Source organism: Onychomys torridus, chromosome 11, assembly GCF_903995425.1.
Source record: "Onychomys torridus chromosome 11, mOncTor1.1, whole genome shotgun sequence".
NCBI classification, from domain to species: domain Eukaryota; kingdom Metazoa; phylum Chordata; class Mammalia; order Rodentia; family Cricetidae; genus Onychomys; species Onychomys torridus.
The window spans coordinates 2,196,457-2,260,209 of NC_050453.1; the positions used below are offsets into that span (position 1 = coordinate 2,196,457).

General features: G+C 48.8%; 2 protein-coding genes across 4 annotated transcripts in view; one reads left to right on the plus strand and one right to left on the minus strand.

The window, feature by feature from the left end:
- The window catches only part of Camk1g (calcium/calmodulin dependent protein kinase IG), a 26,028-nt gene extending 11,540 nt beyond the window's left edge, over positions 1–14,488 (plus strand). For all 3 annotated transcript variants that reach the window (XM_036202773.1, XM_036202774.1, XM_036202772.1), the window contains exons 4-13: positions 2,259–2,333; positions 3,571–3,709; positions 4,280–4,403; positions 7,212–7,287; positions 9,223–9,335; positions 10,278–10,356; positions 12,115–12,202; positions 12,428–12,852; positions 13,403–13,518; positions 13,647–14,488. In XM_036202773.1, coding sequence (XP_036058666.1) covers positions 2,259–2,333; positions 3,571–3,709; positions 4,280–4,403; positions 7,212–7,287; positions 9,223–9,335; positions 10,278–10,356; positions 12,115–12,202; positions 12,428–12,852; positions 13,403–13,493 — 1,210 coding nt within the window. In that variant the 3' untranslated portion in view covers positions 13,494–13,518; positions 13,647–14,488. The remainder of the gene's footprint in view (positions 1–2,258; positions 2,334–3,570; positions 3,710–4,279; positions 4,404–7,211; positions 7,288–9,222; positions 9,336–10,277; positions 10,357–12,114; positions 12,203–12,427; positions 12,853–13,402; positions 13,519–13,646) is intronic.
- A 2,554-nt stretch (positions 14,489–17,042) lies between these two features.
- On the minus strand, positions 17,043–59,856 carry Lamb3 (laminin subunit beta 3). The gene is made up of 23 exons (XM_036202448.1): positions 59,714–59,856; positions 58,358–58,417; positions 57,188–57,342; positions 41,795–41,909; positions 41,199–41,272; positions 38,101–38,292; positions 36,731–36,794; positions 36,249–36,442; positions 34,149–34,269; positions 33,335–33,523; positions 31,732–31,887; positions 30,985–31,181; positions 30,516–30,627; positions 29,432–29,810; positions 27,606–27,766; positions 27,307–27,524; positions 26,895–27,092; positions 26,440–26,584; positions 22,835–23,042; positions 22,319–22,460; positions 21,787–21,963; positions 20,923–21,076; positions 17,043–18,380 (listed from the first exon to the last, which is right to left on the minus strand). The coding sequence occupies exons 2-23, from the start codon at positions 58,386–58,388 to the stop codon at positions 18,244–18,246; spliced, it is 3,519 nt and encodes a 1,172-aa protein (XP_036058341.1). The 5' UTR covers positions 58,389–58,417; positions 59,714–59,856; the 3' UTR covers positions 17,043–18,243.
- Between the last annotated feature and the right edge of the window lie 3,897 nt (positions 59,857–63,753).

The window sequence follows — 63,753 nt, forward strand, 5'->3', positions numbered from 1 at the left end:
CTCATTCTAAAACCCTCACAGCAATTTACACAGGGTGAAAAACACCAGTGGCAGGATTGTGCAAAGACAGCAAAAGTGCCAAAGAGCAGAACATTTCAAGTGATCCTGAGACTAAGGTAAGTGCCCACTAAGAAGAAAGTGATGCTGTTGCTCGAAATAAAGAACAAAAAGCATAGACTTCAAGGAAACAAGGAGCATATGTACTGTAGACATCCACTTATCTCTGCACAGAAGAGCCTGGGCAGGAGGGGAGGAGGAGGCACACTATAGTGCTCTTTCTTACTGCACTGTATTAACAGCCTAGATATTCAATACACATCAGTTCAATGCATGAATAATAAGGAAGTTAATATGAGCATTGCCAGCCTATAAGGGTGGTGGAATCCTAGAAACGGCAGTACCAGCTCTGGGTTTTTTTAAAGATACCTTAAATCAGATATCTGCCACTGGATCTACCTTTCCCAAGCACTATACTATGCATTTCTCATGCATTTTCATTTTTAAAAGAGTTTTTAATTTTACAATGTATTTATTATAATTATGTGTGCCTGTGTACATGATGTGTGGACACACATGCCATGATGGGCATGTGGCAGTCTGGGGAACTTCACATTGGTTCCAGGAGTTGAAGTCAAGTCACCAGACTTGTGCAATAATCACCTTCATTGTTGAGCCATCTGCAATGTTCTCCTTTAATCTTGATACAACTATATGAGAGAGATGCCTCTTCAGACCAAAATCAACCAACCAAACAAAGCAAGGATCTGAGAAAGCCAGCTAAAGGGTAGGCTGTGCCACAGTCAGGTGGAATCCTAGTCCCTAACTCAGTATCAACCACCTAGAGGCAATCTTCCTCCCCAGGCATCCACAGAAAAGCTGCCAGGAAGCCACATCTCTTGCCTGTCATGACTCTTCTGCTTAACTCTAGGGCAGGACTTCACAACTTGTGGACAAGACCATTCTATCTATGTTGAGGGTGGCCCTGTGCATTGTGGGCTGTTGAGCAATCTTTCTACCTCCACCCTGTAGGTGCCAGTGGCAGCCCCAGCCCTCAACAAGAACATTCAAAAATAAGTTTCTGGAGGGCTGGAAAGATGGCTCATCTGTTAAGAGCACATATGGCTCTTGCAGAGGACCCAGGCTCAGCTCCAAGCCCCTATATCAGGTGACTCACAAGCACTTGTAACTCCAACTCCCAGGAATCCAACACCCTCTGGCTTCTGTAGCCATCTGCAGTCTTATAGTGAACATAAATTCATTTAGGCACACATGAATGTGCGTACACACACACACACACACACACACACACACACACACACACAAATAAATACTTTTTTTTAAAGTTGTTTTAAAAACTATGATGCTGGGTTTGGTGGTAAATGCCCACAAGCTTAGCACTTGGGAGACAGAGAAAGGAGGATCGGCACAAGTTTGAGGCCAGCCTAGTAGTGTGCATAATGAGTTCTAGACTAACCTGAGTCTGACCTACATAGTAACATCCTGCCAAAAGAAATAAAGAATGAAAAAATGAACAAAAGAAAGAAATAAGAAAGGAAGGAAGACCAAGAACCACAATGCAAAGGATAATTAGATGATTGGGAAATAGATGATTGAGATAGATAGATAGATAGATAGATAGATAGATAGATAGATAGATAGACAGATAGACAGATAGAGATACATGGATGCATGCATGAGTGGACACATGTATAATTGCCAAATGTCCTTTAAGGGGCAAATACCCTGATAGAGAATCACTCATCTAAGGCATCCATAGAAAATCAGAACCTGCCTTTTCTCATATCTAATTCTTATTTTCATGGTTACTGTATTAATTACTTTTCTTGTTACTGTGACAACATATCTGTCAAAAATTTTTAAAGGAGGAAGGGTTTGTTTTGACTCACAGTTTGAAGGATCTAGTCCATTATGGAAAAGAAGAAGCAGGAGCACGAGGCAGCTGAGCACATCACATCCATAGGCAGGAAGCCGAGCAATGAACACTGGTGCTCAGCTCACTTTCTCTTTTAGACCTGTCTAGACCCCCCAGCTCATGGGATGGGATGATGCTTCCCACAAACAGAGCAGGTCTTCCATCTGCAGTGGCTTTGTACTGGCCTCATCAGGAAGGCTTCTCAGACCCAGTCCTCTTACACATTGCCATCTAAACAATCTGATAGAAATTTGAGTCTGAGTCTGCAGTCTTCATCTAGACCACCTGAACCATGTACCTATCACAGGATTCTTATCTTTCTCAGGATCAAGCATGAAAACATCGTGACCCTGGAGGACATCTATGAGAGCACCACCCACTACTACCTGGTCATGCAGCTGTAAGTGAAGATGACCCTCACCCCTAAAGAGGCCGAGGAGAGGAGGGTCAGGGAATGCCAGACACAGTCAAGAACTCATTCCAGGGACTCTGAAATGCTGTCCTTCTGGGTCAGTGTGCTTCTGACACTGGGCTGAAGGGCGACACTGGGTCGACTGTTGAGTTGGTTCAGACCAGCACAGGCTTGCAGTTGGGATATTTTCTATGATCAAACAAAAGCTGCTCATGCTATTTGCCACCCACAAGGTCTTCTGGGACTTCCCAAACACTGAAGAGGCAAATGCCAGGCATAATGTAAGCCACCAGAACTCTCCTCTGGCACCACTTCAATGAATCCATTTCTATGGACTCGATAGTGAACCTATTAACGTCGTTCTGGGATAAAGCGATTGTGGGAGTAGAAACCATAGGTAGATGATTGCAATTCAGTATAAACAAATTTCTCAAGAGAGACCCACTTAAATCAAATGCAGGCTATGCGACATATCCTTCTATAAGACATGGTCTCTGTGTCTGCCACTGTCACACCCAAGTAAGAGTTGCACCTGCTTTGTGTGGTAGCAGGAGTGGAGCTGTTGGAATGACAAGGTGTCAGGTTTCAATGTGATATCTAGAAATATTAAGAATACACTCAAGGAGAATGCAGTCTTTCATTGGAGGTAACAAGTTCTCTGACACTCATGTTCTAGTTCTGACTGGAAACTTCTAGAAACATAGTATGGATGATATCAAAGATAATGGAGGGTCAGCTCCAATGTCCTCATTTCCCATACTATTCAAGTTTCAAAATGCCCCTATGTCCTATCTGAAATTGCAGCCATAGGTAGCCCAGTTTCCCTAAAGAGAAAAGAAGCCCTATTACAAAGGTATGCATAATTAATCTCATTTTCACCCTTTGTCCAATTTTGAATCACCTCTCTGTGTTATAATGGCTTCCTATGTCCCAGGAAAGCAAGGGCAGTATCCCTAGGAAAGAATTCCTAGCTTTTCCAGGCACTTTAACCAAGGACATTTAAATTATAATAGAAGCTTCCAGAAAGAGATCAACCAAACAATGCTTGAACCAAAGAAATGACCCCTAGTGATCATCTCAGACACCCAGAGGAAATATGCTGAGGCAGGAGAATGCCTCCCTCTGCATCTTCACATCTCACTTCAGGGTGGCCTGCCTATGCTTATAGCCCATGGATACAGAGAAGTATTTGGCCCAATATGGAATCAGATTCTTGTACCTACAGTGTTTCTGGGGGTGAGCTTTTTGACCGGATCCTGGAGCGTGGTGTCTACACAGAGAAAGATGCCAGCCTAGTCATCCAGCAAGTCTTGTCTGCAGTAAAATACCTCCATGAGAACGGCATCGTCCACAGAGACCTAAAGGTGATGGGTCAGGAGTGCTGGGTGGGAAACACATGTCAGGAACTGGGGGAAATTCATGATGTTGCATCAAGCCTGAGAAACATAACTCTCAAAAGGCTGCCTCCACTCTAAGATTCCTTATGCTGCTCATAGATGATCATTGTTCAGCTAACTAGACCTTAGCCTTTTTATGAGCCTTTTGAATGCTCTCCCCATTAAGATGTCAAAATAGCCCACAGCCACAGTCAGATTCAAGAATAACAAACACTCACAAGGGACTGAGCCATAGCAGTCACACAGTAGACTTTGGGAAATAAGAGACAAATTAGCCGAGAGTTCGGTCCCTCAAAATGCAGTTTAGGGTAGTTGGGAGTGCAGACAGGTAAGCAAAGCCAGGACTATAGGCAAGATACAGAGTTCTAAGATGTAGAGCAAGGACACAGAGAGGAGGAAGATGGAAAGGAAAAAGGAAAGGGGTTGTGGCCTCTGAGTCAGGAGCCCAGGGCTTAGCTTCCCAGGAAACCCCATGTCAAGGACTAACACACTGTTCAGGGGGTTCTTTCATATGCTGTGTATCTTTTCCTTCTGCAGCCTGAGAACCTGCTGTACCTCACCCCAGAGGAGAACTCCAAGATCATGATCACTGACTTCGGTCTATCCAAGATGGAACAGAATGGAGTCATGTCCACGGCCTGTGGGACCCCAGGCTATGTGGGTGAGTCCAGGGGCAGGAGAAGCTGGCTGTATGTTTGTTCAATCACTAGGGGTCTAGTTTGCTTTCTGTTGCTGTGTGTGATGATGGCAACAATTCCTTAACTGAGGTTCCTTCCTCCTAGGTAGCTCTAGCTTGTGTCAAGTTGACATAAGGTAACCAGCACAATCGATACCATGTCAGTTTGACTATTAAATCATAACCTTCCTTTCTTGTTTGTTCCCAAGATATCCTGTCAATATCACAATATTAAACACAGTCTTTAAATTTTTCAGGACTTTAAAAATTCAACATCTTCTTAAAACATCCAGTCTTTTAACTGTGGGTTCCTGTAAAATACAAAACAAGTTAAATACTTTCTTACTCCAAGAGAGAATAAATGTAGTTTCAATTGAATCAAAGCAAAACCAAAATCCAACATAGTAAATAGATCAGTGTTGACATTTGGGATTCACTGTCTTCTTGGCTCCAAAGGGCTTGGTCAGCTTATTTCTCTGGCTCTGCTATGCACAACACAAACAGTTTGTCCCACAAGACTCGAGCCAACTCCACTCCATACCTGTCACCACACTTGGTGGCATCTGTAATATCCTGAGGTCTCCACTGCAATGAAGCTGCATTGTCAACCTCTCCTGGCCTCACACAGTGCCAAGCCTGAGCTGCTCTCCATGATCCATTCATGCCTTCAGAACCAGTACTGTGTGGCAGGCTCTTCTACATTACTCACCAAGTTCTACTGGTAGTTCTGCTGGCAGCTTGATGTGCAGTCCCATGTGCCCCAGACTACAGCTTCTATGTGCTGACACTGAAGAAACACTCCCCAGAAAATTTCAGTTCAAAAAGCCTGGTCTCTTCCTTATCTCAGCTAAGTTTTCAGCTGCAGTTAACCATATGCCATGGATTCTTAATTCAAAGTATCTCATGCACAGCCCTGATAGTCTTTATTTCCCTGAAATTTCATAAGCCAGGCCTCCATCATCTGCACCCCTCTTGACAGTCCTATCTTCTAAGGTCCCATGATGGCTCATCATCCTCAGGACATTACATGGCCTTTTCTAGCCCAATGCTCTGAAATCCTCCACAGTCTCCCCTCCAAACTGACATGGTCAGGTCTGTCATGGCAATACCCCCACTTTCTCTGGTACCAATTTCTATCCTAGTTTGCAGCAGTTGTGATAAAAAACTGATAAAAACAAACTTAGGGAGGGAAAGGGTGTATTTGGCTTACACATCCTGACGCAGGTGCTCAGGCAGGAACCTAGAGGCAAGAACTGAAGCAGAGGCCATGAAGGAGTGCTTCTTACTGGCTTACGCAGCCTGCTTTCTTATACCACCCAGGACCACTTGCCAAGGGGTGGCATCAACACAGTGGACTGGGCTCCTTATCCCACATCAACCCCATATCAATAAAATGCCCTACAAACCCACCCACAGGCCAATCTGATGGAGGCAATTCCTCAACCAAAGTTTCCTCTTCCTAGATAACTCTATTGTGTGTTAAGATGACCAGCACAACTGTGATAAAACTCACAGAGAAAAGTGATTATGTGTGGACATATTCATCCTCAGGGACTGTCTAATAGAGCTCTTGGCCGGTCCATTTCCTCTCTAACCATGCTCTTTATAGAGCCTGCCTTGAACTCTAGGCATACTCTGCCACCATCACAGCCCTGAGATCAGCGGAGAGCTCAGTAATGGAGAACTCACCCCCTTTCCCCCTCTAAACTAGAACCCCCTAACTGCTAGGAGTCTGGATCTACATGATGATGAGTTTGGAACCCAGGGGTATGGGCACCCCATGTAACTCTAGGACATCCATGGGAGTGACAGAAGCTGGGCATTGTGCCTGTTCAGCTGCCAGGACTCCTGATAAGAGAATAACTGATGGGACACTCAGGGACAGCAGTGCTGGGACCTGAGAGGAGGAAGGAGAAAGAGAATTCCCTCTGTTTATTCCTGCTACCACCTGAAGGGTTTAAGAAAGCAGGCGCCCAGACTCCCAGAAAGAACCTGCTCTCTCTCATAGGGAGTGTAGTCCCTCACCTAAAGATGTAGAATTCTATGAATACTAAATCCAATACTGGGGTACCCTCAGAAGTTAGCTCTCTCTGCCTGGCTCTCCCACCCTTAGGGAGACATAGCTCACGGCCTTACTGAGCCCTCAAGCTCCTGCTCTAAGCTGGTACCCACAAATAGATGAGAAGTTCCTATCACCTTCTGGGAGCTTCCTGAGATGACTAGGGTAGGGAGCCTCTGCCTTCCAGGGCTTCTGGGGCAGTGGGGGAGATTCCATACCACTCTGCAGATCCCTACTCTGAAGACAAGGACTGGACACTTATCCTGAGGGTCTCTCATGTGACCCTTCTCCTAAGGATCCCCCATGTGACCCTTATCCTGAAGATCCCCTATGTAACCCTTATTCTAAGGGTCCTCCACATGACCCTTATCCTAAGGATCCCCCATGTGACCCTTATCTTGAGAGTCCCCCAATGTGAGCACAGACAGGTGTTGCTCTTAGAAATTACTTAGTCTGATGGGAGTGGCAAATCTGGAGACCTCCTGGCTGATGGAGGAGTCACAACAGCTTATGGAAACTCCCAGATTGATGGAGGACCAAGTCTCTCCTCTCTGGAGGAGTTTGTCTGCTTGAGAAGATACAGCCCCTGCCTTTGGGGAGTTTTCAGTCTCATAGATGTTCCCTACCCTACCCTACCCTTCCACCTCCAATCCCATCCCTTTTCCTATTCTCTACTCCTCTCTCTGGCCTCCACTCTTGTCCCTAGCCCTGAACCTACCATTGATTTCCTACAGCTCCAGAAGTGCTGGCCCAGAAGCCCTACAGTAAGGCTGTGGACTGCTGGTCTATTGGTGTCATCACGTACATATTGTGAGTAAAAGCTGGCGCCGGTGCATTTCCTGGGAAATCTCAGGGTCTGATCATCCCCTCAGGCATCTGTGTATTCATGTGTGAACACACACACACACACACACACACACACACACACACACACACACACACACGCTCACTTATGTACATAACTCCTCTAAGGTCTACCAAGCTATGAGCAGAACTCATACTACCAGCCTGCACTCACTTTTCAGCCCCCTGGACCACCCTCCTTTGGCTCACTGCATCCCTACCCTTTGTGCAGATTTGTTGAGTTCCAGCCACTCTGTAGAACCAACAGGAAAATGAGAGACCAAGGCTTAGAAACCAGGTAGGCTGAAGCATCTCCACTCCCCACATCCAGCAGTGACACCATCTGAAGGCCACCTCATGAACTAGGTACTTCCTCTCCTCCATACATGCTCAGGCCCTCCCTTTCCTAGCCTTCCCATTTGCTCCCTCACATACATACCTAGCATTCCCCAACCATAGCAATTAGCTTTGTTCTTAGGGAATAACACTTGCCTCTTAGTGTGGATTCTGTTAAATAATGTTCTACCTCATTTGCTCAAATAATAACTGTCTGAGTTGTCCCCTAGGCTGGGGCCTAGGGATGGAGCTCAGTTGGTAGAGTGCCTGCCTAGCATGCATGAAGCCCTGATTTCAATCATAGTACAGTATAAAACTGAGTGTCAAGAAGGGGTCTAGAGAGACCTCGACAGTTAAGAGCACTTGCTGCTTTTCCAGAAAACCCACATCAGGCCAGTAACTTTAGATCCAGGGGGTTCTGATGCCTTCTTCTGGCCTCTGTGAATACCTGTGCACATGTGCCACACAGACATAGATAAACATATAAATGAAAATAAAACATCTTTTTTTTTCAGAAATAAAACCTGGTTATAATAGCACACGAATGCAATCCTAGTACTCAGGAGATAGTGTGGTGATATATTGTGTATCAAATAAAGCTTGCCTGAGGATCAGAGGACAGAGCCAGCCACTAGATTAAACAAAGATGCCAGGCAGTGTGGCACACACCTTTAATCTTAGCATTCAGGAGGCAGAGATCCAGATGGATCTCTGTGAGTTCGAAGCCACCCTGGACTACATGAGATTGACTCAGTCTAGAAGAGAAACAGAGCCAGGCAGTGGTGGCACACACCTTTAATCCCAGCACTTGAAAGCTCATGTCTTTGCTACCAGTACTTGGAAAGCACACATGCCATTAATCCCAGCACTAGGAAGGAAGTGATATGGCTGGGTAGAGAAAGGTATATAAGGTGTGAGGAGACAGAAACTAAAGGCCTTTAGGCTGAGGAAGGCTTTTGGCTCAGGACTCAGAGACTTTCAGTCAGAGGATTCATGGAGATAGGATCTCACCTTCCATTTGGCCTGAGGATTTGGTAGTGGTAAGAAGTTTCTCTAGTGGCTTGTTCCTTTGTCTCTCTGATCTTTCAGCATTTACCCCAATATCTGGCTCCAGGTTTTGATTATAAGACCATTTAGGATTCATTCAACAAGATAGAGGCCAGAGAAGCAGAAGTTCAAGGTCATTCTAAGCTACATAGCAAGTTTGAAGTTAACTTGGGCTGCATGAGATCCTGTCTCAAAAAGTAGACCAAAACAGCCTAATCCCTTGTGGTGTTCCCCATCCTTATTAAGGATGCTTTGTGGAGAACATCCAAGAGGAAGTGAGGGCTCAGTGGACAGATGTCCTGCACGGGGGGCCTTCCAGAGACTCCTAAGGCCTCAGTTCTGTGTGTGCTCTATGGACCTGCCCATTCTGAATAGTGGGCAGGCCTACCTCTTAGTCACACTGCTTTGTCTGAGACCATAGTTGACTATGAATGTGTACAGTGGGAAACTGGGAGAAAGAGAGGTTGGCCCAGGGAGGAGGGAATGTCTAGCGGACTCCTCTTTCCTGTCTTCCTGCAGGCTGTGTGGGTATCCCCCTTTCTATGAAGAAACAGAGTCAAAACTTTTTGAGAAGATCAAAGAAGGCTACTATGAGTTTGAGTCTCCATTCTGGGACGACATTTCTGAGTCAGGTGAGTATGAAGGCAGAGGCTGCAAGAGAAAATATCTTAATGGAGATGACAGTCCCTGGGGCTCAGACAGAAGAAGCTGCTAGAGAGAGTAGCAGCTCTTCAACTGGTTCAAAGGTGAAGTATTTGAAGCTAGGACCCCTGCCCTTCCTTTCCCGGAGGGAGGCACAGTGCCGGGGGGGGGGGGGGGGGGGGGGGGGGGTTCACAGGAGAGGCCAAGAGTGGAGAGTCAGGCAAAGAGGAGAGTTATAGGCAGAGGGCACAAGATGGGATTAGGTAACAGGGCAGAATAGACCTTGTGGGAGAAGGCAGTATGCATGCTGGGCAGGAGAGAAGACAGGGTATGCATGCTGGGCAGGAGAGAAGACAGGGTATGCGTGCTGGGAAAGAAGACAGGGTATACATGCTGAGAGAGAAGGCAGGGTATGCATGCTGGGAGAGAAGACAGGGTATGCATGCTGGGCAGGAGAAAAGGCAGGGTATGCATGCTGTGTGCGATAGAAGGTGGTGTGCATGTTGTGTGTGAGAAGGGAGCATGCATACTATTTGAGAGAGAGGGCAGCACCCATTCCATATGTGAAAAAGGAGCCATGCATGCTCATGGGGCCTGATAAATGGTGGTCAGAGATGGAAGAAGCCAGCACTCACATGTTAGCCCACGTGTTTACCAGCAATTGCATGCACATACTGTGCAGGCACATTGGTGTGATGTGACTGGCAGGGTTCCCCTGTACGTGTGGGTGAGGCTGCCTAGAGCTCTCTTCTTGGTGGCTTGCAGTGGATTGTTGGGTGGTTTGGATTGCTTCCTCTCCCTCCTTTAAGACTTAAAACTGAGTATTTGCAAGATTAGCTAAAGATGCATTCACTGCCACCCACCAGCCTGGAAGTGAATTTCTATCAGTCATGAGATCTGGTCCTTAGCTGAGCCTCTGATATTCCCCTTAGCCAAGGATTTTATTTGCCATCTGCTGGAGAAGGACCCAAATGAACGGTACACCTGCGAGAAGGCCCTAAGACACCCCTGGTGAGTGAGAAACAGGGTGGGCTCTGTCTCCTCCCTTCTGGTTCCCAAGGCCAAGCTAACTCTCAGGAGCCCCTGGACATCAAAGCCAGTGCTGAGGCATCCAGGAAACACACACATGTTCATCAGGCCCAAGTGGCCAGCAGACAGTACTGCGTTGGGCCAGTCTGACCTGCAGGGGCCAGCAAAGTGCTCTAATCACTTCCAGAGGTCAAGGCCAAGGCTTCAGTTTTCAGGCTAAGTTTCAACTCCCACATGGAACAATATTGACTGTTAGTTGCTAAAGAGGCAACCTGTCCTAAGAGGCATGTCGCTGGGAGTGTAGCTCAGTGGTAGAGTGCATGCCTAGGTCAATCTCTAGTTCTGCAGATAGTAGTGTGAGTGTGTATGTGTGTGTGAGTGTGTGTGTGTGCATGTGTGAGTGAGTGTGTGTGAGTGAGTGTGTATGTGTGCATGTGTGAGTGTGTGTGTGTGTGTGCACATGTGTGAGTGAGAGTATGTGTGCATGTGTGAGTGTGTGAGTGTGTGTGTGTGTGCATGTGTGAGTGAGTGTGTGTGTGTGCATGTGTGAGTGTGTGTGTGTGCATGTGTGAGTGAGAGTATGTGTGCATGTGTGAGTGTGTGTGTGTGTGTGAGTGTGTGTGTGTGCATGTGTGAGTGTATGTGTGCATGTGTGCGTGAGTGTGTGTGTGTGTGTGTGTGTGTGTGTGTGTGACATGTAATAAGATGGGCAAATGGAATCTTGGGCACTGCCTTTTCATATTAGTTCTCGTCCTCTGCCCAAGACCTTACAATTATTCCCACCTCCTCCCACAGCAGGAACAGACTCCTTTGCCTCTGCAGCCTTTCCCTGATCTTACCCAGCCTTTTTTTCTCCAGTGTCCACAATTCTAGCCAATCATCTCTGGTCCAGACTGACCTAGGAGCTAGACCTTTCTTCCTGCCTCCTCTTACCCTCCCCCAGGCTTGTTCCTTACCACAGCTTTGGTCACCACAGAAAACACCCCTCCTCCTGACATTCCATGTCACCTGTAGAATCCAGATCCCTGCACAGAAACCCTGACTTTTTAATCCACACCAACTTTCCATTTCTCCTTTTTAATGACGTAGCTTGCCATGAATTTTTCCAGTCCATGGCATGAAACATCACACAGCTAGAATAGAGGCAACCATGGCCCCATCTCTGTCACTTCTGTCCTGTCCCCTGGTGGTTGTACCGGTATTATGCACATGTCATATGTCTATGGAACACTGAGAGATGGGTGAGTAAGAAGCCAAAGAGAAGAATAAGGCACAGCTTGAATAAAGTGGTCTTGCAAGAGGATAGCCCCACATGCACTAGCTTCTAAGGGCCATGAGGAGCAGTGACAAGGTACCCTGTGATGTAAAGGAGCAGGTGATAGACAGTTGAGGCTTTGCTATCTGCGGCACCTGCTCAGCCCTTCTGAGTAACACATAAATAGCCATGGAACATATCTATCAGTACTCATAGCTGCACCCAACTTGCAAACAGCAGGTGATGAGCAGACCAGTCCCCAAGACCACACAGTCTGCCAACGCTGTTCTCAAAGACTTGATTTTGCCAAAGCATAAGCCCCCTATGACCTGCCCAGGGAGATATAGGAGTCCTTTCCTGCTGGAATCACCCTTCTCCTGGGATATCCTATCAACTGAACCTGGCCTTGCATGCTCAGAGCCCTGTCCAAGTTCTGACTTGAGTGTCAGGACCACCTGGTAGTCAAGTCCCTTCCTACATGCCAGGATTGACGGGAACACCGCCCTGCACCGGGACATCTACCCATCTGTCAGCCTCCAGATTCAGAAGAATTTTGCCAAGAGCAAGTGGAGGGTGAGCTGTGCTCAGAGACTGAGCATGCTGTTCTGGGCCCCGGGAGGCTGGACTGTCTGAGGTTGGTGGATGGGTTTCCTAGGGCACCCCTCTCCCAGGCAACAGCAGTACCCTGTGCCTTCTGTGAGCTGGGATATGGGCAAGTTGGTTTCCAGAGGCCCCAGGGAGAAGCTGGAACCCAGCAGCCTCTGCAAGAGCAGAACCAGACACTCCCTGCCTTCTCAGCAAGCCTTCAACGCAGCCGCAGTGGTGCATCACATGAGGAAACTACACATGAACCTGCACAACCCCAGTGTCTGCTCAGAGGTGGAAAACAGGCCACCTGTGTCCCCAGCTCCTGAAGTCTCCAGACCAAGCTCCCATGACAATACCATCACAGAGGCCCCTATCCCGGACTCAAGCACACCCCTTCCTGCTCTGACCCGACTGCCCTGCCCACACAGCTCCCGGCCTTCAGCTCCTGGTGGCCGCTCACTGAACTGCCTGGTCAATGGCTCTCTGCGCATCAGCAGTAGCCTAGTGCCCATGCAACAGGGCCCCCTAGCCACCGGGCCTTGTGGCTGCTGCTCCAGCTGTCTAAATATCGGGAACAAGGGGAAGTCTTCCTACTGCTCCGAGCCCACCCTCTTCAGAAAGGCCAACAAAAAACAGTACGTAGTCTCAGGCAGTCAGCCTCACTCTGCTTATCCACTTCAGAAAGGGCAGGAACCATTTGCTGAAGATCATGAACACAAAAGTCAGGCCCACTAATAGGCAGTTACAGGTGGAAGGAACTCAGGGCCCAGGCAAGGGAAGCTTCTCCCACTAGCCAGAGAAACCAGTTAGGTCTCACCTCTGGCTTGAAGTTTGCTCATCTAAAAAATGTGTCACAGAGGTACTGTGGAGGTCTAGCAGAGAGACAGGCTGGGCTTCAGCCCTATAGTAGAGAACTTGCCTCACAGTCACAATACATCCAATCCCAAGTGCTGAGAAAAGGAAAAGGCAGATGTGTGAATGAGGACTAGCGCTAGATCCTCTGAGTTACCAGCTCTCCCGTTGGGGGCAGGAAGGAGGAAGGGAGCCCTGGAGGTCTCCGTGGTAAGGCCTGTGCCATCAGAACTTCAGAAAGGGATGACAAGGCAGATGTCATGGGTATGAAGAACACCAACTGTTTCTTTTTGCCTCAAATGATTCAAGGGCTCTACTCTGTCTCCTTTCCAGGAACTTCAAGTCAGAGGTCATGGTACCAGTGAAAGCCAGTGGCAGCTCCCACTGCCGGGCTGGGCAAACTGGGGTGTGTCTCATTATGTGATCCCAGGAGCCTGTGAAGTTTTCAGGTAGGATCTGAGGCTTGCAAGCCAAGCTGGGGGTCAGTCGAACTTATGTCTAGAAGGAAAGACCCACTCCTGGGGTTAAAGGAACCAGGTGAAAGCCCTGTCCTCACCCAGAGTGCTTCCCTTTTCAGGAGACATGGCTGACTCTTCTCTGCCTTTCTAAGCTAGCATCTGCCCTGCAGAGGATGAACAGACATCAGTGGAGCAGGGCTGGCAGGAGCAGCATCTGGTTTGAAGCAGTAACCTGTTGCTGCCCTGGGGCAGACACTCACAGGAAGTCACAAAAGGAGCCCCGAGGCCTGGACACTCCCTGAGGCCATGGGCAGGATGCATGGCATCCCAGCCTCCAGGTCTCCCAACCTGCCCATTCCATGCCCCCACCTCCTATGTGCAGTGGCTCTGTGCAGTGTCCATAGATAGTGCTCATCTGGGTCTGTGTTGTTTGTTGTGAAAAGCTTTGTGGGCTGGCCAGGCTGTGCCACTTTCACCAAGCAAAGCCATATGGAGTCTGACTCAGACTCCCTGCTCTGCATACTCACTCCTGCCTCTCTGGCCTCATGGTCAGACTGGACTCCTTGTCATAGTTCCTGCCTATTCGCATGAATGCCAGGCTGCCCCCCAGAGGCCTGGAGGCACTCACAACTCCAGTCCTTCCCTCCAGGATTAGCTTCCCACTGCACTGAGACCCAGAACACTTCAAAGCTCTCCTTGCCTCTGAAGCACAGCAGTGCCCATCCCCCATGGAGTAGAGAAAGCCAAGACTGTGAGCACCTCTCTTCCAGCCACACACCTCACACACCGCTAATTAAGAATTCGGGGAACTATTTTCATGTCAGCTAGGACTCCTGCCTCTGGCTTCCTCTTTTCCCCTGAAAGTCAGGTGCATTGTTCTGTCTCTCTGTGTTCTTGCCGTCACACCCTCAAGCTTCATGCTCTGTGTTGTGCTCAAATAAAATGGACATATTTTTCTCTAGGAGGTTTCATTCATTCTGTCCAAGTCAGAAGCAATTCATGGACAGCTGGGCCTACCTGGACAGCTAGAGGCTGGTGCAGCTAACACATATTAGGAGCTAAGTGTCGGGACACATGAGTCACCCAACTCATTTCAACCCCCTGGATCAAGTTCTATGAATGTTGTAGTTCCTGCTGTGTTGATGATTGCTTTAAACCATGATGAAGAAGCCAGCTCTGCCCTCATGGGGCACACTGAGACCACGGAGTGTCTGTGCACACTGAGACCACGGGTGATTGTGCACACTGAGACCACGGGTGATTGTGCACACTGAGACCACGGGTGATTGTGCACACTGAGACCACAGGTGACTGTGCACACTGAGACCATGGGTGATTGTGCACACTGAGACCATGGGTGATTGTGCACACTGAGACCACAGGTGACTGTGCACACTGAGACCACAAGTGATTGTGCACACTGAGACCATGGGTGATTGTGCACACTGAGACCATGGGTGATTGTGCACACTGAGACCACAGGTGACTGTGCACACTGAGACCTTGGATGACTGTGCACACTGAGACCACAGGTGACTGTGCACACTGAGACCATGGGGTGATTGTGCACACTGAGACCATGGGTGATTGTGCACACTGAGACCATGGGTGATTGTGCACACTGAGACCATGGGTGATTGTGCACACTGAGACCACGGGTGATTGTGCACACTGAGACCACGGGTGACTGTGCACACTGAGACCACAGGTGACTGTGCACACTGAGACCATGGGGTGATTGCGCACACTGAGACCACGGGGGACTGTGCACACTGAGACCACGGGTGACTGTGCACACTGAGACCACGGGTGACTGTGCACACTGAGACCATGGGTGACTGTGCACACTGAGACCATGGGTGATTGTGCACACTGAGACCTCGGGTGACTGTACACACTGAGACCACGGGTGATTGTGCACACTGAGACCACGGGTGACTGTGCACACTGAGACCACGGGTGACTGTGCACACTGAGACCATGGGTGATTGTGCACACTGAGACCTCGGGTGACTGTACACACTGAGACCACGGGTGATTGTGCACACTGAGACCACGGGTGACTGTGCACACTGAGACCACGGGTGACTGTGCACACTGAGACCACGGGTGACTGTACACACTGAGACCATGGGTGACTGTGCACACTGAGACCATGGGTGACTGTGCATACTGAGACCACGGGTGACTGTGCACACTGAGACCTCGGGTGACTGTACACACTGAGACCATGGTTGACTGCCCTGTTTGCCTCACTTGTCTGATGGAGTGTCACTTACATCATGGACAGTGTGTGTGGCATGCCAGTCACACTTCTTAAAACAACTCAAATGATCAATAATGATCAAGAAGTTAATCTAAGCCAGGCCTGATGGCACACACCTATAATCCTAGCACTCAGAAAGCTGAGGCAGGAGTGTGAGTTCAAGGCCAGTGTTTGCTGAATATGTAGTGAGACTCCATCTCAAAGAAAGAGGAGGAAAAGAGAAGAGAAGGGAAACAGAGGGAAAGAAGAAATGAGATGCGAAGGAAAAGGGCAGGAAGGAAAGTGCCTGCACAGTGCCTGGACTATGGCTAGCACATAAATGTGACACTTCATATCAACATACACAGTCATTTTATAAGCAGTTTCAAGCCTTTGACCTACCTCTAGGACAAGTAAAATGACCCAATTCTCCCCCAAGGATGTTGGGCTAAGTGCAGAACACTAAATTCTGTTAATACAATGTTAATGTTAGAAACAGGCCATTAATATAAGCAACCCTTTTAATGTTTATTTTCCCTTAAATAATAATGTTGAGAATGATGAGGTATGGATTTGATTCCTTAGGTGATAATTGTTGGACCCCTTCCTTGTTGTCCAGCTGCCTTGAACAGAGGCCTTCCAGGCAATCAGCTCCTCTCTAACAGCTATATGGATGCTCTCCTTGTATCCTGGCTGCTTTAAACCCACAGGGATGCCTTGAGGAAGCTACACTACAGCACAGCTGCTTGTTGCTAAAGCACAGCTCTCCTTCAGAAGGCAATATTCCCGGTACCACTCTTTTAAACCACTTACAACAAACGTTCTACCATCACAAGCCTCAGTGAACTCTATAAGCCATTCTTACCCGGGCCAGAGAAGGAGCACTTGGCCCAGCAGAAGGGCCTGTGATTAGTACAAACACAGCCTGTGGTAGTTTGAATAAGAATGGCCCCCAATAGGCTGTTCTATTTGAATGCTTGGAAAGAGGCACTATTTGAAAGGACTAGGAGGTGCAGCCTTGTTGGAGTAGGTGTGGCCTTGCAGGAGGAAATGTGTCACTGAGGGTGGGTTTTAAAGTTTCAAAGGCTCCAGCCAGGCCCAGTGTCTCCCTCTCTCTTTCTGCTGCCTTTGGATCCAGATGTGGAACTCTCAGCTACCATGCCTGTCCACCCATGCTACCCACCATGACACTAATGGACTAAACCTGTGAAACTATAAGTAAGCCCCAATTAAATGCTTTTCTTTATGACTTCTCTTCACAGCAGTAGAACACTGACCAAGACACAGTCCTTCGTGCAAATGTGGAGGGCTGTGTAATGACAGTACATCCTTCCATGCTCCTGTCAGCTGTACAGACTGTTCAGGCCCCTTTTCAAGTTAACAGGGAAACAGCCTCCTGTGATCATAGGGTGGCCTGAGGTGGTAACATGAGGAAGAAATGGCAGAAGCACCAGCAGGAAGACAGCAGCGGGGAGGGAGGCAGCAGCCTCCTGACACGAATCGCATTTCCAGGAGCCAAAGATAAGAATCTGTGGGTCCTGGTGGCTAACGAGTTCCAGGGAGCTGCCAAGCCTTAAAGGACATGGGGCGCAATGAAAGCCGAGCGTGTAGGAGCTGCCCAGTGGCCTGGCTGCTAGTGATTAAAACCAAGAGAAATACATCACTAGCTTGAGTGTCTGCATCTACCGAACTCTGACTTCAAAAGCTTGGCTCTCAGGGCTGGGAGCTGAGAGCCTCTGGGTCTGCTATACCAACCCCAACCTTAGGCAATCGCAGGCCAGGGACTGTCAGCTAGAGTATCTTCTCTCCTGGTACCAGCCCCAGACCTTGGGCAATCACAGGCTGGGGACTGCCAACAAGAGTCTCTCCTCTCCTACACTGCCTGGGTAGAGCCGAGGACACTGAGAAAGTGGAAATAGGTGGACTCCAGTCCTGAGACAGAGGATCACAATCTGCCTGAGTCCAGGGGCCAATTGAGCTAGACTGAGTAATCAGGGCAAGCCATAGGACTGAGTCCACAGGAACCTCAACAGGAGGCAGAAAAGGTGACGGAGGTTACTTAATGCAGAGTCAGATAATTTTCTTCCTCAGTTTCCAGGCTCCTGTTCAAAGATTTTTTTTTTTTATTGGGCTTTGTATTTGTACATCACTCTGTCTAGTTTTTGTGTTGAGCCCAGATTCCGCCACAGTGGAGGGCAGGGGTAGGTGTGGAATGCACTACACAGCCCAGCTCCCTGAGCTGGAGTATCTTCAGCTGTGATGATTGGTCCCGCTCCCCCTGACACACACACCATCTCTCCCTTAAATGTGGTCATGTAAACACAGGCTCAGTGGTGGCCAGATACACACACCCAGGTGACCAGATGGTACTATCAATAGTATCAAAGTGTCCTAGGCTTATGCAACACCTCCCACCCCCAAGTGTGCCCTTCCAAGGCAGAGGGGAATGTGTATGAAATTGGGGCTTAAGGTCACTTGCAGGTGGCATAGTAGAGCACACGTCCATTGATGTAACTGCGGATCTGCTCCACACGCTTCTCCAGCCCCGACAGGTCTGCCGAGCGCAGCATAATGGCCTGACTCCCACGAAGCAGTTCTGACTCCATGTCTAAGGCAGGAACAGCCGTGGGGAAAAATCACAAGGTAAGACACTCTAGGACTCCCAGCCTGTCCTTCCCCTCCCCCAACCTGGAGGCAGCTGGGACAAGAGTCTCCCCTGAGCACAGTCAACCACTGGAGCAGGCAGTTCTCACCTGCAACCCACCTCTCCAGCCCCATCCCACTCAAAACCTGGCAGGCCCGGGCCCAGACCTGCTCTTGGTCTTCCTTTTGCCTGTCCCTCTCCTCCACTCTGGGCTCCTGGTTATCCCAGGGTAATGAGGGAGCCTGCTGCCACCAAGATTAGCAACCCAAGTTGAGCATGCAGACCTCTGAATCCTACCAATGACCTTCAGATGGAAGCTGGAAAAAGCTGGCCAGGTGACGTGGATCTTCAGGAAAATGCAGTTGTTCCCCATCCCCAGTGCATTCACATACCATCCCCAGATTAAGACAGAAGGTCTGAAGTTCTCCAGAGTGCCCCAGGCAGTCTAGCCTCATGCAGGAGTCCCCACTGTCATACTGTGGTAGTCTGGACTTGGCCAGGAGTAAGGCGGGAGTGTGGACTGCCTCACAGTTCAGCATAGAGCAGCCCTAGCAATATCAGAAGTCATGTTCTCACGAATTCCAAATCTGACCACTTCTTGCTTCCCCCCACACAGCTGCCCCACACCTATGTCCTGGGGGATAGGAGTGTGTCTGTGGTGCTCCGGTGGGATAGTACGTCCAAGACAAACACCTCAATTCCTCAGCTGCTACAGCCAGCACCCCTTCCCCTGCCTACCCTGGTTACTCCTCTCCTATGCATGCAGATCTGACAGTATTCTTCTAAAGATGAGGTAGGCCTCACCACCCCCAGCAGACTGCAGCAGCATTGAGCCTGGGCTGATATATACAGCCAGTGGAACTCCACATGGAATTTCAGGCTGATAGACACTGGAAACACTCATAATGTTAAACAGCCACTCTTCCGTTCCTTGGCCCTCCAGTCCCAGAGGATCCCACAAAGGCAAATCCCAACAAGCAGATAAACTCCTGCTCCCATGCTCTGAGCTGAGCCTTTTCCGTTTGCTGGGACCAGGCCACACCAGGTACTAAGTCACTTCACTGTCACCCTGGAGCTGTTGCCTCCTGTCCATCCAGATGTCTCTCATTTGTTAAGTCCTCCAGCAGTGAGCCAGACACTGCTGAGTTAGAGCAACTTGAGGTGACTCAGAACTCTGAGTCTCTTTCAGGTGAGTAACAGCTTGTGCTTGCCACCATTTGCCAGTTACAAAGTACTTCCGGTGACATAAGCCATGCACAGAGAAGCTTCACCCAAGCCATGGTTTAGTGATAGAGGCCCAAACAGTGGCAGAGGTAACTGCCCCTCCTGCATAATTTCATCCAGTTGGTTCTAGCTCACCCTTTTAGACTTTTGCAGTGATTCTGTTTCCTGGTGTAATTATGTGCCATCTTCAGATATGATACACAAACTGTTATCTGTTGACACAGGATTGTGGAACAAGGCCAGGACAAGTACTGAACCAGCCTCCCACTCTCCTCTGGGCTATACGGCCACACATCTCACCAATTCACCATAAACCCACCAACCTAATCTCTTTTATAGTGTCCACCTGGCTAGAAATGAGACTTTTGCCAACTATTTTTATTGAAATTCAGAGGAATAATGTGTATGACATTTGCTGGACACACCATTTCAGTGGTCCCAACATCACATCTATAGACTGTCAGGTTCCTAGGAATACCCCCTTTCAAAGGCTATTGCCATGATGTCTCCATGTTTGAAACCCTCAGATGGCCTCAGATTGATCACTAATGTGTCCATGTCTACCCTCAGCATTGGGGCATCGAGGACCATGCTACTGTCCACTCAGATTCCTACCCTACCTTCCCCTCCTTCAGGGTGTGAGGCCTGTCACATTCTCAGAACACTCCCCTTCTCTCTCACTGTCATCATCCTGTGGTCCTTCATCATCCTCTAGCCTCTCCCAGGCCTGCACCTCTTCCTCATCTTACTTCTTTGAACATTTGTCTCTCGCACTGATTGTCCTCTGAGCCCTGAGAAACCTGTGTCTTTATCACCGACACATGTCACTACATAGCAAAGCGTTTGTTTTGAGGGTAGCAGGAGAAAAGGTCCCAGCTGGACTGTGAGCTTCTCAGGCCATGTGACCAGCACATCTCTGCAATCTGCAGTCTCATCCCAGGTACTAGCTGCTCAGTGAGTCTTGGCTTCTCTCATTCCCTTAGCACTGCTGGCTTGGTTCTAATAAGAATGAGTTTTAGGAGCCCCAAATGGGATGGGCTAGTGAGATGGCTCAGTGGGTAAAGATACCCGCCACCAAGCCTGATAACCTGAATTTGACCTCCAGAATCCACAAAGTGGAAGGAGATAACCAACTTCTGCAAGCTGCCCTGTGACCTCCACAGATATGTTATAGCACATGTATATTCACACAATTGCACACACACACAAATACTTTTAAAATATTTTAAAGAAGTCATGGTTGGCAACTGCCCAACAGTCCATGTTTCTGGATCATGCTCACCTTTCATTTTGTCCATCATTTCCATGGTCTCCTCAAACAGCTCCTCTGCCTCTGTCTTGATGCTCAGGATTCGACTGCCTTGCTCACCCAGCATAGGACTCTGACCTAGACGGTCCTTCAATTCTGTATACTTTTGTTTGAGTCTCCCAAAGCCCTGTAGAGGTAGGTCATTCTCAATATCACCATCAAGAGCATCTGGAGTCCTAAATGCCAGTGGCTAATTGGCATCACCCAAATCAGTGCACGGCCTCCTAGTTGGTTTCCTCCAAGGGTTGGGTTTGCCTATAATGCCCTACCTCTGAACTCCAAGAGATATCTTAAAATTTTATCTTTCTTCCTCTTGTGTCATGACCCACCATACTTGCCAGGCACAAAATGGCAGGTTAATATCAAAGTGTGTTGGCAACTTGGTCACTAGACCAGGATTGCATGTGCCCATGTTCCTGCCCTGGATAAAGCAAGTGGTACACCTGAGATACTGAAATGGCTCTTTGATCTTCTTTGTCCTGATTCTGACTAGGACGGAGCCCAGGGTTTCTGTTTGAGCCATGAAGGTCTGACTAGACTGGAGACTCTGGATATAAGCTCCAGAGCAGCTATCAAGGGAAATTCTTTGTAGATAAACTTGGTCCTGGGGACAAGTCAGTACCTCATTCATAAAGGGACAGCATCTAGGATGATCCTTGTATCCTGCACCAGCTACCCAGAGGAGCAGGAGTGGGATTCAGGCATAGGCTGTGTGTGGGTTCACCCTGAACCAGTCTGGTTCTGTCCTGTGTGGTCTTATATAAGGTGTAGTAACCTTCCTGCTCAGGAGCCCCACTCTGGTTTCCTGTCACTGGGATGACTCTGCCCTCTTTGTACCTCCTGGGCACTCATTGCCTGCTTGGCGGCACCCTCTGCAAGCTGCTGGGCCTGCATTGCCTGTGCCTGCTCCTCCTGGGACTGGTGGCGGAGCTTCTCCATCCGTGCCCAAAATCCACTCATCTGCTCCTTCATGCCTCTCACCAGCATTTCAGCTGGCACCAGGACCTGCTGGACCTTTGTGGAAAGATAGAAGAATCGGAATTTGTGCTGGGTCTCACAGGCATCAAGGGAACTTATTTTCCCAGCTTGTCTCTCACTCTCTCATCACATCTGACCATGATGCTTTGACTCCATGCTCCCTGCCCAGTGGTACCCAGGCTTTTCCCCTTTCTAGCTCCACTGACATCATCCCCAATGCAGCTCAGAGTCCACCCCTGCTTTTGCATCCCGGACGGATGAGACAAGTCTGAAGCTCAAAGCCAAGCCAAGCGTATCTAACTAGGTGGCATCTAACCAGGTCACATTCTAGCACTTTTTGTCTTGTACCTAAATGGTTCATTCCCAAACATGGGGAGCTCTAATGCCTCACCTCAGCAACCCTTTCTTGGATGAGCCGAAGAGAGCGGCCAGTGCCCTGCATAGTGTCCTGAGCTTCCTGCAGAGCCACGGTACCCTGCCGAAGGTTCCCAACCACATCATCTACCTGGCCTTCCACAGCAAGGGCTCGGCTTCTGAGTGAAGGAAGGGAAAGGAGAATGAGTGAGCAGCAAATAAACAAATACGAGCTCAGTTCATAGTGGCCCTGGAGAACATTTTTCTTAGGCAGACAGACAAGGGAAGCATTAAATCTCTACCCCCAGGACCCACCCAGGAGCAGGTGAGTGTGAGGGTGATGCTCATGACACTCTCTGGACACAAGCTGCCTATGTGAAGTACGAGGTCATGTGAATGAAATATAGCCTGGACCCTACAGATACCCTGACTTCCCTGGCATGGTAAGCCCTGCCCCCATGTTACAGCCCCTGTACCCCTCTCCCAGGCACAAGGTTGGGGAGCAAACATGAACTCAGTTCCACTAGGAAGGCACTGGGGCCAGTAGCCATACCTGGCCTTCTCAGCCTCAGCCTGGAGTCTGCGGGCCCGTGCAATGTCCTGCTTGGTCTGGGACAGCACCAGGTCCACATTGGGGAGCCTGGCAGCAATGGCCTGGATCTCTTTCATCTTGCGCAGCACCGTGGCTGAGTCAGTGGGCAGCCAGAGCGCCAGCACTGCCTCACTGACCTCTTGGATGGTGGCTGCGTCTGTGTGGGGGTCTGGAAGAAAGCCAGCCAAACCATCAGATTAGAGGCCCCACTCATCTATCTCCTCTAGGATCCATAGCCCCTCCAGGCTGGGTAGCACCCCTGGAGGGCATCTCTTGTAGCCCCTATGTTTTGTTTCCCCAAGAGCCCTGCTCCTGGATAACCCAGGCACCTTTTCCTGGTGGTGGTGTGTGGTGGTATTGTGTTCCCCAAAATTGTGCAGGCTAATAAACTTATCTGGGGTCAGAGAACAGGACAGCCACAATATTAAACATGAGGATAGGCAGTGGTAGCACACGCCTTTAATTCTAGCATTCCAGAGACAGAAATACCTCTGGATCTCTGAGTTCAAGGCCACATTAGAAACAGCTAGGCATGGTGACACACGCCTTTAATCCCAGAAATCCAGTCTTTAATCCCAGGGAGTGACGGCAGAAAGTAGAAAGGTATATAAGGCGTGAAGACCAGAAACTAGAAGCATTTGGCTGGTTAAGCATTTAGGCTTCTGAGCTGAGATTCATTTGGGTGAGGACTCAGAAGCTTGCAGTCTGAGGAAACAAAACCAGCTGAGGAACTGGCGAGGTGAAGAAGCTGTGGCTTGTTCTGATTCTCTGATCTTCCAGCATTCACCCCAATAACTGGCCTCAGGTTTGATTTATTAACAAGTACCTTTAAGATTCATGCTAAAGTGGTGGTGGTGGTGGTGGTGGTGGTGTGTTTCCGGGACGCTACAGGATTCTTGTCCTATGTTCTGCTGAAGGGAGGAGGGATGTGGGCACAGCTGTGGCAGCTAAGTGTCTGGTGCCACAGGAAGCTGTGGGCTTGGGGGAGGAGGAGGTGCCAGGCAGCTGGTACTGAACAATGCCAGCAGCACACACATAATCAGCTCCAAATTGGGAGGGAGCGGCTAGGAATTGGAGGAATTGCTTCCTTGGCAATAAGACCCCTTCCCTGCACCCCTCTTCAGGCCAAGTGCAAAGACAGAAAAGGACTGCCATTTCCCCCTGAAATGTCACCGTCTCAGGTAGGCTGATCTAGCGAGGGATTCTAGAACCAGCATTCCTATCCTCTTACCTCATTGTTCTCACTAGCCACGTGGCATGTCCCCCGGACCCCCTTGAGAACACTTCCTGGCTTAGCTCTCTTCTCCTGATGCAGTATGAACCCCCTGAGAACAAAGACTGGGTTTTGTCCCATTTGTGTCCCCAGATCCCAGCTCCAGCCAGGCATTCTGAAGTCCTTTGCACTGAGGAGTAAAGGGAAGACTGAAAGAGCATCGCTCTTCACTGCTTAGGCCACCTGGGTTCAGTTTCCTGACCTGTGAAGTGCCTTCAGTGACACCCCCCCATCCTGAACTGTGACATGTCACCGTCAGTTAGCAAGAGTTTTTACAAAGTGTCTCAGAGAGAGATCCAAGAGGCAAGTACAGACAGGATAGCTTCCCATCTCTCTGCGGCCTCTACAGATATCACTCTGGAAAGAAGTGTCCACTCAACCACATAGTTTAGCCTGTTTAGCCTGGCCTGAACCCCTCTATGGTTCTGGGGCCAGCTTCTCTTCACAGGCAGCAGGTAACATAGGTCCTATCCCATTTCTGCCCTCCTCACACCAGGTAGAAGGACCTTCTTGGGAGAAATGAGACAGGGATGCCCTAGGCTATGCAACAACACACCACAGAAGTCCAAGGTGCAGCTCTGGTAGTTTCAGCTTTCCCACCTCACCTATAGCTCCATGGGGAGCTACAGCTGGATACCCTCTGGCAGGTTATTTAACTTCTCTGTGCATTCCTCACATGGAAACTGGAAGGAATAGCAGCACTTAGCTAGAGTGGCTAGGGTTAAGGGATGTGATACAAAGCCCCTTGAATACTGCCTGTGCTTTGTAACTGCTCCATAAGCCCCATGTGAGAACTTCCTCAATTCCACCCAAAGGGCTAGCAAAGACAGCAATCCTCCTTCCTCCATAGGCACGACACTCTCTCCTGTGGCAGTAGCAGCTGGGTTTGGCACCTCCTGTCGTGAGTCTGCAGACTAGAATCCACTAAGTGGTGGCTGTGAGAAGTCTCTGGAGTCCCACACACAGCCAAGCCTCTCTCAGGCCAGGCCCATCTCCCTCTGCCACTGACTCATCAGAGGCCCTGACCTTAGGTGCAGCCTGGCTGAGAAGGGTACCTGGAAGCTCCCACCACCTCCCAGGAGCAGATCCCAGGCTACACAGAGAAGTCAGTCCCTCCCAGCATGACTGAGGCCTGCTCAAGTTAACACAAGTCTCAGGCTACTCAGTCTCAAGCCCCAAATGTTGGTTGTCCTTTTGCCCTTACATTCCAGGCACCTTTGCCCTGCACTCACAAAACATGCTTCCCAGAGGCTCCTCTTGATTAAGTCACAGGGCTTCTTGTAGACCCCTCCTGGGTTTGAGTAGCGCCATCTACAGATCTGTATGCATGACCTGCTGTCTTCACCCAGGAGACAGCTTTGGCCTATTTGGGGTTAAACATACACACACACACACACACACACACACACACACACACACACACACACACACACACACACACACACACACACACTCACTCAGTAGTAGCATGAGCAGTCCCTATTGTGCCCAGACCTCAGCTCATATCAACCAGGCTTCCAGCCAAGCAAAGTGCTGGCAGGGACCTGAGAACTAATAATATCAACTCACAATCCAGAGGCACCTTTAATTTTTCAAAGTCCATTTTACAGCACTTACTCAGTTCTTGGGGGTAAACCTGTAGAATACCACCAACTCCATTTTCAAGAGAAAGATGAGGTCAAGAGAAACAACCTGCCCCAAATCAAGTCCCCTGAGTCCTATCTCATCCTCTAGGCCACCAAAGAGAGGACCTGGCCCATTCATTCATTTCTTTATTCATGCATTCATTCATCCGCCAATCTTGTATATGTGCCAGAGATAGTCATGAACAAAACAGACATCCATCCTTGCTGTCCTAGAGACACACTCATAATGGACTGTACAGCCATTTCTGAGTGGAGGGATGAACAGGAGAGGGGAGGAGGGATATAAAGACAGGGAGACTATAAAATGCCTCTCTGGGGAGGTGGCATTTAAAACTGTGACCTTGGAACCATTCATCCCAGGCCAGGAAAGACCCTGCAGTGTACTGACAAATTTAAAGTGATACCCAGTGAGCAAAGGAAACAAAGTCACAGAGAAGAGATGGACAGAGGTCAAGAAAGAAGCCTATTTTCAACCAAGAACAAGGTGGGAGAGTTGGAAGAAGGGTAACAAAATCAACAGCTGAAGACCAGGGAAGAGAAATGGCCGAGCCGGTGGGCAGGCAGCAGACATGGTGGGAAGGAGGTGGTAGGCTAATGAACTAGGGCAGCTGGGAGCCAGAACACCCACAGAGGTGAAAGAAGCTCACCTGTGAGGAAGCCCCGGACCTGCTGGATGAGAAGCCGTGTGCGCTGGACATCTTCTTCGATCTGCAAGCGGCTGGTGCTCACCTGGGTCTCAAGGCGCTGGGCATCTGATTGGACCTTTGATGCTGCCTCTTCAGCTGCCCTAATCTGTTAAAACATAATGTGTGTCAGAAAAGGACATCGCCTTCAAGGAGCCTCTTGGCAGCTCCCAAGGAATCTATGGGGCATTCTCTCCTTTGGGACTTGCAACCAACCCAGTTTGCAAATGATATTTATGTAGGACTTTAAGAGAAAGCTCAAAATATCAGCTCCAAATTCTACCTTACACTTGCTGTGAAGCATTAGACAAATCACCTGAGATCTCTGGGCTTTATTCTCCTGACTAAAATGTGAACTCTGAATTGTTTAAGGGACTCTGTACCCTCTGCCTCTTGCTCCCATACTTTGTGGTACCTACCATCTGCCTGGTCTGCTGGAGCTGGGAGTTGAAGCCCCGTAGCTGCTCAGCTACCTGTCCTGCCATGTGGAAGGCCCCTCTGGCTCTGGGCAGAGCTCCCAAGCAGTGAGAACCACAGGCTGTGCCATTGGCATGGGGACACAGCTCTCCAGGGCACGCTCCCGCAGTGCAGGCTGTCTGCCTAGAGCTACCACAGAGCTGTAGAGAGACGAGGGTGTCAAAGAGGCCCCTCCACAACCACTCCCACCCCACACTAAACAATCCACACATCTCCATGGCAACCAGGACCATGTTTCCTTGGCAACCCCTGGGTGCATGGCACAGACATGGGGTCAGGAGGAGTGGGGTAGGTTCTGAATGGGACAGATTACAGGTATAAGGGCTTAGGACACTGGACTCCATTCCCAATCACCTTGTTGATGGTGGGTGTCAAGTCAGGTAGCGAAGCCATCTCCAGGCGCAGGGCCATGAGCTGGGTTCCTCCAGCTCCTCCTTCCCCAGCCTGACTCTCTATCCCTTCTACCTCCCTGAGACTGTCCCTCAGCTGGCTCAGCAGGCTGGAACTGTCGGACACCTGCTGTGCAGCCCGGGAGGACTGCTCATAAGCTGTGGTCAGCATGCGGAAGGCTCCTGAGGAAGAAGGAGAGGAATTGGAGGCCTTGGGCAGGGGACTTTCTCCCTAGGGAGAGAAGCCTGTGCCCCTGTCCTCACCTGAGGGGTCCGCACTACCCAACTTCTCAAATTGCTCCTTCTTGCTCTGGTATATGAGGAGGAGGCGGTTGAAACTTCTGTCCAGATTCCCTAGGTCACCAGAGAAGGACTCCATCTCTTCCTCTAAGGGTAGGCCCAGCGGCAGGCCCTGAAGAGTCCGCCTGAGGCAGAAGGATACTTGCTGAAATACAGGGAAACGCTATAACTGAGTCAGGAGAAGCAGACTGCATGGGGAAGGGCCTTCTACACAGGTATGAGAGGGAACAATCCACATGCTACTAAGAATTCTGCCCAGCAGACGCTCGGACAAGCTAGAGTCGGCACAGCCTACCCCATCTCTCTGCAGGTGACTCTGAATGCTCTCTCTCCTTGACTTCTGCCAGCCTAACATCTGGGACCCACCTCCATCTCCTGGGCTGTTCCTGGCTTCCCTGAAGAGAGCCACCCTGCTGGCTCCCCTGGCTCCCCAGGCTGATGTCAATTCTCACCTTATGTTTGGGATGGTTCCCAATCTCTCCTCTGTAGCCAACCCTCCCCCACGGAGCTCCAACCCCATTGCATGCTCATCAGCCATTCCCATCTAACAGAGGCTTGGGGTGTCACTCCAGATCCTGGGTCCTAAGCTTGAGAGCCAATGGTTCTGTATTCATGCCTCATGACCTCTGCTATACCACCATGCTTTCCCCATCCACCACACAGCCTTGCTCAGGTATAGCATGCCCTTTCAGGGTCTACCAAGACACAGCACGTTTCTATACTGACTACCTGTGGACTGGTCATCTAATTCTGAGACTTAGGTCATATAGCCCTTCCCCTGTGAAGGCCACCATGGTCTCCCCTGTGAGAATCTTAGCTCTCTAACATACCCCATGTAGCACATTACTGTTTACAGGACAGATACCTTAGCCCTTGGCATGTGAAGACCTTATCTTAATATTTTAATGGCCCTGGTACCTTGCACAATACTTGGATCCTATTGGACTCTCAAAAACCTATTTGGAAGGGCTGGGGAGATGGATCAGTGAATAAGAATGTTTGTTCTGCAAGTATAAAGACTTGAGTTCAAATCTTCAGTGTGCTCGTTAAAAGCTGGACCTTAACGATAGCAGTGAGCTTCTGAGTCAGTGGGAATCCCTGTCTCAAGGCAGGAAGTCATACAGTGACAGCAGGAGACACCCATCATCCTGCTCTGGTCTCTGTATACACATGCACACTCATGTGCACGCACCCACACCCACACCCAAATGTGGAATGAATGAATGAACAATTTCCAACAAGCTATAGCTCATCCATAGAACTCCCCACCCCCTACCCTGCTGAGGATGTCCTAACACCCCCATGGGTAACAGAGCCTCTTATTCTTTTTGGGCTTGGCACCATCCATCCACCAATGCTAAGGGAACACAAGCTAATTATAGAAGCTTCCAGAACCCGAGCTCCCAAAGAAGGCGCCTCTGCTGGTAGGAGGGGGTGTGGGTGGGGCCGCTTCCATTCTAAAGACAAATTTAGAGATATTTTTAGTGCCCTGCCTCATGGGTGCCCTCTGCCAAGGTGACTAATCCAGGCTGACTATCCCACTGGCAGTACAGGCTCAGGAAGAACACTGGCTCAGGCTCTGGGTCTGTGTCTGCACAGCTCATCACATCCGCGCCTGTCTCCACATCTGCAGAATGGCATCAACACTACCACTCCACTTTCACAGACCTGCCTTGGTAGCTAAGAGAAGGTATGCATAAAAGTGTCCATGGACTAGAATGGACCAGTGAGGCCCTCACCCAAATCCACTGGCATGATCCCTCCAACAGGTTGGTGAGGAAAAGACCTACCTGATAGACAAGATGGCATTTGCCACCTGAGCCACATCCTGCTCTGTGACAGAGGTACCCCCCAGGATCTGTCTGATCTGCTCGATCTTGCTCTTGGCATCTAGCAACCGAGAGGCCAGGCCATGGTCTTCCAGACCTGTCCCCGACCTCAAGCCTTCAGTGGCATTATGGAGACCACCAAGGCGCCGAGCCTGCTCCTGGAGATCCATGTCATAGGTCTGGAAGCAAGAGTGGCAGGCCACACAGACTGGGTAGCGGTCACAGTAGCCTCGCTGACACTGGTCACAGCGGGGCCCCATCAAGCCAGGGCGGCAGAGGCAGCGGCCTGAGGCTTTGTCACAGCCAGGACCCTCAGTTCCTCTGAAGTCGCAGTCACAGGCTAGAGCCGGGAGAAAGGACACTCAGAGGCTGGGGTCAGGAAGAGGAAGAAGCATGATGAGGATGAAGGAATGGGATCTGCATAAGTGACATAGACTATCAGATGACCGCAGCTAGAATGAAAGCCTTGACAGGACTAACGGAAAGCTTGTCATTACCATCCATGGCAGGCCACGCATGTTCTTAGTGACATAGTCACATGCATGTGAACCCATCTGACAAGCACACACATTGTGCATTTACATTCTGATTTCCTGCTTCTGTTTAGGAGGCAACCAAGGCATAGAAGGGTTCAGTGCACAGTACCTCCCCTTAAGAGGAAGAAATGTGAAGGGGGGCAGCTTGTTCAGGCCCTACAAGGCAGAGCTAAGAACAATGCTCAATTTCACTCTAGTCCCATGCCATTGCTGATCTATCAGCCCTCCAGGAAAACACCCCAGTCCTCCTCGGGACCCATTTTCTCCACTGCCACTGGCCACTGCTCTCAGGGAGTAGGAGGTCCCCAGATCCCCATCCTGGACTGTGAGAACCACCTTAGTTAACCCGATTCAGGCACAGGGAGACCAGGCAGTCTTCAAGTGTAGATGCTCACAGAACTGCCCAAGCCATCAGTACAGGAGGTCCAATCATGGCAACGCCCTCCACCAAGCACCCCTCAACCCACCCCGCTACATGCCAGCTGCCTGACCACATAATAAGCACGCACCTCGGCATCCCGTGGCTACATCTCCATGAGTCTGGTCAGGACACTGACGGATGGCTGCAGAATTGCATGTCAGTCCACCAAACCCTTCCCGACAAGGACACTGCCCTGTAAACTGAATAAGGAGAATGCCATGGGGGACCCTTCCAGTCTTCCTGGAATTCCTACTGGGTGCTGTGTCTAAGACCCTTGCTCTACAGATCTGGTGCTTCCCAAAACTAGGGCTCTTACTGAAAGACAAGCCCAAAGTCAAGTCTTGGCACTGAGCTGCAGACGGTGTGTGGGACAAGCCTGGCCCAAGGCTGAGAACCACAGAGGGAGGGACATCTGGTGGCCTCCCCCAAGGGGTAAGGGGACAGAGGTAGCCTTGCCTGGCTGCAGGAAGGCCAGAGAGCAGTGAAGGAGAGATAAAGACATTAGCAGGCAGGACCCCTCCATGATTAAAGAGCCGCTGGGCCAATGTTGTTCATACCTGGTTGCACTGGGGGCTGAGAGAGCCTCGTAGGTCACAGGCACAGGGCTCACAGCCCCTACCACTGGCCAGTTTCCAGTGGGAAGGGGCACACTGGTCACATTTGGGTCCCACCACATTGGGCAGACACAAGCAGCGCCCACTTTCCTCCTCACAAGGCATATCATGCCGGGCACCTAGGACGCTGCAGTCACAGCCTGTGGGAGGGAGGGAGGGCTGATGAGCATAGATAGGCTCCCACAGAGAGGCTGACCCCAAAAAACACATACCAGAGAGGGCCTAGCCCCGGAAAAGCACCTGCTCTGTGTATTACTAAAGAACGTAGCCTCAGGGACCCTTCCTACCAGGCTCTGTCTGGCCCTGCTTCTGGGGACTGTGTCCCAGACTCTCACTCTGTAGCCAGAATGCAGGGCTAATGCTATGCAGAGCTGGTGCATTCCCTAAAAGTTGAGCTTGGCTATCAGACCAGCCTGAAGTCAGAGGGCATAACATGTCCTTGTGCATAACATGGCTGACTCATAAGGCCACTGTGCCTTCCCAGCCACCAGACAGCTTGGCAGCTGACCCGCCCACCCTGGCATGGACTGACTCAAACCCACCTTCCAACCCAGGCCTGTGCTGCCACTTGCTGGAGGACACTGGTGCAGCACACAGTACCTGGAGTGGGGCTTCCTCTGATGAGAACATTCCAAAGACCCACACAGCCTACCTCACACCACACCACACCTTCGCAGGCCCTCTACTCACGGTGGCAGCCCTGTGGGTTGGCGAAGGTGAGTCCAGTGAAGCCAGGCTTGCAAAGGTCACAGCGCTCTCCTTGCACATACTCTTTGCACACACACTGGCCAGTCAGTGGGTCACAGGGAGCTCCTGGCACTGCCCCATCTGGATCACACTCACAGGCTGAGTCAGAAACAAAGGGAAGTCAGAGCTCAGAGGAGGAGCCAGGATGGCCTGCTCCAAACTCCCATTCTACCATGGGCTTCCAGCCTCGTGACCCCAGCCAAGCTTGGAACCGTTTGTGCTTATTTTCCCATCTACCACATGAGAGAAAGAAACTCCTTCTGAGTACTAAATGATGCACACAAAGCAGGTGGGACAGCACTTGACGCCTGTGGTCATCACTTCTTGAGTGACTACCATGTTCCACACAATGAGCAGGTACCCTCAGGAGGCATCATACAGATGAGGAAACCAGTGCTTGCAGATGTTAACATACTGGAGATTGGACTGGGAAGGGGGAAACAGAGTCAGACTCACGTCTCTCTCACTCTCCAGACACAAATACCAGCAAGCTGCCTAGCTCCTGCCTACTCCTTGATCCCTTCATGCCTTTCAAAACTCAAGGATTCTTTTGTCCAGAAGGTTTTTGCTGATCAAACTGGCCTCAAGCACTTTTATCCTGTTTTTAATTCTCTTAGGTCAATGGTTCTGAACCTGTGGGTCACAACCCCTTTGGGGATCATCTATCAGATATCCTGCATATCAGATATTTACATTATGATTCATAACAGTAGCAAAATTCCAGTTATAAAGTAGCCACAGAAATAATATTGTGGTTGGGGGTCACCACAACATGAGGAACTGTATTAAAGGGTTGCAGTGTTAGGAAGGTTGAGAACCACTGTCCTAGGTTAATCCAGTGGCCTGGTGGCCATTCCACTCATTTATTCAGTCAACAAACACTCAACCATAGTGATTTGCCAGTCCTTGTGCAGGGGCCAGAGGATTAAGATATAATCTCATAGCCAGGTGGTGTGGTGGTGACACACCTTTAATCCCAGCACTAAGGAGGCAGAGGCAGGCGGATCTCTGTGAGTTCAAGGCCAGCCTGGTTTACGGAGCAAGTTCCAGGACAGCCAAGGTTACACAGAGAAATCCTGTCTTGAAAAACTGAGAGAGAGAGAGAGAGAGAGAATGAGAGAGAGAGAGAGAGAATGAGAGAGAGAGAGAGAGAATGAGAGAGAGAGAGAGAGAGAGAGAGAGAATGAGAATTTCATGACGGAGTTCTCAACAAAAGCGGTGCACAGGACACCCACGGCAGCATCACAGACACAGAGCTTGCATTTCTCGGTTCACAGTGTGTGGATTCCAAAGGCAGGAGCTGTATTTATGCTTTCTTCTCTCTGAGCCCTCTGAAAAAGGCTGTACACTGACCAGCAAGCTCATTGCTTGATTGGTCCAGAACCCAGAGAGAGTGACTTACTCGGTAGAGTACAGTTAAGTTAAAACAATCCCACAATCCTTCCTTAGGACCAAGGCTTTGATGCTTCTTGATGGTTTTCATGTCCCCAGGGACAAACTGAAGAGAATGAGTGGCTAGCAACCTGTCCCTGAAGCCCCTACTCACGGATACAGGTCTCATGAATGGGAGCGCCAGGTCGTCTGTTCCGGAAATAGTGTAGCTGACAGCGCTCACAATTCTTGCCCTCTGTGTGGTCCCGGCAGTTGTCACACACACCTCCATGTGTCCCCTGGCTGGCAGCAAACACAGCTGGGTCGAAGTGGCAGGTCTCTGAGTGCCCATTGCACTCACACCCTAGACAGGGAGATCCAAAGTTGACTCCATGGGGCAAGAACAGACCACCACCCAGGCACCCAAGTAGCACTTGGCACCTCTATCAACTCTGAAACATGCACTGCAGGGAAGTGGGGCCCAATTTCAAAGGAGATTGGGGAAGGGCTGCATGACCAGGAAGAGGGCTGAGTGGACAAGCACTCCGGCCTCCCAACTTCCTGTATGGATGACTCCAGGAAAAAAAGGAGGTCCTGACATGCACTCTAACCCTCAGCACAGTCACAAATGTGCCCCTGCCACTTTGTGATCTGCACAGATGAAGGTTCTGTATCCAAGGGCCATTGGGTACAGGGATGTAATCACTGGAAGCTAGATGTGTCTAACACAAGCAAGGAGCCTGGAGGGGCCACAGTGCCTCTGGGAGCACATGGCTTCAGCAGGGTCCAAAGCCTGGCTCTTCCAGACTGACAGAATAGGGATGGAGGCTGTGAGGGAATTCCAGCCCCACTGTAAACCAGAGATCTGAATGCAGGGCTGCAGTTCAGTTATAAGCAACAAAAGCAGAGTCCCAGTGTTCCAGGTAAGATACAGACGAGTCAGCTCCCATCCCAGTTGCTATGGTCAAGAGTTGATCCCAGGCTCCTACTTTGGCACTCATGGGCATCCTGGCCCTCTGCAGGTCCCCATGGCCGGTTGTTATAGAAGGGGGCACAGCGCTCACAGTTGGGGCCAGCTGTGTTGTGCTGGCAGATGCAGATATCCTGGACCTGGGGGAGGGGCAGTGGTTAGCAGAAAGGTTTTATACAGGAAAGCTTGAGGGCTGGACTGCCCACTTCCTGCAGACCAACCTGCCTGCCCTTCAAGGCCTTGCCTAGACACAAGCCCCCGCAGGACACCACACCTAAATGCTTCACCCTTCACCCTGTTCTTGTAATGCTGTGGTGGCCTGGATCTTTATATGAGTACTCATGCTGTATGCCCATGGGAGGGCAGCATGAGTATGTGTGTTCATGCATGTGAGTGTGCAGGTGTCCTGCATACTAGCATGGGTTCCACAGGTTTGACACCTGTGATGTACATGCCAGAGCTCAGTGGAAGGCCATGGACACTGTGCTAATGAACTGTGGGACTCTAGAGTCTGGCGGGCTCTCTGCAGCTTCATTCTGGCAATCCATGACTAAGCTGTTTGGCTGGTGGAACATGCATAGTGAGTTGTTACTAGACTCATTAAGATATAAAAATAGAACCACTATTGTATGCTAATTGCTTCCCCAATTGAGCCCCACCCTCCACAGCCTGGCACTCAGGGACTTGTTCACTCTTAGCTCCTCTTCCCTTTCTGCCACAGCTGAACCTCTAGCCACTCCCCATGTAAGCTGCCATTTCCCATTGGCCAATTCTAATGTTTTTCTACCTGCCATAATTAATTTCTACGTTCACCAGCCAAGTGGGGCATGTTTATTCCACCTTCCTAGGCCTGCCCAGGTCCCTTTAACTCCATAAATTGTCGTGCTGGCTGCATACACAGTCACCTGGGTTCCACCTGACCCTTGACCCTCAGGGCTGAGGCATTGGTGCAGTCCTGTGAGTTCCTCCCACTAGGCCTTAGGTTCCTCTAAGCTGTCTTCTGTGCCCTAAGAGATCCTATTCCCTCTGGGTTCCTTTGCATCCTCCAGCAGGAATTGTCCCACAACTGGGCAGAGCAGAGACTGAGACCCCCTCAACTCACCTCCCTCCTCAGTTGCCTGCTGTGACTCTCCTGCCTCTCTGCCACCAGGCTGAGCACCATATCCCCTTAGGTTGGCAGGCAAGCTAATGCCCTGGGAAGGGCAAACAAAATATCCTGGCGCTCCTTCACTGTGGAGTCTCTCCTCTTCCCAGGTCCTCCTACTGGGGCTCACAGTGAACCCCGAGATCTTGCTAAACTGGAGTTTCTCTACCCATCCCTCCTGCACCGATACTGGCTGGTGCTCAGGGTGGACTCTGTGTACATACTAAGCATTGACCTCTTTCCTGGCCCCACACCTTATTGCCAGATGACTAAACCCCAAGAGCAGTGCCTCTCAACACCACAGGACATTACAACAGCCTGGAGCTTCAAACATCAGTAATGACATCAGAATATCTGAGAGTAGAGGTCCAGACAGGTTATTTTGGCTCTTGTGGCTCATAATTCACAGCAATATTTTCATAGGTATGCAGCAACTTCCATATTATAATAATGGTGAGAGACTTTGCCTCTACCTCCCCTGTACTCACATGTCTACATGCAGCCGAAGCTGAAATCATCCCCAGCCATGTGGCAGACCTAAAGTATACAATGTGGATTTCTTTGGCAGTAGGTTTACCTTTGTTCTTGCAGACTCACTAAATGCCTATGTCTTTTTGTGTTTGCTTAGAGACAGAAAACAAAAAACAAAAAATAAAAAAAAAGAAACAGGATGGTGTGCAGCCCAGCTAGTCTCAAACTCACTATGTAGCTGAAAATGACCTTGATCTCCTATTCCTCCAGCCTCTACCTTCTAAATGTGCTGGGCTTACTAGGTATGCACTACCATGCCCAGCCCCTGCCCCCAACCTATCTCCCTACCCTGCTTTGGCCTTTCAGTTGCTAGGCAAGTGCTCTACCGCGGAGCTATGTCACCAGCAACATCCACAACCTAAACTGAGCAGCTGCCCTGCTTCATTCGAGGGTCTGCTCTGGCCTTACTCCCTCCACTCTGCCATTCCCACCCTGAGTTGTCACCTGCACAGCAGTGATGGGACCTGTAGGGCCTCCAGGATTGGGGGCACAGCGGTTGGCATGTCCATGACAGAAGCAACTCCCCTGTAGACGTAGCTGTGACACTGCAAAGTAGGCGCTGGGTGGATAGGAGCCTCTCTGAGGTACAGGGGCCAGCGTGGTGAAGTTGACTCTGAGATTTGTGATGTCACCTAATTCTGAGAGTGGCACCAGCAAGGAAGGGAGGGAAAGCAGAGACAGGAAGTTAAAGGCCAATAGAGTCTCCCTCTTTTCTACCTTCCCATAATACCACAGACATTCCAGCCTTCAGCCTTCCCACACCATGCTACACATAGTCCTGGAGGATGAGTGGGGCAAGCAAGCACTACTTCCCAACAGCACTGCATATGTAGGAAGGAACTGGAAATTTCCATGACCTGGGTCCCAAGCTGTTTCATGCCCCTACTAACAGTCTGATGGGAAAGAGGGAGAAGAATCAAACCAACCTTGAATCTTTCTGCTTTGAGATGCAGGGATACCTGACGCTAAATCCATAAGGTTAAGCTGGACCTGCTCAGAGAGAAGAAAGGTCAGAAGCACAGAGGACAGAAGTGTACACCAAGCTCAGACACCTTCCTTCCCTCCCGTCCTCATTCTCCTTATACCCTTCTCACCAGGAACCTGAGACAGACCGTGGGCACCTGTTCTGGGACTCTGTGTGTGTGTGTGTGTGTGTGTGTGTGTGTGTGTGTGTGTGTGTGTGTGTGTGTTGGAAAATGCAGGTCTACATGCTATATCATTTATTACAGAGAAGAGCTTGGATGATACTATTTCATTATGTTTTAATTTTTTCTTTAATATTGGTGTGTGACTATGGTGTGTCGGGGAGCACACGATGTACCAGGGCATGTTTCTCCTTCTACCTCTACATGGATTCTGGGGATCACACTCACGTCATCAGGCTTGCACGGCAAGCTCTTTACTCATTGAGTCTTCTCACAGCCCTATCGTTACTTTTTTTAAACTTTAGTATACATGATGGTGGGTTTTGTCTGGCATTTTCATGCATGGGAGATGGTAAGATGTGACTGGATAGATGTGGGTTAAGTGAGCACTCTGTGCTGGCCACCCTGGTCACCATCAGTTTTGAGTAGGCTTTTACTTATTCTACAAACCTCTTACCACATGTGACCTCCAGGCATATCCCACCAAATTTTCATCCCAACCCCTTACAAATAAGGAAGAAGCCTTGGGCTCTGCTCAGGGCTAGGAGCTAGTGGACACACGGGCTGGGTAAAGATTTAACCCCATAGCTGGTAGGTGGACACAAGGAGATCCATGGCCACATGGGGGCAGCACTCAGCCTGTCTGTCCCCAGAGCTGCTTCTCCAAGGTAAGGGGAAGCTCCAGATGCTTTCATGTGGAGTGGGATATGCTTAGTGGGAGAGAGTGACTACACAGGAAAGATTCTGAGATAAAATTCTGGGTGCTTCTAGAGGCAGGTTGTCATTTTCAATGCAGATGCCTTCAGAGCTCTGGGTTACTCTTGAATCGCCCTCCAAGGACTAGGGCAGACTGATAGATTAAACCAAAAAAATTGATATTTGTGGTAAATCCTGTGAAAGCAACATTTCATGTGTTCTTTGCTCACTTATGTGTAAGCAGCCATCCAGAAGTCCTCACAACAAACTCCACAGAGGGAGCCATGAGCCCTCTAGGAGGAAGCTGGAAAAAGTCAGGATGGCTGATGCAGTAGAAGCCTCAAGATGTTTCTGGAAGGTCCCAGCAAACTGATCTGATCTGGCCTGTTCTCACTGCTTGACTAGGAGATGTGGGCTTCCTCCCTCTGCCTGCTGGGCAGGCTCCCTATACCTACCTTTCCCCCAGTTAGATGTCCGTTAGGCCTCTGGGGCAGGGGCTGGCACCGGACGTCCTGCCAGTTCTTGGGCTGGCCCTGGTGGACCTGGGGAAAGGTGCTGGCACAGTCTGTAGCTAGGTACTGGTACACTCTCCAGGTCTTGCCAAAGTCAGAGGAGCGCTCGATCAACATGCCAGCTGGCATGGGACTCTGGGGAAACATGGGGCAGGGATGTGGAGTAGGGTTGAGTGACTGAGGGGAAGAGGCACTGGTAGTGTTCTGTGGGGGACACAATTGCAGAAGGAGTCTCCTGGAGAGAGGAGGGACAGATAGGCCAGCAAGAGCAAGGACTGTGGAAAGTGGCAGGGACAGTCATCAGCACCCTACCCCCACCCAGCCACCAGGAGATGAGAAGCTCTGCTCTGGCACTCCCTTCCATGATGTTTAGCTTCTCCATGGGCCCCAAAGCAACAAGACCAAGTGAGCATGGACTGAAACCTCTGCACCTGTGAGCCAAAACATCCCCTTCCTCCTGCTAAGTTCTTCATCTCGGGTATCTGTCACAGTGACAGAACACTGACCAACACACCCGCCCTTCTTAAAATCCAAGCTGGCCTTGTGTGCAAAAAGGCTCTGTACTCCTTGCTTGGCCCTCACCAGCCCCCATCTCAGTGAGTACACCCCCTCCTCAGCCTTCCCACCTGTCTCCTGTTTGGAGCATCCCTCCCCTGTAGGTTCCTTCTCATCTTTTGTCTAAATGTTACTTCTGCATGGAGATTCTTTTATACCTATCTAACTGGCATTCTCCTGCCCAGCCCATGGCACTGTCTCCTAGTCTGCCATCTGGCTTCCTTTAGAAATAGCACCACCATTCTAATTATTTACCAGTCAGTTCCCTGCTTTCTAGGCAGGATTTCTCAGCTTCAACACAGTTCCTATTTGGGGTTGGACAAAGGAACCATCAGGCTGCCCTGTGAATTGCAGGACACTTCCTAGTATCTAGTGCACAGTGGGTGCTGAGTGAATGGTAACTTACAGCCTTCTCACAGCCATAGACATTCACCCTCTAGACTTCTTGGATTCTCTTGTCCCCTCACCTACTATAGGTGTCTTGTTCCTCACTCCTAGCTTTAGCTTTGAAGTTTTGAAAGACCCTTTGCCTGGAATGAACATACCCTTCACATAGCTATAAGGTGGATTCTCTGACAATCCCACCCCCAAGGCTAGCCAAGCTAGATGCCCCTCCCGGGCTCATTAACACCAATACCACTACACCCCCCCACCTTCCCACTCACTCAGTCTTCTCTAATATACTTAGTAAGAGCAGCTTCATTGTGACTCATTTTACACACCTTTCTATCCCTAACGATGGATACCAAGTCTATCATATTGTCAGTGTTTGGTATGTGTGTGGCCAAACCTAATATATGGACAGGAAACAGCAGAACAGCGAAAGTATTTAACAGTATCCAAGTTAACACTGCCTTTCAAAACTGTCACCTTGAGGGACTGGGCATCTGTTCAAACACTGCTGGCATTTCTCAAAATACTTTGACCTTTTGCAGGGCAGGGCTCTCAGAGCCAGTTTTCTCAGTCAGAAAAGAAACTGGGTCCTGTTGTGCTTTACCTCACACTCCTCTCAACTCTTAAAAGTCCTATAGATTTCCCTGGCCATCTCATCTTATTAACCAAACTTTATCTTTTCTTGACTATTTTTGTAGAAAGAATGTAATTAAATCCTCTGAGGGGAAAAAGCACAATGGCCTGTCACAAATGAATGAACCCATTGAGTCTAAGACAGGAAGGAGGATCTGAGAGGCCATAGTCCTGATGGGATGGACTGTTCACCAAGCAAGATGTGCCATGGTATGTCCTTCCTGTGGGTAGGTAAGTTCTTGGCTGCTAGTTAAACTTGGTCTCATCTTCAAAGTTGTTAAAGTAGAGTACACCCTCCCTGGGGAGGGACACAGCCCTCTTGTATAAGCTAAGGACCTGAGTTCGGATTCCCTAGCCCAGTTTCTGTCTCCACCATTCGTGACCTGCTCCACTCCAGTCCATCTCATGCTCCCTGACATGATGTTCAGCCTTAGCTCAGTCAAGGGAGCAGCCATTAGGGGTTGAAACCTCTGACACCCTGAGCCGAAGTAAATCCTTTCTCCTCAAACCGGTTTCTCGGAGGTTTTTGTCATAGCAACAAAGCCTGACTAACACGGTCGTTTACCGCATTGATCTATATTCCTGGCATATTCTACTTATTTTTATGTGCTTATGTGTACATGTTTGTGTTTGCACACATATGGGGGGGGTGTACATGTGAGTGAATGGAGGCTAGATGTCAATGTCTTCCTCAATACTTTTTCACCTTGTTTTTTGAGACAGGCATTATTGTTGCATCTGGAGCTCACTGATTGAACTAGAATTGCTGGCCAACCAGCTCCAGGAATCCATCTGCCCATGTCCTCCTTCCCTGCTGCCAGGATTATAGGGCTACACACTGTGGAATGGAGATAACAGATTGCTAATGATGGACAAAAAGATAAGGAGAGGGAAAAGGGAGAGAAACAGGACAGACAGAGCCCCAAGGGTATGACCCCAGTGGCCTGCTTCTTCCAACCAGACCCCACCGGAGCGTTTCCATCACTTTGAGATAATGCCTCAGATCATCAGTCTATCAATGGATTGATCCACTGGTTACACCAGAGGCCTCATGATCCAGTTACCTCTTGATGACTAGAACCACACACTGGGGACCAAGTCATCAACACATGAGCAATTTCTGGGACATTTCATATCAAAATCATAAAAAGCAACCAAGTCCTGCAGAACCGGTATGTGCCATAGAGTAGTCTATTTATTAGACAGGTTAAAGATGTCAGCTGCAGAGAGGACCAGGGTCTGCAGCTGCACCATGGCCAGGACAGGGGCCTGGGAAGGGGTCCTCTTCTGGTGGTCAGCCATCTGTTGTCACAATGATGTAAAATCATAGTGAGTGTACCTACTCTGAAAGATGACCCCTGGCATTCGGTGCCATCACCCCAGCCTAGAGAGACCAAACACTGTTCTTTCTCAACCCAAGTCCCTCTCCTAACATTCCCCCCAGGTTCCCCAAAGCAAACCTTAAAGTCCATCATGATGTCCTGAAGCTGCATTCTCTTGTCCAGGTCCAGCTGCAGAGAGACAGGGTTCACATCTGGAAGGACAAGGAGGAGAAATATTAGACAAGATACGCTCTCTCCCCCACACCCCCAAAGCAGGCCTTGATAACACCAGCTCTGGGCAGTTGGACCATCTCCAGCCTTGAGCCTGAGGCACCTCTGGGAAAGGAGTGGACCGGGTGTGTTCCTGCTTGTATCACTTACTCAATGTGTCCTTGTCAGATGGTGATGGCCCATCATCACTGATGCCTCTGACCCCAGAGGGTCCCAGCCTGTCTGTCACAAACAGATTTGTTCCCAAGGCCCACATCCCACATGCACCCACCCACAGAGACAAGGTGGAGTGAAACGGATGTGGTCCCAGCACACTTTCTCCCCAGCCTAAGCAAACTCTTTTGCCTATAGTGTCCAATAGACCCAAAACAAAGCTAGAAGGTTCTGCCTGCCCAACCCCCACACTTTTCCCACAGAAACCCAGATTGTCTTGAAACACCTCCACATGCCCCAGCCTGTGCAGCCTCCATAGTCATGGGCTGCTGCAGGAGGCAGGTCCTCACCATTCTGTGACTGCCACCAGCGCATAGGGCCTGACGATGACGCAACATTCTCCACTCGGTGACTGTTGTAATTGTGAGGCAGCCTGGAGTCACACTTGCAGCATTTCATCTGCCACTGTCGGGGAGGGAGATGGCAGAGCTCAGAGTGGGTCCCCGTGGGTCTCTCCCCTACATCCTGGGATCCCAGCACATGTCTTCATCTGGAATCCTACCCTCAAGGGACCTGCCAATGTCACCAACACACTAAGAAAGATGAATTTCTTAATCCAGGACTTCTGGTATCTCTTAGTTTAATCCTATGGCCTTCCTACTTACAGCAAGGTAAATCAATGTTGGGGTTGGAGAAGCAGTACATGGTGGAAAATAATCTTAGCTCATGTCATTCCCTGAAAAAGAAACTGCAGAGGTGTGAAACAGGCAGGGAGAAGAAAGGAGAAACCCACATAGACTCAGTACCTACTGTGTTAGGGAACACTGTGTTAGAGAACAAGGAAATTGGAGGTTCTGGTGATAGCTCCATTATTCCACTTCCTAGGCCCAGTCTTTTTCCTCAATAAATTAAATGAGGGTTGAGTAAGAGTCACTCCACATGTGTTTGTTGAGCATGTCTTACATGCCAGGCATAGCGCTGGGCTCCTCAGGTTAGATTCCTCTCTAAGGGAGCCCATATTTGGTTACCATTTCCCAGCTCCAGGATACCCTGTCCACAGGAGAGAAGCTAGCTATCTTAGTTTCTTTTCCTGTTGCTATAATAAAATCTCTGACAAATGCAAATTAATGGGGAAAGGGTTTATTCAAGATGTGCTCTGTACTTGTCAGATTTCCTCTGACCATCACTGCTGCCTCCGCTACCTCAGAGGGTTCCAACTTGTCTCTCACAAAGACCTGCTCCCAATGTCCAAGTCCCTCCAGGTACCCACCCACAGAAACTAAGCAGAATGAAATAAAGGTGGTCCTCCCAACATACTGTCTTCCCAACTTCCGTGAGCCCTTGGCCACCATACCCAGGAAGTCAGAGCTGCAAGAGCTTGAGGCATTTCAAATCCACAAAGAGCAGAACAAGATGAGCACACATATACTACTCAGCACACATATAGTCCAGGATCCCAGCCACACCCACAGTTAACATAGTCATGGTAATCTCCCTTAGGCAGGCCCAAAATGATGGACTTATTCTGGAGTACATCAAGTTGATAACACTATCACAACTGCCTTCCTATGACAGACTTAGCAAACAATACTCACCTCTTCCATGGCCTGTACCTTTCTGAGTGGGACAAAAGACTTAACTGCAGAGCTGCATGGATGAGCTCCAGATCAAGGTAGAGGAAATGGAGAGATGAAGGTGATCAGAGAGGTGGTTTGTCTCTGAGTCTTTGACTATGAGCATATGTACAATACATGGCACTCCCCACAGGCCCAGCATGGTCCTGTTCCAGCTTCCTCGGGTTCCACATATAAATATCTGCTCTCTCTGAGTAGCCATAGCCCCAAACCCTACCCAAAATTCAAGAGCACAGCCCAGAGGGCTGAAGGTTCACTCACAAGCAGAAGCAAGGCTTGGAAGAGACCACTGGGCCCTGCTGGTTATCCACACATCCCAGGCCTCTGCTTCCTTTAATCACTTCTCATCCACAACCTTGTAGCTGCTCAGTCGCATCGGTGTGCAGAGAAGGCTACATACTACCTGAGCTGGTGTCATAGGTACTCTGCCTAGGCATAGAGACTCTGTGACCATGCTGGACCTGTTCACAGGCTGTGGACACTTCCTGCCCAGCACCATTTTCCCTCTGTGTGACAAGAGCACTGGCCCCAAAAAGAAGGGGAGTTGAGTGTGCCTCTCTAGGACCTCTGCTCTCCTGCCCACTTCCCAGTTCCTAACCTTTAGTCAGCAAAGGAACATCACTGCCATATATCCTTATTACAACAACCAAAGATGCTTTAGGAATCACTGATAGCTGAACTCCAACTAGACTGTGCCCATCACTCACCAGAGCTGGTCTCCATCCTGGTCATACCCACCCTTCCCTGCTGGATTTCTCTTACCAAGCATCTCTGCTTGTCATGCTATATCCTTACTGTTGATTTTCATCAGCTGTCTACCTTCCCCATCTACAGTGCATTCTCCGTGAGGACAAAGGCTTGCCTTCCTTCCCTGCTGCCTCCCAGTGTGGAGAAAGTGCCTGGCACACCGCTGGCTCTAGCTAAGTCCTCACTGAATAAATGAATGAATGAGTGAAGATGGCAATGCTCAACATGTGCCAACTATTTTCAACCACATGATCAATAGCTATTTCTTTCCTGAACTCAGCATGTTTGAAAGGAGTGGGGAGGAAGGAAGGAATCAAGGACTAACATTAAGCAGTGTGCCCATGCTGCCAACTCCTCAGAAGATTGAGGCAAGAGGATAGCTTAAATCAAGCTTGGTGTCAGACTGGGCAACATAATGAGACCTATCTCTTATTAAAATAAAATGAAGTGATGGAGTTCTGGCCAGGTACTGTATTAGATAATTCAGTATAAGGACCTATTTAAGGGGTTAGGGGTGTGGCCTGGGTGGTAGAACACTTGACTAGTATACACAAAGCTCTGAGTCCTCATCCCTGGTATGGCATAAAACTGGGCACACTGGTACATGCTTGTCATCCCAGCCCTGAGGAGGCAGAGGCAGGAGGGCCAGAAGTTCCAAGTCATCTGTAGGTATACAGTGAGCTCAACCCTAGCAGCCCTTTGAGGTAAGTAGTATTTCTCTCCTGTTTTTCCTCAAGAAAGCTGCTGCATGACAGACTTCACCTGGAGCATGCTAAAGTTTAACATCTCTGTCTCATCCACAGAGCACCAAGCAGGACCTGTGCTGACCCTGAAGCTGACCTTCGGGGAGCCCACAGCACAGAGAGCACGTTGGGAAGGACTCAGCTTCACCAGCACACTTAGCTTAGCTGCCATGGAGACTGGAGATGTGCCACTAGCTGAAATGCCTGGTCATTTAGCATCATCTTTTCTGAGCGAGAGAAGGCTAGAGCAGAATGCCTCTCTAGACCCTATTTTGGTCCTTGGCAAGGGAGTATGCCCTTCCCCCACATTCTGCCCAGCCTCATGGGCAAATTTTCCACCCCCGTTTTGTCTGCACTCAGCACATATCCGGAGGAGAGACAAGGCCAGATGCCTTCTGGCAGATGCTGTCACCAGAGCTCCCTACCCCAGGCTCTGCTGGGAGTGAAGCCCAGCCCTTGCCTGACCAGAGCAGCATTCAACACAAGGCTCTTTCTTTCTTAGCTTAGGACATTGGACAAGAAGCCAGAGATGGTGGCAATGGCCTTGGTATTCCCAAATGACAGAATATTATGTAACCATTAAAAAGTGTTTTTCCATGGGGAAGAGATTACGGTATAATGTCTTATGGGTGAAAGTTAGGCTTTAACTTGAATATACAATACAATCTCAAATACATTTTTAAGGAACAGACTATGTTGGGAAGGAAATATGCCAAAATAGCAGGAAACAAACATATGAAATTGCTGATATTCACCTATTTCGACCTATAAGCATGATAGCTACATATAGCTCAACCTAATATCTCCATAACAGGATTTTAGGTGACTTTTCCCTGTTATTTTTTGGTACATTTAAACCTTTACATATTGAATGTCACTTGACTTAAATGTAGGAATATAGATAGGATTACGAAAAAACCAAAATACTAAGATGTCCAATGTCAGTGTGGGCTCATTGCTCTGAGCCTCCCTTGGTCATACAGACAGCATGGGGATCTAAAACCATGTCCACCAGCCTTCCACATGCACAGGCGCTGATAAAGGATCAGATGGCCTCATGAGCTCAGACACTACGTGCTCCGTGTCTGGGACACAGCTGAGGGGGGAATTGGCTTCACCCTCAAAGGGAGGCTAAGCCCCCGCTTCAGACAGGTATTTTAAGTAGCTCTGCTGTCAACTTGCCAGTGGGATGATGGACCTGAAATAGAACAGCTACCATAGAAGCCAATCTGAAGATGAGCTGTGTGATTTCACTCTGGGCCTCAGGTTCTTTCTCTTTGTAATATGTGTATGTGTGTTAGTGCATGCGAGGCTCTTCTCGCAGGTCCTGTGTGTCCCTTTCTCGACAGCAATGGCCACTCTCCAAGGTTGGAGCCTCCCTCCCTGGGTCATACAGCCACCATGCTCCCTGAGTTTTACCAAGAGATGAAGCATTCTTATCAATCTAGCCTGCCGGGCCTCCGGCCAGTTTGGCTCCTATTTGCTCTCCAGCTGGAAAGGCTGGGCTTTCTTGGAGCCTTCCAGAATCTCAGAAACCTGGCTGAAAGACAACCCCTTCCAGAGAGCTTAAGTAGGGCAGAGGAATGAACAAGAGACTCTGGGGCCTGAGTCACAGTGGAGAAGAACAGAAGGGGGATGGAAAAGCAGGCTCTGGTTAGCCATGATGTAGCTCCCTTCAGGGTTGATCCAGGGGGCTGCCTGTTTCCATATAAGCTATGTCCAGGGTCATGGTCACTAGCCAGGGCCCAGATGAAGGAACCAAGAACAAAATAAAGCAAAAAGTCTGCTGTCTTCAAGAAAAGCAGTTTCTAAAAAAAGAAAGGAAGGAAGGAAGGAAGAAGGAAGGAAGGAAGAAAACAAAATACATGTCTCCATGTCAGCTTCTTGGTAAAGCACAAGGTAGATGTGACAACAAATTGGCCCTGTTATAACATGGGTTAGAGTGGGCTTATTATCCCCCAACCACCACTATGGACATCTAGCAGGACAAGAGAATCAAGAGGGGAAGAAGACACTGACCAGAGGCATACTGGGAAACCTGGCTCCCAGAAGATAAAGAATTGTGGAAGGCCAGAGAGGGCACTCTGCAGCCCTCCCTCAATAGGGGTTTCATCAGCTCCCAGGAGTAGTCTCCCTACAACCACTAAAAAGTCAAGGTCAGCCTACAGCAGGTGCTAGGTGGGAAGAGGCCTCCAGAGCTCAGCCATTTTCAGCTTCATCTCCCCTCCTGCTTAGCTCAAACTGTTTAGACAGCTCTATCTAAACTAAACTGAGAAAGGCAATTTTCCAAAGCTGATTATAGAGCCCAGGTTCACCACACACCCAAAAATTACATTACACTGCAGTCGCTCTTCTGAGCACTACAGGAACGCCCTTGGCTCACGCTTCCAAGACCTCTGAGGCAGGTATACTGCATTTGACATGATGAGTATCTCCAGCCTACTGGTTAGGAATGCTGTGGGGATGAAGCAGGGATTCACTTACCAGGTATCTGACTCTACATTGGCCTGTTCCATTCTGACTAAAGGTGTACAGAGGTCATGTGGCCACCACTATACATGGTTGAGAATAAATAGACTTCCAAGACATAGGCTGTCCTCTACCCCTCACTCAAAAGGGGCAGATCCCTCTAAATCAGAGGTTCTCAATCTGTGGGGCAGGGTTGCATATCAGATATCCTGCCTATCAGGTATTTACATTACAATTCATAACAGTAGCAAAATTACAGTAGAAAATAATTTTATGGTTGGGGGTCACCACAACATGAGGAACTGTATTAAAGGATCAGAGCATTAGGAAGGTTGAGAACCACCACTCTAGAAGCAAAGATGCCCCCTAGTCCTGAGTGGGGAAAGCAATTCTACCCATGACAATGGCTTCCTAAGTCCACATCATGACCACAGACAGAGGACTTGCTGGCAAAGATTGGCCTGACAGACACTGCTGAGGCTTCCATGGTGTAAGGTGAATTTCCTAGAAGTCCCAGACCCATGTTGAAGAATCTAAAGATGATTAGAACTTTGTGACTGTAGAGAGAGAGTACTCAAAGACAGAAGGTCTATCATTGTCGTCCTTATCTACCTGCACACAGTGCCAACATACTTTGACTATGAGAGAAAACTTTTTGAATAATAATCTTAGCAGACAATGAGCTTCTGCCAACCCAAGAGTTGAGAGGTCATCAGAAAGCACCTGCAGCCTCCCACTGGGTCTTGCTTCCCTCCGACAGTAACTATCCTTCTCCAACAGTCTTTTCATTTTCTTCCATCCCCTCCAGGTGACACCCCTTACTCTCTTGAGACCCTTTGAAAAATTTCATCTATGTCTCTGATATACCAACCTGTGCTGAGGTCCGAATGGCTGACCTTTCCTAACAAAGATTACATAAAAATAAAGATGTCTGCAGTGCCCACCGGAACAGTAAAGCTGCAGCAGCATGGAAAACAGACACCTTAGGCCTTCTCAGAGATCCTGAGAACAGGAAAGCCATTGTTTTAGAGAAAGACAAGCTCAGTACCCCTAAGGAGAGAGGAGTGTGTGTGTGTGTGTGTGTGTGTGTGTGTGAGAGAGAGAGACAGAGACAGAGACAGAGACAGAGACAGAGAGACACAGAGAGAGAGAGAGAGAGAGATGGCTAATCTTGTGGGAGCCCACAGTGGTTTACTAGTGAGATCTGAATTTGCTGTACCCAGCAGGACTGCATAAGAGGATGATTGGACCACAGTCCTGGGCACCAGATGTTTGGAAGGGTCTACACATGGCGTATCTAGCAAGGGGGCAGTCTTTTGCCTCACCCCTTGGCATTGTTATAAAAAGCCTTTTGAATAAAGTTCTGGGCTAGTGGATAAGGATCCAGGCCCTCCTGAGGCTAGCCTGTGTTTTTGTCTTTTTCTCTCCCCTCTATCCTTCTACCTGAATCTCTTATCCCTCGCTCCTCAAGAGTACCCAGGGAAAGTGGGGGCTGGCCCCCCATATAATCTTCCTTACCAACTTTCCTAGATTTGGAACTACTAGGAAACACACCTCTGGGAGTGTATGTAAGGGTGTCCTGGGCAGTTTCATAGAAGAGGGGAGACCTACCCTGAACATTGGATTCTACATGCTAGCTTTCAAGACAGAATGAAAAATAAAAAGCATGCTGAGTAGCTGCACTCTTCTCTCTGCTTCCTGACTGTGGATAGCATGTGACCAGCTGCTCACACTCCTATCACCATGATCTCCCTAACCATGATGCACCGTGTTCTCAAACTGTGAGCCAAGATAAACTCTTCCTTAAGTTGCTCTTATTAGATAACTTGACACAACAATGGAGAAACCATAAGCAGTGCAAGGTGTGTGTGTGTGTGTGTGTGTTCCAGTTGTAGTTTGAATGAAAAATGTCCTCCACAAGCTCACATATTTAAACCACCCAGGACCCAGTTAGAGCTGTTTGTGAGGTTATGGAACCTTTAGGAGCTGCCCCCTCATTGGAGAAAAATATGTCACTGTAGGGTGGGCTTTGAGAGTTTGTAGCCTTTCCCATTTCCTGCTCTCACTTTCTGCTTCCTGTATATGGATGAAATCACAACAGTAGGAGCAGGAAGCAAGGAGGTCATTCCTGCTCCTGCCTCACACCTTCCTTACCATTATGGACTCTTTCCCTCTGGACAGAAGTTAAATAAACCATTTCTTCCTTAAGTTACTTTTTGTCGTAGTATTTTATTACAGTAACAGAGAAGCAGCTAATACAGTGACTGCATACACACACACACACACACACACACACACACACACACACACACACACACGTATGCATACCCCCATGCACAACCTCTGTCTACACATTAGCCTTTCAGAAGGTCATAAGATAGACCATTTCCAAACAAAGAAAGGCAAAGGCTGATGTGGGCAAAGGTGGGCATGTGGATGCTTGTGGCTTATGTGCTGAGGAGGAAGGGACCTCCAACTGGCTGCAGCTCTCTTCTGTGCAAGAGATTAAAATGGCAGCTGTTTGGTTTGCACAGATAATTAACGTGGGGAATGTGCTGTGCAAGACTGTCATTAAGACAATGGGATGATTAAATTTCCCTCAGAAAGGGAGGGAACAGGGGTAAGTAGAACATTTGAAAAACAGAGCAGACACGTCATCAACATTGTTGGCAGCAGAAGCCAAGGCTGGAAACATCCAGACAAAACCATGGGCTCTGGTTCTCTGCCTTGCAAAACCTTGTGCATAGGCAGCCCTTGTGCCATGGTCCCAAGCGAAACACACAGAGACACCAGGGCTGAGCAAGCAGGAAGTTTCCTATGTGGAGAAATGGTGATCCAGAGAGGAGCCACAGCTTTCCCAAAGACATAACTCTATTCTGAGCGTCAGAACCATGACCACAACACCGAGTCAATGTTGGCTGACTCTGGCTTCTCTAGAAGTCCCCCACAGATCAGACTGGCAGCAGTGACCTTAGGAAGTAGAGAAGGCAGAGGACCAGGATGGTTTGACTCAGGAGATCTGTGAGCAGAAACAGTCCCCAGGAGACAAGAAGGGAGGAAAAGAGGCAAATGGGGTGGAAAGAAGGAGGGAGGCAGAGAGGGAGAGAGTGGGGAAGGGAGGGTGGGAGGGAAGAGGAAGTGACAAAGGAGCATGGGCCTCTGCAGGCACGACATTCATTTGGACATTCTGCCACATAGTCCTCAGAGCAGTCCCTCGAACTGGATGCTAACATTGCTCCTTCTCATCTGGGGCTCAGCGGGAGTGCAGAGGTGCATCAGGGTGGGACAGTGTCACAGGATTTCATCTAGGCCTTGAGACTGAGGACTATCTGTACAATGGGCCTACCCAGAAGACACCAGGGGCTGGAAGGAGGAAAGCATGGAGCAGTCTGGCTAGAAGTAAGACTGCAGTCCAGCCTGTTCTGGTAGAGTGTAGCCCACACGAAGGGCCAGCCTATTAATAGGTCAGGAAGGCAGGCTGGCCCCAAAGAACAAAGTTGGGGGAAGTGCCGTGGGGCAAAGATAACTACATCCAAGGTCCATTGCAAGGGTTGCAACACACAGCTGAAATCCAAAGAAGCCAGCACTGGAGGCTCACAGGACTCAGTCAACCACAGAGGTAGAGGGGACAGGGGGTAGCTGAGGAAGGAACATGCAGACAGGCCAAGACTGGCTTGCAAAGGAGTCATTTCTGGAGGCCAGGAGCTGGAAGGGACGCTTTTGGAACTGGACAGAGTCCCAGCATGCCTTCAACTCCCTCCCATCCACTCAGTCCAGCTGGGGAGGGGTGGAGCGAAGTGAGACTGAGATGCCTGAGGTCACAAGTCCCTCTACATTCTCTCTCATGCAGGCCACCACTGTCACCCCTACATAGACAGAAGAGAAACCTCAACTCCAGAGATATGCAGAGGAGGAGGAAAAGCTAACCACCTCATAATCCTCCCTGCAGAACCACTCAGGAAACCCAACTTTTTCTTGTTCCTTCTGGAGTCCAAACTTTCTCATAGCTCATGGGAATAACTAGAGCTGTTTTATAAGGTGCTGTGACTATTACTTGACATATTTAAATAGGATTCTTAGTATGACTCTTTCCACACATTCCCCAGGGGAGGGCTTGGGGGGCACCCCACATGGGACTGACAAGGGCTTCTGAACATTCAGTGTGTGCGTGCATATGAGTGTGCATGTGTGCGTGCTTATGTGTGTGAGTGTGTGCATACAGTGGCTTTCTCATTGAAAACCACAAGTTTTAAGATGGCATGGGATAGGAGAAGAGGAAAGAGAAATGAGCAGAGGGCAGGAGGCACAGGAGAGATGGTGCTCTCTTCACCCAGCTCATCCCCAAGAATGTAGAAGCAAGGAAGGACTCTGCAGACCACTCCATCCCACACTGGCCCAAGGAAGAGAGAGTCAGACAGATTTCTTGCCCAAGGTCATACTACAGTTAGCAGGAGAACTGGAACTCTACACCACCCACAAGGTGTCCCATTCTCTATTCTGCAAAAGCTTCCTGTATTTATTGCTCCCTTAGGAAAAGGGAAATCGGCCAAGGCTTCTTAGCTTTCACAGCAGAAAATAGCTAATATTTATCCATTACCAGGATTGCAACAGTCTAGACTTCTCTTTTGCAAGCACCCCACTTTGCTCTCAGGAGGCTACTTGTAAGCAGGAAAGGAGGCCAGTTCCTGGCGGGGGAAGGGGGTGCATCTGAAATAGGCAGAGGGCAGGCCAGGGAGAAGCCAAATGTCCAGGCCAAGTGGAAGAGAGGCTCTTCTCACAGCTGGGCAGGAGGATATCTTCTACCATGGGGTCCTGATCTCTCCCTGCTCTACTTTCTGAGGCAAGAAGAAGGGCAGAAGTCTTCCTGAAAATCAGGCCTGGGCTTAGTGGCACATGATTTGGGGAGTCTGTGGGTGGACATCTGAAGTCCCTCTACAGCCTAGAAAGCTTAACTCAACCCTGTTGCCTGACCCACAGGGAGTAGTCTATTCCCCAAGCTGGTCAAGCAGGCTTCCCATATCCAAGTGGGTGACATACAAACGGCACATCCATCTTCACTCAGCATCTCCAAAATCCCCACCCAGTACCTTCTATGATTAAAACTAGCCACCAGAATGCCACGCTGAAAGGACAGTGAGGCAAGAGCATTTCAAATGCCCTCTTTCAGGTCCTGTGGACAGAGCAGCCTGGGAAGGTATATCCATAAAAACCCTTGCTCCTTCATCAGGGTCAAAGGCAAGTGTCCACTTCCCTCTCTTTCTCTTTTCCCATAAAGCCTGCAGACACTCCTAGGAAGCCACTCCCTGACATTCTCTTGTACAAACCCATTTTGAAGGAAGCAAAGTGGCTAATGACCCCAGCTATTTAGGAGGCTGAGACCAGAGCATTGCATGTTCAAGGGCAGTATGGATAACTTAGGAAGACTCAGTCTTTGTATAAAGAGTTAAAGTAGAGCTATGTGTGATAGATAGCACACACCTTTAATCCTAACACTTGGGAAGCAGAAGCAGGTGATCTCTGTGAGTTTAAGGCAGCCTGGTCTATATAGTGAGTTCCAAGACAGCCAGAGTTACATAGTGAAACCTTGTCTCAAAAGACAAATAAACAAACCACAAAGAGTTAAAGTGGAGCTAAGGATGTACCTCAGTAGAAGAGTGCTTGCTTAACTTGTGTGAGATTCACAACACAGGAGCAAACAACAACAACAACAACCCCAACAACAACAACAACAACAAACAACAACAACAACAAACAACAACCCCAACAACAACAACAACAACAACAAACAACAACAACCCCAACTTGTTGAGGGGAAAGAAAAAAATCAAAAGCTCCTAAAGAAAAGGTTCAGAGGCGTTGTGGGAGAATATCACAGCCCTTAAAAAGGCCAACTGCTTTAAAAAAATAAATAAAATAAATAAATAAAAATAAAAACAACAACAACAACAAAAACCCTGCAATAAATCTAACCAAGGGAACAAAAAGCTTATACAATGAAAACTTCAAACTGACCTCTCATGGTCATGGATCAGAAGAATTAACACTGTGAGAATGGCTATCTTACCAAAAACAATCTACAGATTCAGTGCAGTCCTCATCACAACTCTAATGCTTCTTGTCATGGAAATAGAAAACATTAAATGAACATGGTAGTACAAAAGACCTCAGCAAGCCAAAGCACTTCTGTACAAAAAGAAAACCGCTGAAGGTAGCACCATTCCTGACCCCAAGTCATATTACAGAGATGCAGTAACAAAAACAGCATGGCATTGGTACAAAAACAGACACAGAGATCAGTGGAGCACTACATCCAGTACAAACCCTCACAGCTACAGTCACCTGACTTTTGAGAAATCTGCCAAAAATACACATTGGAGAAAAGACTGCCTCATTAGCAAATGGAGCTCAGAAAACTTGACTATCCACCTGTATAAGAATGAATCTAAATGGAGGGGAGGGGAGGAGGGAAGGTCGGGGTGGGGGCAGGAGGGGGGAGGACAGGGGAACCCATGGCTGATGTGTAAAATTAAAACACAAATATAATAATAATAATAATAATAATAATAATAATAATAATAAAAAGGAAAAAAAGAAAAGATAAAACAGTCTGATTAAATTTAAAAAAAAAAAATGGGAATCTAGGGTTGGGGATTTAGCTCAGTGGTTGAGTGCTTGCCTAGCAAGCGCAAGGCCCTGGGTTCGATCCTCAGCTCAAAAGAAAAAGGAAGAATGTATCTAGGTCCCCATCTCTTACCCATAACAAAAATCAGTTCCATGTGGATCAAAGACTTTGATATAAGACCTGGAACTTTAGGAAAAGTACCTGAAGGTGAAGCCACAAGCAAGGACTCCCTGAATAGGGCCCCAGTTGCTAAAGAAGTATGTCCAACAATCAAGAAATAAGACTTTATGGAATTAAAAAGCTGCACAGCAAATCAAATGTTTATGTGAAGAGCCACACTGCAGAGGAAAAACTCATTGCTAGCTACACACCCAACAGAGGTTAATATCCAGAATATACTGAGAACTCAACTAGATAACAAAAATTCCAACATTAATAGCATTAAATGGGCTTATAAAATAGACCTTTCTCAACAGTTAGGGTATAAATAGCAAAAGAACACAAAAAGGTGCTCAGTCTCATTAGCCATCAGAGACATGCAAATCAAAGACACCTTCCAATGACATCTGCCCCAGGACAATGGTGGCCACTAAGAAGACAAAGAACATAAGGTGTCTAGCTGGGGTGCTGTCTACTCCATTATAGATAACTCATTAAATCCCTGTTTATATGTATATACTTGAGGAAGCTTCTACAGCTGTGGGTTTCCATGTGGCTTCTCAAAGGTCCTTAATGTCACTCTCACTCCCCCATTTCCTCCTTTACCCTGCCCTCCACCCCCTCTCATTTAATCCTCCTATTCTAATTTCCTCTATCTCTTTATAACATTGGATTCTATTTCTCTTCCTTGGAAAGATTATCTCCACCTCTCCCCCAGTCCCTTACTATCTACCTAATCTCTGTGGATATTCTAAATGAAATACACATGTTTCAAGCTTAAAAGCTAGCATCCACATTTAAGAGATAACATGCAATGTTTGTCTTTCTGGGTTGGGATTACCTCACTCAGAATAACTGTTTCTAGCTCCATCTATTTACATTCAAGTTTCATTTTTCTTAACAGGTGAATAATATTTCATTGTGTAAATGTACATTTCCACTATCCATTCATTATTTCATGGAAACTAGGTTGCTTCCAATTCTGGCTCTTATGAATAGAGCAGCAATGAACATGGATGAGTAAGTATCTCTGTAGTAGGATGTAGTGTCCTTTCTATACATCATATGCTACCAAATAGAACACTCAGCACAGGAATGGGTTACATCTTTTTGAGTTGTTGGCCCAAGGGGTCCTATGGAATGTCCCTCAAATGTTATAGTCTACTGATAATGCTCTTGGCTACCCCTCACAACCTGACAGTAAGGCCCTACTGCTGAAGATACACATATTTATGTCATCAAACCTGGAGGAATTGAGCCAGTCCTCAACTGAATGCTTCATCCCTACTGATGTGGATAGTTCTGGATGTACTATACATATTACCAGAGGAGAAAAATAACAATCTCACCAAACTATAACCCTTGCAAGCTATAAGAGTGACCTGATTGCAATATATGCTCATCAATACAATAGGGGTATATTATTATGAGAGTAACCAACCACTTTTTTATTTGATTTAAGGCCCACTCCATGAGATAGAGCCCATACAGGACACTACTAATGTGGCCAAGAACCTAAGACTAGATAGGTCATGGACCTTAAAGGAAAACTGTTATTCTCTAAAGGAAATAGCAGTAAAATGACATACAGATCAGTGCATAGGTCCACTCTTACCAGAGGAGCTTCCTCCTGCAGTTGATGATAATTAACATAGAGACCCACAATTGGACAATATGCTGAGAATAAGGGACTTTGGAGTGCTAAGCCTTGAATGAGATGCTTCTATCACACCCTCAAGGCTCAGAAGTCTATGCAGAAGAGGAGACAGAAGGATTGTAAGAGCCAGAGGTGGTGAAGAGCTTCAAGGAAATGGCATTTTCTAGATACAGCAGGCATACATGAACTCAGAGACTATGAGAACATACAAACAACTTGCACAAGTTCAAGATAGAGAAAATTCCAGTGTGGAGAAAAGAAAATGCACACAAAGTCTCACCCTAACCAAGAAGCTATTTGCAATTGATAGCTGCTGGAAGTGGAAAAATCCATTTTCTTCAACAGCATGACACTGGGTATATCAACCAAACTGCAGGGTAGACCTCACACTTGGGAGTAATTAGCCAACCCAAATCTAACTCTATGGTTTTGTGTGCTTTTCATTCTGTTTTTTTTAGGTTTTAGTTTGTCTAAGGAGATAAAGAATGTCAAGTTGGGTAGGTAGGAAAAGAGTTTTGATCTTGAGGTTAAAGAATATGATCAAAATATATTGTATGAAATTCTCAAAGAAATGAATTCCAACAACAATGCTGGGAGGATATGAACAAAGCAGAACCCTTAGCAAACTGCCGGTAGGAATGAAAACTAGTCTCCAGCACTATGCAAGTCAGTATGGAGGTGCTCAAAAACCTAACAGTATACTTTCCATGTGACTCAGCCACACTATTCCTGGGTATTTGTCCAAAGGACACTAAATCAACCCATCACAGAGACACCTTCCAATCAGAGTTTACAATTCACAATAGCTAAATTGTGGATCCAATCTGGTGTCCAGCAACAGGAAGATGCATAGGAAAATGTGCCATTTTTTAGCCATAAAAAGAATAAAATCATATCATGTGAGAGAAATAAATGCAATTGGAGTTAATATATTAAGTGAATTAAGCCAGTCTTGGAAGGAACAATATCAGATGTTTTCTCTCATTTTTGGTTCCTAGTTTTTATGTACAACCACGTGTGTCTATATTAAATGATGGTAAGAGTAAGATTGTCTAAGGGAAGAACAGGGGAAAACGTGAGGGAGAAGGGCCAAGAAAAGGAGAGTGTGGCAGGAAGAGGCAGCAGGGAATACACTCAAGATGCAGTATATACCTGTATGAAATGTTATAAAAATAAAAATATAAAAGAAAGATTGCTAGAGAGAGTGAATGAGATCAAAGTATGTTATGCATTTCTATGTCCTGCATTCATTTGTGTTGCTGTGTTTAAAAAAAAAAATACCTAGCAAACAGTATTGTAGGAGAGGAAAGGGTTTCTTTAGCTTTCAAGCAGATTACCATCCATCATTTCAGGCAAGTCAAGGCAGAAACTCATGCAACTAATCACATGACACCCATAGTCTAGAGCAGAGAGGAATGAAGGCACCTATGCTGCCTGCTGGTTTGCTTAGCACTCAGCTAGCTACTACTGCTCTTATATCATTGGTTCTCAACCTTACTTATGCTGCCACCCTCTAATACAACTCATAGTGTGTTAAGAGAAGTCCTGTTAATTCTTCCTACTTCAAACTCCTTGGAAGCAGGGATCTGGACTTACACCCTTCTGCCCTCTCCCAGAGCATGGCCTTTGGCCTGTGCCTCCTACACTTTACCCAGTGACCCCATTCTGTCCCATCCCCCTCCTGTCCTGGAGGCTTAGGAAGGAGGACCTACCTCTCCATATTGGGTGCAGTAGATCTCTGGCTTGGTCAGTCCACAGGTAGATGAGGCTTGAAGAAGCTGAGTCCTTCCAATGAGCAAGTCTCCAACAGGTGGATAACATGCCCCTCGGGAGCAGGCTTGTTGGGCACATAGGAGGTCAGGCAAGGCTGAAATCACAGGGTAATGTTGGAGTGAGCCCAAAACATGAGATCCCAGCTGGAAATACCCCAGTATTCCCTCTGTGGAGCTGACATCAGCCAAACTGGGCCCACTCATCGCTGGTGCCAGTGTGGTGACTACAGTCCTGACTCAGGGAGTGGAAGGGGCTGATTTCATATCTTATAACCCAAACTTGGAAAGACGAGGAGGTTGTAATACAGTTAATAGAGTGTTTGCCTAGCATGTATGAAGTCCTGGGTTCAGTCCTCAGTACTGCATAAACAGGCATGGTGGTACATACCTATAATCCCAGAATTCAGGAGCCAGCAAGATCAAGAGTTCAAAGTTATTCTTGCTACATAAGGAATTCAAGCCCAGACTGGGTTACATGAGACCATATACATGTATGAAACTGTCAAACTACATTTTTAGTTAAAGAGAAGAAAAGAGAGAGAGAAATTTCAGCAACTGGTAACCAACAGTGATCCTAACACATGACCATCTACATGTGGCTTTAGAGTCAATCTGGAGACATACACTGGGTCATGCAGACACTGTGACCAATGTTTGTGCCTGTCTAGTGTCCTTAGTTCACAGCCCAGAGGCAGCTGTTGGCTGAACCATTGGTGGAACGCTGAGAAAGTACTTGTTATTTCTATTCTATCTGCACAGGTAACCAACCTAGCTGTTACCTGAAAGCAAGAAGCCATGACTCCCCAGAAAACAGAGAACTCAAGCCATAGTGGCTCTGGGGCCAGCTTGAGAGTGGAGAGGATGGGAATAGCAGTGGAAAGCACTCAGGAGGCCACACGTCACCCTTGGGTGAAGACAAGAAGACACGGGGAACCTTCTGAGAGGGGCAGAGAAGCCTCTTCTCCCTGAAGCACAGAGAAGTGGGGGCACCCACAGTTGTCCCATTAGACAAGGGTTCCAAACCCAAGAGCCCACAGGTAGCAGGCAGTACTCATGCCTTTGGCCAGCTCTCTTCTGTTGGTGGCCTGGAAGAGGGGGAGGGATACTTACCAAAGCACAGGAGTAAAAGTGCTATCATCATGGGCCAGCACAGGTCCCCAGAGAAGTCACCTAGAACAAAACAAAACATCCTGGATAGTCAACTCCCCACCCACCCATTCCCTGCTTTGTGCTAGACTACTGTCCTCACCAAGTCCTCATCTCATATCTTCACAAAGACACTTCTGAGCAGTGGGCACACTTATAGCCAATGGCAGGAACCTAGGACCTCGGACATACAGCTTCCTCCTCTGAAATGGGTGGGAACATGGGGACTGTGCAGGAGGAGGGAGTGCAGGGCCCATTGCTGCTGATAGCTAAAGGGAGGCCCAAGGCTTTGTTTTTGCCTCAAGGGAGAGGACTTGGGCTTTCTCAGGGCTGCTACCCAAGCCAACCTATAAGCCAAAGGCCCATAGGCCAAAGGTGCTGAGGGCCATGGGGCAGGTCCTTTCCTGAACTGACTGGGTCTCCAGTATTACAGGGCCACAGCGAGGCTGAAGCTATGGTAAGCACAGTTCTGGGCTAACCAGGTTGCAGGAACGCTATAAAGAGGCGGGATCTTAGCCGGGTGGTGGTGGCTCGGGAGGCAGAGCCAGGCGGATCTCTGTGAGTTCCAGGCCAGCCTGGTCTACAAAGAGAGATCCAGTAAAGGCACAAAGCTATACAGAGAAACCCTGTCTCAAAAAAAAAAAAAAAAAAGAGGTGGGATCTTAAGAAGACAGGTGGGGTGCTGTGGGGAGAGGCAGGCCTGATAGTTTTAAGAAAAAGTGAAAGAAGGCTTTATCTTCACCAAAAGCGGCTCAAAATGTCTCCAGTTGTGGGCAGGGATGCTGGAGGCAGCTGGAAACAGCGAGGGAGGCAGGCTCGCCTCACAGCGTGCCCAGCTCTCCTCCACCTGAGATAGCACACAAGGTCTGCCCAAAGCAGCTGAGAGGAAACAGTGGGTTGTGGGCAGGCAGAAGGAAGCCAGGCGGCCTTTCTGCCATCTTTCCATCCCAGTACTGCCTGATCCTTCCTTTACCTCCTCCAGGGCAGTCAGGAGCCCAAGCTGAAGTATGTGGCCTCATGTCTCAAGGCCAGAAAGCATCTCTGCACTCCTGATAACCCGCCAAGAATGAGGCTGAGTTGAGCCTGACCATTCCTCCTACCTTGCCTTTGTGCTAAGCCGGGTTTTAGCTGCTTCCTTCTAAGTCACCAGGTGCTTTTCCAAAGTAAAAAGCAATTCAAACAGCCACAGACATTTACCAAAGTGCATTCAGGTGTGCTCCCAAGAAGAGTGCCCCATGGGCCCTGCACCCAGGCCTCAGACCCTGGAGACACAGCCCTTCTCCATCCTCCTCCGCAGGACAGGTAAGGCAGATAACCTACCTCACCCTGAGCTCCTATGCTCCCTGCCTTTCTCCAGATCCCTCTCGGAGAGCTCCCTGGGAATGTGGGGGTCCCCTCTCTTGGCTCCAAGGTTTTAAACAGCAGCCTCACCTCTGAAGACTCCCTGGCTGGGTGTAGCCCCAGTCCAGGGCGGCCTCAGGAATCTGGCAGTCGTCACGCCCATCTGACGTCACTGCTCCCCCACCCTCAGGACAGGACTAGGCAAGTGGGTTGGTCTTGGAGGCTGTCTGCTCTTGGGTGTCTGGAGGGCTGGAATGTCCTGGAAATAGGTAGCAGCAAGGTCTTTAAAGGTGGGGGGGGGGGTTGTTTCTGGGGCAGGGAAGAGCCCAGGTACTAGATCTGGCACCTTACCAAGTCTAGTAGGTATCAGCTTCCTCTTAAGTCCCAGTCACCATGGAAGACCAACTAAGCTGGGGACACACATCAGATTGTGAGGACTGTGTTAGGGTTTGGGGCATGTCATTGGGTTGGACAGTGTAAGACCCAAATATTCAGAACCCTGGAAAGCACCAGGCTCATCCTGAGGGAAAAATGTGGAAAATCCCTACTGGGGAATTTGGGGGTGGGGGGTCTTTAAAAGGCTCCGGAAGTGGTCAAAGCTCAGTTCTCCCACAGAAGTCGAACAGAGGACCCTGCACCCAGAGCCTCAAGCTCCCTTGGCAGGGCTGGCAAAGAGCCCTGGGACAGGTAACTGCCTGTGAGTCACTGTCCCAGCTGCTCCTGAGCCCCACCCTCCTGGGCAGGAATGCCAGCCTGCAGGGCCAGAAAACAGACCTACAGACCTAACCACAGATAGGAGAAAGCTAAGGCATAGCTGGGCTGGTAAAGCCAACACGGACTTCTCATGGCACCCACCAGGTCTGGGAACACAGTCCTTTTGTGGGGTCTCATGGGCTCCAGCCGCTGTAAGTGAAGAAACAGGACCAGGAGGAAAGGCTGGTCAAGGACACTTCCCCTTCTAGACTGGGTCAGAGGGTGTCTCAGCAGACCTGGAAACTCACAGTCCCTGTCCTGGCCAGAAAGACATTGACATTATTTTGGAACACTAGCCTCAAAATCACAATTTGAAGGAGACTTTTTTTGTTTTAAAACAGTGTTTCATATACCCTAGGCTGGCCTTCGGATCTTCCTGCCTCCAGGGATTACAGGTGTGTACCACCAAGCCCAGTGTACACCATGGAACTCAGGGCTTCATGCGTGCTGAGCCAGCACTCTACCACTGACTGAGCTATGTTTCCAGCCCTAGCAGGACTCTGTGACTCCCTATTCCAGTGTGCCAAGACTTCCTCTACACTAGAGGGATGTCCCCAAGATCCTTAAGGGACAGGCAGACTGTTCTGTGTAGTGAACTGGACATGTCTCACCCCAAGCTTCAAATTTAGCTCAAGCTCAAACAGAGGGATCCTGCAGCTAGCAAATGGACAAGTGGCATGCTGATGGAGTCTGGGGTAACTCTAAGAGTGGGTGAGTGCCCACAGCTCCCCTTCATCAGTCTTTGTGGGGCACAGAGCCCTTATCAGTTCTGACAGAGTAGGATCACATCTGATAGCTTGAGGTTTGAGAACTCACTTCTACTATTTGGTCTGTTTCCACACCCCAATCCCGACTTCCGGAAATTCCCCCTTCACCAGAGGATGTGACAAAGAGTTCAATAATAATTAGCTCAGCCTGCTGAAAAGCTTAGGTGTGGAAGCCCCAATCCCAGAGGAAGGGAAGTGGGATGGGCCTCACTGTGAGTGGGCCCTTTAAATTGCTTCCCGCCCCACTTCTGAGCCTAGAAGCCCAGGTAAATAAGCATTTGGTGTCTCAGCCTTTGCAAGCTGGGGCAGGTCCTAGGTTTGGCTTCACAGGAGGCAAACATCAGCTGCTCTGCAGAGGCCTCCCACGCAGGAATGTTCTAGAAGACATTTATGCAGCCCCCTAAAAGTAGCCCAAGTCTTCAAGGACACTAATCATTCCAAAATGCCCCCAGAAGTCCAGGTCACCTGTCACAGGCTTTAGGACATCAGAGCCCAATGTATCCAAAGATTAATTAATAGTGTAAAACAGAGCCCACAGCTCCATGAGGGTCTGGCTGGAGCTACAGGACAGCCAGGGTGTGGCCTAAACACCTCAGCTCCCCTCTGTACCTGCTTTGCTCTGACTCTGCCTGTCAGCCCCAGCTTCAGAGCAATTGTCTGCCCTAGAGCCTGAGCTATTAGAACTTTTGCTCAAGCTAGTGAAGTTATCTGGGTTGGGTTTTTATTTCTTTACTTATTTTTGTATCCATATCATCAACTGCCAATCACAAATTCTGCTGGTTCAGTGTCCAAAGTAACCAAAACCCCCCGGCTCCCACTGCCCTCCTGGCTGAGCCACTCTGTCCCACACTGCACCAGTCTCCAGCCTGATCCACAGTCAAGCACAGGAGGTCTGGGATCTGAGCTGAGTCCTGCCTGGCTCCCTACCTCTCAGGGCCAAAGCCAAAGCTCAGGCAGTCCGTGAAGCCCTCTGTGATCAGAACTATCCGAAATTGACTCTCCTTTTCTACTCCCTCCCTTCCTGCCCTCACATCAGTAGTACACCTCCTGGCTAGGCCTCCAAGCTGCCAGGTCTGCTTCTGACCTGTAACCTTTTCCCCAGCTGCTCCAGCACTTGGGAGAGTTGTGCCTTGGACATCTGCCTCTCATTGTTTTCAAGCCTTTCTTCCATCCCGACTCCTGAACAAGGTTTACTCTGACCACCATATTTAAAGTTAAAACCATCTTCCCTATCCTGTGTCTGCTCCCAACTTCACCTGCCCTCTGCTGTTGGCAGGGTTTAACTTTTCTTTTTTAAAACTTTTTTTTATCAACACCACCTTCTGACCAACTACCTACTTTACTTGAGACCTCGTGTAGCCTCAGCTGGCCTTGAACTTGATTTGTAGCTGAGAATGACCTTTAACTTCTGGTCTTCCTGCTCCACCTTCCATGTGTTGGGATTTCAGACATGTGGAACATTCCTGGTTTATATGGTGCTGGGATCAAGTCCAGAGTTTCACACATACTAGGCAAGCATTCTGCCAACTGAGCTACAGCCTCACCCCCCAGATTTCCTCATTGGTCATATTTGTTTTGTGTCCACCACTAGGGCACTGTGTTTGAGGGTACACAGATCCCTGTCTACTTTGTTCATTATTTTTTCCCAAGCGCCTGGAACCTTGTAGGAAGGCACTTGATTGGTAGAACCAATTCCTGTTGACATGAAAATAATTCATTCAGGTTCCTGAGTCTCCCGGGTCTGTTTTTCATCACCGCATCCTCAGAGGCCATGGTGCCAGGCTTGTGGTCACCAGAATGGGTCACTCACCATGAGTGTTCTGCATTGCAGGCAGCAGTGGGGGCTCTCTTTTGGAACACCTACTCCAGACTGACAAAATGACACTATACTGATAATGGTGTCATTACATTTGCCTGCTTATCAGGCACCCTTGGCAATGATTCTGATGAGTAGAGCAGTAACACTGGAAGTCAATGTCCCCGTTATCCATCTGTTGGGCTCAAACCACGAAGGTATCAAGGAAGGACCTACTCCATGAGCAATCACAAGAGAAGGAAAAACGGGAGGGAAAGATTAGAAGAAGACTAAATAGTATGATTCCGGATCTGACACTTGGGTGTCAGAGCACAGGGCACCTGGTGACTAAGTCTGGGCACCACCGGAGTATAATGAGTAATGGCTGAGTCTGAGTCCTTGTCTGTGAGGCAGGATGGGCTCCAGCAAAGGCTCTGAGAATTTACAATGTGACTAAACATAGTGTGGCCCTGCATACCAGTTATCCAGAGGGGAGGGGGGAGTCTTGGTAGGCTGCTGAAGCACAGGTGAGAAACAGTCTCTGGTAGGGCTGACAGTAACAGGACAGGACTCTGAGGCTGCCTGTCACTAACTGACTGCTCCACAGCCTCCCTTCTCCTGCACCCTTATCTACCTACACTGACTGTCTGCCTGGAGGACAGCCATGCATACTACTAGCTAGGTCCTCAGGTGTTGGAGAAATC

Excerpts from the sequence above, each read along its gene's own strand:
- Lamb3 (XM_036202448.1), bottom strand. The coding sequence starts at position 58,388 with ATGATGATAGCACTTTTACTCCTGTGCTTTG. Across the intron at positions 36,443-36,730 it reads TCAAAGCAGAAAGATTCAAG|AATTAGGTGACATCACAAAT; the intron begins GTTGGTTTGATT and ends TGCCACTCTCAG. Across the intron at positions 23,043-26,439 it reads GGTCCGGGGCTTCCTCACAG|ACCCCCACACAGACGCAGCC; the intron begins GTGAGCTTCTTT and ends GCTTTCTTCCAG.